Raw genomic sequence first — 72,089 nt, 5'->3', positions numbered from 1 at the left:
AGGGAAGGACATACAGACTGATGCTCATCATTGTAACATGACTTAGTGGCCATCTGGTCATTCTCTTGGGACACCAAAAGATCAGAACCTGTAATCGCTTGTCCTGGACAGTCCCCTTCAAGAAGGATCTCCTGATCCACCGAGAAGCAGGACACTCAGATATGTGCTGAGGGTAAAGTGCCAGCCAGCAGCCAGGACCCTGAACTGAGGGAGCATGGAGGGCTGGGGTTCCCCAAGTTCCCTGTCAGACTCTCTTGCCTTACCCATTTTTCAGCAGGGTCTCCCCCTGCTGGGTTTCTGACTGTCCACTGGACTCCACTTTCACTGCAAAGCAAACCCCACTCTGGGTCTTTACTGAGGCAGGAGGTGCAATTTCATAGGAACACTGAATTAGGGTGGGGGAGAGAAAATGGTGAGAGGGTGGATCAGTTGGTCCTTGCTTTCTTGGAACTGTGCTTGCCATGGTTCCTAGAGTCCTGCCTCCCTAGAAGCCACTTATACAAGAGAAAAACCAGACCAGCTTGTCTTCTAGTGGACTTACTTCTACTTCTGCCAACGCCAACTTTCAACTTTAAGGTCTTCGACTTCATCTGTCCCAGCTTTCTTTTTTTCTCTTTCCTTTCTTCCCTTCCCTTCCCTCCTTCCTTTTTTTTTTTTTTTTTTTTTTTTTTTTTTTTTTTTTTTTTTTTTTTTTTTGAGACAGGGCTTCTGTATAATAGCCCTAGCTACTGTTCTGGAACTGGATTTAGACCATGCTGGCCTTGAATTCATTGAGATCCACCTGCCTCTGCTTCCTGAGTGCTGGGATTAAAGGCGTGCGCCACCACCACCCAGCAGCTCTGTAGTTCTATTACCACCATCTGCAGTTCATCCCGAGGCTGTTGACACTTAGTTTTATTTTTTAAATGAAGCAAATCCTTGCCCCGTGTGCTTTTCCCTACTTCCTCTCCAGTGTCTCAACGGGATCTGCCTGGTTTCAGTGCATGGTATTTTTGTGCGTTTGGCACTATATGCCTGGTTCTCTTCATGCTTGAGGAGCTGAGTGCCATCTCCAGAGGCTCTGGTCCCCTTGGTCACTCTTTCCTTACTATAAAGCCCCAGAGTGGCTACCCCACTGCTTCTTGGTGTTGAGTTTGACCATGGAGTCACTTGACCAGCTGCAGGTTTTCCTTCTCGGGGGCAACCTGCCTTTTCTGTCACTCTCTCAGAGAACTTCTCTCTTCATCTTAGATGCTCTGTGCAGTAATTGGGCATGGTTCATGGTTGTGGTAGAAGATGGTCTTCCAAGAAGGGTTCAGGGTTCATGGTTGTGGTAGAAGGTGGTCTTCCAAGCCACACAGCTGCAGTTGTCATCTGATCAGCTGTGTCCGTGTGCAAGCGTCCATCACATCTAGCTTGTTGACTTGACATTCCTCATAGGAGGAGGAGGAAGGGTCATTGGATCCTCACCTGAGAACCAGCAGCGACTCCCAGCTGTTTGTATGCAATTCTACCTTAATTGTATATGGCCTTGGAATCTCAGGAGGTGCTAGGGGAAGTTAATTGAGAGGGGGATTCCATCTAGTCTGCTGTGAAGACATCATCACCCATGCTGGTTAAAGACTTTCCGCTGCAGCTGTGTTTGGTTTCCCCACGTTCCTGCCAGTGACCCCTTGCCCATGGTCTGTAAGTAAGCCCAAGGCACATATTAGTTCCCCAGGGTAAAGCTGTACTTTGGTTTGTCATTGGGGCCTTATGAGGAGGGGCAGATGGGGCTTATGTCTCCCCAGGGAAGGAACTCTCACAGCAATGGCTAGGAACTGTTTTTCTAGAGCGCTGTGTATGCAGATTTTTGATCTGTTTAAAGTTATCCATGCAAGTGGTGACACAGGCCTGTAATCCAGCACTCAGGAGACAAGGCAAGAGACTCAAATGTTCCAAGTAGCCTGGGTAGCATAGTGAGACCTTGTCCATAGATATTGTGGTTGACGGAGGAACCTATTCTTCTAGAGGACCCGGGTTCAATTCCCACCTCTCTCACGGCAGCTCCCAAATGTCTGTAATTCCAGTTGTAGGGGGCATCTGATGCCCTCTTCTGGTCTCCCTGGACACTTCACTCCCAGGGAGAAAGACATATGCAGGCAAAACATCCATGCACACACAAAAAACCTTTAAAATAATAATTAAATTCTTATTTAGAAAAATTAACCATTTAAAAGAAAACTTGACTCGGGGTACATTCCTTCCGGGGGGGGGGGGCTTCAGATAGCCTCCCAGTTTGGTGAGCCCTGAGATCTTCCACTGCTGACTTGTAGGGTTCCTATTCCAATGAGTTGTTAGAGATCAGGGCTGGCGTGTGTGCTGTTGGAGGATGAGAACATACAGGGAAGCCTAGGCAGGGAGACGGGCAGGGCTGGGCTGGACATGGTGACACACATACTTTTAATTTCAGCACTGAGGAGGCAGAAGCTGGAAATCTCTGTGAGTTTGAGGCCAGCCTTGGTCTACTTGGCAAGTTCCGGGCCAGCCAGGGCTACATAATGGAAAGCCTGTAGTAACACACAATGACAAAATGAGCAGGGCCTGGTGTGGGTGGTGGAGTGCTCAGTGCACTCAGACTGTGTTCAGCAGGTGCCTGTTAGTCACCCCCTGAGGAGAAGTGGGCAGGGGTGAAGAAGAGGTGGGCATGGTGGGTCTGGAAAGATTCTCATAAAGGGCGTTGTCTGAGTACATAGGACCAACCCTTGTATGTTCTGTGCTGGGTGCATCAGTCTGAGCTTTATGACCCACAAGGTGTGTGGCTCAAACACCCCCTTGCAGCCCTAGACTTTGTGGGTCATCTCTCTCACACACCCTGTCAGGACACCTCTTAGTCTCATGTTCCCGTGAGCCGCATGGCCCACAGGCCGCCAGTGGACCGGAGGGGGAAGACGGGCCTTTCCAAGCTCACTGGACCCAGCCTGCAGCAGAGTAACAAGTGGGGGCTACAATAGACAGTGACTGGACTAGGGCAGTGGGGTCTGGATCCTGTAGGCCCTACCAGTCCGCTTCAGGAAGGGCCTGCGTTTGTGTGCTCCTGCAGAGCTACCCCTGCCCCTCCCTCACCACCCCCCTCCTGCCCACCCCACTATTAACCCTTCATCACTCAAAGCTATAGCTGTCCATCTGGGTCCTGTGGAGGAACTTTTGAAATGCAAGTTCCGTCTTGCTGTGCCCAGCACACAGTAGGTTCTCAACAAACGTGTGTCAGATAGACAAGCGAGTCCACTTAAAAGAAAGCAGTCCCCTTATCTTCAGTGGTCTCCCTGCACGTGCCCACCCACCACAGGGCACACATGGGGCACACCTTTTGCCCATCAGCCTCTCTAAAGGATCCATTCATAATCACACAGTTAAGTAAAAATTATGTTTGGTGGAAATAGCTGGGCTCCCCGAGGGCAGCATAAACCAAAGGGGTTGCTCCGTTTCAAAGTCCTCACTCCCCGGTTAAAATAGTTTACCATTCTTTTGTGGCACTGGTGACGAAGTCCTGGAGGCACATGGACGCTTATTTACTGATCCACAGATGACGGATGGTAGATCCCTGCTTCTTTTGGACGGGAAAACTTGAACAGCTTGCCTGCACCTCTCCACTCGGACATTAAATCAACATGGCTCTATTAGTGGCCTTGGGATGCCAGCTGAGCTGTCTCTGAGCCTGTCACCGTGATGTCTTCATCTGTAACCAGAGCAGACGTGAGCTCCTGGCAGCTTCAGGAGGTGACAACAAATCCAATTAGCCCCTCTCCATGGCGCCTCGGCACTACTGCGAAACGGCCTGACAGGGAGAGCGACTGCGGTACCCTGCACAGTGGGACACAACATTTGCCGGGGTGGGGGGAGGAAAAGATGGGGGGACGACAAAGGACCACGCTTAATTGTTGGAGTCACTTTGTGCATGAGTGGAGACCCTGTGCCAGCTCGGCCTGTACCAGCCAGCCCCTCCCATCCTCGTGTGCTGACGCGGCTGCCAGGAACCCAGCTGATAGCCAGTCCCTACTTGGAAACCTTGCTTGACTTGATGGTGTTTATCTTGGGGCACAATTAACGACCCCATTCTCTTCTTCCCCTTTAGGCTTCCTCCTTATTCCCAACTTTACTCCTTACCCAGAACCCCCTGAAAATATGGGTTCTGGTGGAAAGCCATCACAGGACCTCTCTAAGTCAAGGTGGGTGTCCCAAAGCAGGCAGGTGTTGCCTCTTAGAGGTAGGGTGGAGTTGGAGCAGAGGGACAGGTGGGAGTATAGGGCAGAAGGCACAGGAGAGAAGTCCATAGCTTGGGGCATTGTGTAGGAGTTGGGGAAGGGGAGCTCCTGGCAGCTGAGGCTGGGACTTTGGCTGTGTGGTGGAGTGGCAGGGGCGGGGGTCAGGGAGTCCAGGTGAAAGAAGAAAGCAAACACACTCCAAAGACACAGCCCACATGAGAGGAGCTCTGGGGAGGGGGAACCAGGGTTCCCAGGTACTCCCAAGAGGAACACAGCTTTGGTGGGTTTTTTGGGGGGAGGGTCATTTACTTCCCAAGAATGACTCCCTTGCAAGCCATGGGATGTTTGCAATCACTCTCCAGGCTCAGAAGGTCTTTCTGGAGCCAAAAATAGCCCAGGAGAGGGTAAGCAGGGGAGAAGGCCTCCAAAAGGTCCCAGATATGAATGGGGTATCAGAGGCAGGGGGCCAGAAAAGAGCAGCCTCTGATCACTGTCAGAGGTGCCCAATCTGTGTGGCTTCTGCCCTCACCCCCACCCCTCCATCATGATGAAAGGGTGGAGTGATGGATGTACCCCGAGGAAGAAGTCACAGGAAGCAGGCACCCTCTTTGGGGAGTGATGGCGTCAGGAGGCCTCCCCTGACTCTGGGGTCCTTGCTTACCACATTCATGGGCTCTGAGCTTCCAACGTGCTCACCTTGTGAATCGGGGTGAGAGGTACATGCCTCCCGGGCCACAGCAGGAAGCAGAGGGAGAAATTCAGAGGCTGATGGTGCTTGGCCATCATCTCCCTTCCTGTTTCTGTGCACCCTGTGGTCTTCACGTTCCTGCCCCTCTGGTGAGAGCACCAGGCAGGGGAAGAAACAGGTCCCTGCCTGCAGGAGAATGAATGCCTCTGGAGTTTCGGTGGCATGAGCTGGGCCAAAGTCGCATTCCGGGCAAGGCTCACTACTGCATTCTTACTGGAGGGAGGCAGCGGGTGGGAATTGGTAGGCCTTGCTGTTGGAGCCAGCAGGACTCCAGTCAATGGCTAACGGCTGGCAGTGCAGAGGTCTCTGCTGCCAGCTCCATGGTGCTCTGTTGCTTTTCTGCCACAAACTGGTACCATCTACCTGTCGGGGCTGGCGGCAGCAGCAGGGCCCTCGGGGTGAGTGGAAGAGAGCAGAGGCTCGGAATAGGCAAAGGGACCAGGAAGTGGCTTTGTGATCCTTCTTTGAGAAGCGGGCTGTTGAGAATGTACATCATCGCTCCAGCTCATTCCAGATTAATTGGGCAGGATATAGAGGCAGCTGGCTGGTGCAGAGAGCGATGGAAGACTCGGTGGGCGCCGGATCACCGGACAGCTTTTGGAACTGGCCCCAGCCCTGCCAGGCACAATTATTTTCAGCAATGTCTTTCTGCCGCTGAAACTTAGGATTGTGGACTTTGGCAGGCAATCTAAGCACCTATTTGCGAACTCACAAATTGATGCAATCCTTGATTCAAGACGCTGTTCTGGGGCTGGATTTGAGAGCTGTGGCCTCAGCCCTCTGCTATGATGATGAAATATTTTTTTGGGGGGGAGCTGTGTATTGGGGGATGGATTAGAACAAGGCTGGGGTACCCCAGGGCCAGCTCACAAAAGGTCTTGGAGATGACCCGCAGTCCTGGGCCAAGGGGGTGCTTCCCTCATCTCTACCATTAGTACCTCCACTAAACCTTGTGTGGCCACCAAGATAGTCAAGTGGCCTTATGTCTTCCAAGTATGCCATTCCTTATTTACTTTAGGTTTATAGTCTGGCAATTTGTTTCTTACTAGTGGTTACCACGAGACTAGGTACTCTTTAGAGAACCATGTATTTTCATCTCATACCCTCAAGCGCAGCACAGGGCAGACATACAGTGTTGGTGCAGTCAGCCACCATTGCTGGGAGACTGAGGGTTAGCCTGGGGTCTCACTCAGTGGTAGAATGCTTGCCTAGCACACGGAAGGCCTTGGGTACCATCCCTGGCACCAGCACACACAGTTGTGTTGAAAAGAATCTTTTTAAAGATCAAGTTGGAGAGACTGGTCAGTGATACAGGTGCAAGTTGAGTCCTGGGACCCACATGGCAGAAGGAGAGAAGTGACTCTTGCAAGTCGTCTGCTGACCTCCACATGTGTGCCATGGCCTGGGAAGGCTTTCCAGAGGAGGTGATACCACTGACTGGGTCTTATGTTTCCTGGGTGGGTAGTTCTTCTGCTATGCTTAAGCAGGAACATGGAGGGCAAGCAGGTGAGGGAGGAAAGTAGCCAGGGAAGATGGGTGTAGCCTCTGGGTTCCTCCAGACCTCTATCCTGCTCGAAAGCTCTCTACTCTTGAAACCCAGAACACGGGCCGTACTCACATTCCTCTGCAAAGGACACGCTGGGCTATGTCAGACTGACAACACATCCATGCCGTCCTCTGGGTTTGTTTTAGTAGGGACGTAGACGGATCAGGAAAGGCAATGGGAAATGGAGGCTGCAGAGGCCTTGGGCTCTAAATAAGGAGATGTCGTGAGGGTCCTCAGTGAGAGGATTTTGGAATCCAGGGGCTCAGATGGAGGGGGCAGGAGGCAGTGGGGAGGACCTGGCCCAGGCCAAGGGAAGGCTTTTGTCTCTTGCTTTCTCTGGCTGTGGGCGTGGGATACTGGCCTCTGGATACTAGCCCTGCTCAGCTGTGAAGCCACAGCTGACAGGATCATTCAGAAGAGGTGCAGAAATGCCCAAGGCAGCTTTCAGCTGGGTGGAGTGGTCCATGTGTAGGCTTCATGATAGCAGAAGCTATGGTCATTGGATCACCTGGTTCAGTGCTTAGGATGCTACCACCCATACAAAAAGCCCTCAGTAAATGGCCGAATTTAGCCATATCTCCCCAGCTTCCCATTTGGGGAACAGCTTTAGTTGCCTTATGTCTAAACCAGGTGTGGTGTTTTGAAAGAAAATGGCTCCCAAAGGGAGTGGCACTATTAGGAGGTGTGGCCTCTTTGGAGGAAGTGTGTCACTGTGAGGGTGGGCTTTAAGGTCTCTTTTGCTCAAGTTTCCCTGGGTGTGACTTCCAGTTGACTTCCTGTTGCCTGGAAGATGCAGCAGCACTTTCAACTTCAGCACCAGGTCTGCCTACACACTGCCATGCTCCCCATCATGATGAAAATGGTGTCTCTTCACAGCGATAAAAACCCTGACAAGATATCAGGGATGCCCAATCTGAGAGGCCCATTGTAGGGGAAGCTGTAGCCACGCCTTCTTAGGGGCTGGCTACAGGGGTACCTGAGCAGGCTTGTGAGGGCATGGTCAGAGTGAGTAGGGGGTCTGCGTTTTCGGTTTCGGTTTTTCTTTGCTTCTTACTGTACAGACTACCACCGGCTGGCTAGGTCGCTCTGTAAGTAAGGCTTTTCCCTATTAAATACCCTTATATTTCTACCTGACTCCGTATTGGTAATTTCCTACTATAGCCCATGGGTCACATATGGCCCAGGATAGCTACAACTGAGACCAAACACATGTGCAAATGATGCCACACTGCAATGTCAAAAAGCTGGACACCCCTGGAATCTAAACAATGGCCGGTTTCTGCTTTATCCAGCTCTAGAATGGTAGCTCCGTGACCTTTCTGACAGCACAAGCTCAGAGCAAGACCCCACAGAATGAACAACATTGAAAGGACAGAGCTGCTACCTGACATAGCAGGTTCTCCCGTGGGAACGTGGGTCCTAGTATGTCACTGGCTGCCTGGGCATGTCCCTCTCATCTTCCTCCGTTCTGCTCACTTCTTGTCCAGTTCTGAAACTGCTCTGCGCATTGGATTGTGGGTGCATGCGTTGGCCCAAGCAGTCCATCCATCTTTCTTCTCCATCAGAGACACAGTTCCATCCTCCGCCCGGCCTCGGCTGCACCTCCCTCCCTCCTCCTCCCCACCGGAGCACCGTGTCTCATCTCAGGAGGGTGGACCTCTTAATTTTCCCTCCACATATTTACATGCTTGTGCATATGCAAATCATACATCATCACGGTCACCGAAGTAAGCCAGACACTTCACAATACCGTGCCTGGAATCCGAAACCATTGATCTTGTAGTGAGCGTAGCAGTGGTAACCAGAGGCTGGGGCTGGGGTGGGGTGGGGGGAGCGGAAGATGGGAAGAGTTGGCAAACGGATACGAGTAACAGTGAGGTGGGAAGAGGAACTTCTGGCGTGCTGTGTACACTAAGGGCAATAGAACACAATGAAATTGTGTATATTTGAAAATGGTCAGGAGAGAGATTTGGGGAACGTCTTTACCGCAAACAAATGTCAACTGTTGGAAGTGACGGATATACTTAGTACCTTGATCGGGTTGTTCCACAGTGTGCTTTTGTATCCCCTGTGTGGCATCCGGTGAATGTGTACTATTGTTATATGCCTGTTATAGAACAAATGGGCCACGGGTAGGGATGGCTCGGTAGGTACAAGTGTTTGCCACACAACCGTGAGGATGTGAGACCTACCCCTGGAGCCCTAGTAAAACAGCGGGGTTTGGTGGTCCACACCTGAAATCTCAAGATCCTGCATTGACATGGGGATGGAGACAGGAGAAACTGGCTATGAACCTGGAAGCCAGCTCTCCTGGAATATGCAACATAGCAACAGAAAGGAGAGAGCCCTTGCCTCTAAAGCAAAGTGGTGGAGAGAACTGACTCCTGAAATGTCCTCTGGCCTCCACAGGTCTACTGTGGCACACAGGCACCTGGTTTCACACACATACAATCACACAGGAAAGAAAGAAAAACGTTTCTTAAAAATCATACCCTGTTATGTATTTACTTCCTACAACTTGAGTCTTCCCAATCAGCAAGACCAGGCTGTAAGCGGAGAGCTCTCTGGTTTGTGGATAGTTTTCCCATCTCTAAATTCTCCCAGCAGCAGTGATGGGCGTTGCCACTTGAGAGTCACTGTAGCATTGTGCTGTAATGAACATTCTTGTACCTGTCAGTTTGTATAAGCTGCTGGGTGCGGGGGTGCTGCCTGGAAAACCCGGGCTGCTCTCATCAAAGGGTAGCGTCTACACCCCAGCTTCATGCTTCTTGGCTGGGCCCATTGACCTCTTTGACCCACAGAATGAAGCAAATGTAATGTGAGACTTTGGGAGCCTGGCTCTCAGGAGGGCTTGGTGCTCCTGGGACTTGTTGGGACCACACAGCCTGTGAGTGGCAGGACTTGCATCCACTTGTTTGGCCTTAAGTAAGTTACCTGCTTGGCCTCCCGTGACACCCAGCAGCTGGAGTTGCCCTTCTTTTGGCTCTGTCCCAGCCTCTCTTCAGGGTACAGGTGGTTACAGGAAGAAAAACTGTCAGGTTCAGGGACCTGTCCCTAGATCAGGCATCTGGCAGGAAGGAGGGTGGAGAGATCAAGGAAGGGTATGGTTTTAAAATGCCATCATGACCCCAGGCTTTACTCCTAGGCCCTTCAGGAGAGGAAGTTGTGGAGAGGGAGCAGGACTCATCTCTCTTCAGATCTTCCTTCTCTGGGGCAGGGAAAATCTTTAGCTCTCTCTAAAAATGGGTCTACGAGGCCTGGCGTGCTCCCTGAGGAGTTAGTGGGAGGAGGACACCAATGATCCCTATAGGTACTGGGCTATAACGTCTGGGGTCAGCCAGGCCTGGTGTGGTGATCAGCTCAAAACATCAGTTTTCCACACTTAGAACGACCTGGGAAGAGAGACTGAATGGGAGATTGACTAGGTCAGGTTGGCCGCTGGGCATGTTTGTGAAGAGTTCTTTTTACTTGTTAGCTGATGAAAAGGAAGACCTAACTCATTGCAGGTAGAACCACGCCCTAGTCAGGTGTCCTCACCAGTGTGAGACCACTTCCTTTCAGCTTAGCTTTCTCTATCCACAAGTCCAAATGGAAGAGTGACGGAACACACTCCTGCCATCCTATGACCCACTTCTGCACAGCTCCTGGGCCTTCAGGCCTCGTTTGGACACCCTGCCAGCTGTGTACCAATGAATAGATCCCAGAGCCAAGTGGTGCTACAGTGGGAACTGTTGACCATCTCTAGTATGCTCTGGTAACTGTGGTCTTTAGGGCAAAGCATTGCCTCAGAGCCCCACTGCACCCAACTGGTGGGCCAGAGTCTAGGTTTTCATTCACAGAGAACAGACTTCTAAAGCACAGGGATCTGGGAGGAACCAAGCCTGCTCTGAGGAGAGGGCTGTAGCTTGGCTTCTATGCTAGGCCTTGGATCATCCACCACGGGCCTTCTATATATTTAGGGAGAAGTGATCAACAACAGATTATTGTGGGGTCCCTACTCCTTTTTGGAAGAATTCTACTCCCTTTGGTTGTGACCTAGTCCAGGTTTTTGGAAATAGTGACCCTGACGTTCCCTCCCCTCACTTTGGGGTTTGTTTACTTCATTGCCTTTTCCAATGTCTCTTCTGTTGTGACAGGATCCCAGATGGATCTTGTTGGGAACAAGGTGTGCTTTTCCCATCGGTCCACATAGATTAAGCCCCCCAGTTCTCTCCACCACTGCCTCCCCAGCCCATTCCCACATCTTCTGGTGGCTGCCTGTCTTAGTCAAGATTTCTGTGGCTATGAAGACACACTACAACCACAGCAATTCTAATAAAGGAAAACATTTAGTTGAGGTGATAGTTTACAGTTTCAGAGGTTTAGTCCATGATCATCATGGCGGGGAGCATGGCAGGGTGCAGGAAGACATGGTGCTGGAGAAGGAGCTGCTATGTGTTGACATGCAGGTAACAGGAAGTAGACCGTCACACTCAGGGAAACTTGAGCAAAAGAGACCCACAGTGACACACTTCCTTCAACAAGACCACACCCACTTAAACGAGGCCACACCTCCTGATAGTGCCATCCCCTTTGGGGGCCATTTTCTTTCAAACCATCACCCCTCCTGTGTTGGCTCTTCTCCAGGTTGTCAGGAGGCTAGACTTGCCAAGCCCCACCCACCGCCACTCTAACCACCCACTCCAGTGACAGCTAGGCTTGAGCTCCTGCCTCCTGTCCTCACTGTTCTCCTGACACCTGATCTAGACACCACTGTTTGCTGGCTTCGTCTCCTGCACAGTTCCCGTCTGGGCCACACGATGTACACTTTTCAGCTGACCTGATTTCCTTGGGTTTTTAGCGTTTGCCCCCAGAGTCAAGAATCTCTTGTCTTCTCTCCATGAAGCACATGCCGACACTGTCTTCTCTCCTGCCATACTTTGGTGTTAACTGGAGGCGTATACTTGACCTTGAAGCTTTCAGCCTGGTTTCTAATATTCATTTCAAAGCTGCCTGTTAGTTTGGTTTCTCCAAGCAGCAGGCCACTGGAGGCAGAGTCCAAGTTACACTGCCCTCTAGGACACATCAGATGGGGATGGGTGGAGGGTCTAGGCTGCTCCTAAGAGGGCTGGCACTGGATCCAGGATAACCACAGAGGGCATGGTAGCCTTCTTAGGGTCCCTATGGTGCAGACCTGTAGACTGCTCTGCATTCCTGTCTGGAGACATCATTGCCATACTCTTGCCTTCATTCTCCTCGGATTTGGCTCTGTCCCTTGGGGCCAGCACAGCCACCATCTGGCTGTTTCACTGTGGCCCAGCTCCTGCTGTTTGCCTGGGAAAGCCTGGGGTCTGGGAGCAGTAAGAGGGATCTTGGGTTGGAGTTTATGAGATTCTGGAACCATCTCCCCAGCTGTCACCATGGCTTGCTGTTGCCAGCTCCTGCAATGCTTAGTCCTCCCATAGCCATGGATTGGGTAGGCTCATCCCCAGCTAATGGCTCAGTCTAGGGGGAGTAGAAAACCCCAGACATTTTGGGGACTGTTAATGCTATCTCTGTGTCTGCCCTCTGGAAGCTGTTCAGAACCTCACTTCACAGACTGGCAGTTTTTATGGTTGCCTCCCTTACACACAGCACCCAATTTATTTTTAAGGAAATAATAACAGCAATGAGCTATCTTTTTTAGTAGCTCTGGTAAAGGCATAATTTAAAAGGCTCAACAGGCCGGACCTGCCCCTGCTCTTCCTTGGGGGCCGCCTTGGGAAGGGACAGAGCTCTGTGGTCTGGGGATTTGTGGCTCATGGTTGTCACACAGGTTGAAGGCTAGCTGCACTTTTTGGGACTCTGAGCCTTAGTGTGGCCAGGAAGGTTCAAACATACACACTCTAAAGGAGTTAAAACAAAAACTGACAGACAAGCAAACAGATCAAACACGACACTTCAAAGAGAAAGGGAGTCATAAGGAAGAAGCTGCTGAGCCTCCAGATACCACAGACTGGGAAACAAAGGCTGCCTGCGTGTGCCCAGGGCTTGGCCGTCACCGGATCCTTGCCCGGAGCACTGGGAACCCGTCTGCAGGGACAATGTGACCAGTTACTGCCCTCTCCGTGCCCAAGCACTCAGAGGGGCTAATTAGTGCTTTTAATATGCAAATCAGAGCCTGGGCAGATTAAATCTAGGGAGGGAAAAAAAACCCAGCTGGTGAATATGTTATTTTAATTACAACTCCAAAGGAGATATGGATCTGGCTTAAGAGGGTAGAAGACTGGTGGGTGTGGGGCTCTTGTAGTAGGGCCCCAGTGAATGGGGAAACGGTGCTCTGCAAGGGCTTGGCTAGAGTTGGCTGTGAGGGGCTGCTGGGGGCTGATATGAAGCCCATATCCTAGGCAGGTACCCACCAGTCATGCAGGAGACCTCCCAGTCTCATCAGTGATGACATCAGAACCCTGGAAAGGACAATCTCATTCACTAACTCATTCATTCACTCAACCATCCCTCCAATGGATATTTCTTGGCTGTCTATCATGTAACAGGCACTGTGCCAGGTGTTGGGAACACTATGGCCGGAAGAACAGCAAGGCCCCGTCTAAGGGGACTTGCATTTATGTGGAAGAGGCATTGTGGCAACAAGTGACCTAAATTAAGCGGTGCTGGGAAGGGCAGTAGTCAGGTGAGGAGGGTGACAAGGGGACTTTGCAGCGATGTGACATTTGAATTGAGACCCAGAGGATAAAAGTGGGCTCCGGTGTGTGATAAGGACAATGAGTGTCCCCTCAGCCCTCCCGTGGTGGCACTGATTCAGTGTCATCAAACATGAGAACATTATGGAAATAGTGGAAACCCAGGCAAGCTGACCCCTACCCAGTTTCTCTTTTGCAGCTAGAACAAGGAAAGGAAGCCTCACTGGGGAAGTTTTTGCTCCCCACACTGTTATGAATACGGTGCGATGGGGAATTTGGAAGGGTTCCATGGTGGGTGAGGGACAAATATGCCATCAGGCAGGACTTATGTGGAAAGTTTATGGGGAAAGGGAAGGGAGTGGGGAAGGGAAGGGAGAGAAAGGAGAGAGAGAGAGAGAGAGAGAGAGAGAGAGAGAGAGAGAGAGAGACCTGCCTCCTCAGAGAAATGGCACAGTGAGAGAGAAGGAAGTAGGCAGAGCTTGTCTCTCAAAGGGACCTTCACGCCAGCGTACAGAGCGAGGGTACTGTCTGCCATGCTAAGAGGTGACACACCCAAGGGGTGGGGCCCAGTTTGCCTGGATTATAACACACACTGTTTAATTCACATTGTCTACTGTGACTCCAGACCCCACTGTGGTGCATCTGCACAGGGCTCCGTTCGGGGATCTTGCTGCCCAGGCGTGTGCTGGGAACCCTACTGCGAGGTCTTATGGTCTTGGACACTCAGGCAAGAGGCTCTCTAAAAAATTCTCTGCTGAGGACTGAATCCCATAGGCTCCTTGTTCCCCAGCACTATCCCAGTAGCCATTGGGCCACTGTGAGGCCTGGGCTGGCTGCTCCAGTTCTCTGGTCAGGTGCCTGGTTTTCTGTGTGAGTTTGATTTCTATGGAAAATGACAAAACCAAACTCAGAGATCAAGGTGTGTCATCTCTAGTCCCATGTGGAGGTACACAAGGTCCACTTTCCTGGGTAGAGGAGCCAAATAAGGGAAAAACAAATTAAAAATTCATTCTTTACCAACTTGCCTTCAGGCAGCAGGGGGAAAAATTCCTTGCACAGCATGAAGAAGGGACTGTTTGATGAGCAGCAGGGGTGGGGGGTGGGAGTGTAGAGGAAGGGGAGAGACTGGGAGAGAGACAGAGAGATGGGGAGGAAGAGGAAAGGGAAGAAGAGGGAGAGAGAGAGAGAGAGAGAGAGAGAGAGAGAGAGAGAGAGAGAGAGAGAGAGAGAGAGAGAGAGAGACCAACAGGCCAACAGGGAAATAGACAGAAAGTAGAAAAAGTAGAGAAAAGAGAGAAAGCAGAGAGACAGGAAGAAGAGGCAGAGGAAGAGAATGGGGAGGAGGGGGGAGGAGGAAGGAGAGGGGGAGAACAGGAGAAGGGAATGGAGGGAAGGAGAAGAGAAAACTGGAAAGGGCCAACCTAGGGGGCTTTACTGCAGGAGATGCTGGCTGAGCGGTTTGGGGAAACAGGATGAGTCTGGTGTAGGAGGGCGAAGGGCCACTGCAGATGGAGGATCAGTACAAAGGTCCTGGGGCTGGTCCGTGTTGGGAAGTAGGGAGGCAGACAGAAGACTGGGTCAGCAAGAGTCTTCGTTTCTTGTTGCTTTGGTGAAACTACCCCGACAAAAGCAACTTAGGGGACAGCGGGTTTATTCCAGTTCATGGTTCCAGTCTCTAGCCCATCATTGTGGAGAAGTCAGTGCGGCAGGAACGTGAAGCATCTAGTCACACCTACAGTCAAGGGCAGAGAGAGAGAATGAGTGCATGCTTGCTTGGGCTCTGCTTGCTTTCTCCCTCCTTACACAACCCAGGCTCCCCTGCCTAGGGAATGGTGCCACCCACAGTGGGCTTCTCTTCCCACTAATCAAGATAACCTCTCACAGACATGCCCACAGGGCATCCTAATCTAGACAGTCCCTCACTGACTGTCCCTTTTCAGGTGATTCTACATTGTGTCAAGTTGACAAAGCCAACCTTCATCCTTCCTACTACCCCCATCCCTTCTCATTTGTTTGTTTTTCAAGGAAGGGTTTCTCTGTGTAGTTCTGACTGTCCTGGAACTCACTCTGTAGACCAGGCTGTCCTCGAACTCAGAGATCCACCTACCTCTGCCTCCTGAGTGTTGGGATTAAAGATGTGCGCCACCACCCCGCCTGGTTCCTTTTCTATTTTATGAAATAATTTTAGAAGTATTGGTATTAGCTCTTCTTTGAAGGTCTGGTAGAATTCTACTGCGAATTCATCTGGTTCCGGACTGTTTTAGTTGGGAGAACTTTTATTGTTGCTTCAATCTCTTTGCTGGCTATAGATCTAGTTATTTATTTTATCCTGGTTTAAATTTGGTGTGTTGTACACCTCTAGGAATTTATTAGTTTCTTTTAGACTTTAAACATTTAATCAAATATAGGACTTTAAGGTATGTCTTTATGGTTTTCTGAATTTCACTGGTATCTACTGTTTCCCTTTTCAATGTTCTCTAATTTTATTAATTTGAATTTCTCTTCTGTTTTCTGGTTAATTTGACTGAGAGTTTATCAATCTTGTTTATCTTTTTGAAGACCTAACTCTTCATTCCACTGATTCTTTGTACTTTTTTCTATTTACATTTTGTCAATTTCTGTCCTGATATTAATTATTTTTCCCTATCTAGTGCTTTGGGTTTGTTTTGCTCTTGTTTTTTTCCAAGGCTTTAAGGTATACAAGTAAATTATTCATTTGAATTCTCTCTGACTTTTTTGTGTAACTACTTAGCACTCTAAACATTTTTCTTAAGATTGTCCTCATTGTATCCTGTAGATGTCTGTATGTTGTATTTTCATACCAGTTGAGTGAAAATTCAGTTCTAGGACTTTTGTCAGTCTGTCTTCTTTCTTTAGTGAGCCATTCACCATCAGGAGGGTGTTGTTTAATCTCCATGAGGGTACGTAAACTCTGCAAGTTTTCTTGATGTTAATTTCTAGCTTGATTCACCTGTGGTCGGATAGAACACAGACATTATTTTCATAGTTCTCTACCTGTCGAGGCTTGCATTGTATCCTATATATAATCTACTTTGGAGACAGTTCCAAGAGCTACTGAGAAGAATGTGTAGTATTTAGGTGGAATGCTCTGTAGATATTAGTTAGGTCCATTTGATTTATGCTATTAATTAACTCTGATGCTTCTTTGTTCATATTTTTGTCTGGATGACCTATCTGATAGTGAGAGTGGCATATTGAGTCCCCCACTATTACTGTGTTGGGGTTAATCTTTGGCTTTACAACTAGTAGTGTGTGTTTGATGAAGCTGGGTGTATGTTTAGAACTGCAATAATCTCTTGACAGAATGTTCTCTTAATGAGTATAAAGTGATCTTGTCTCTTTTGACTAGTTTTGGCTTTAAGTCTATTGTGTTAGATATTTGAATAATTGTGGCTGCTTGTTTCCTAGTCTCACATGCTCAGAAAACCTTTTTCTATCCTTCCACCCCAAGATGGTGTCTATCTTTGATGATGAGGTATGCTTTTTTGAGGCAGAAAACACAGGTACTGTTTCCTAATCTAATCTGCCAGTCTGTGTGCTTTGCAGAGGATTGGAGTTTGGTTCCCGGCATCTACATCAGGTGACTTACAACCACACAACTCCAACTTCGGGGGGGGGGGGTCCTATATCCACTTATGGCCTCCGAGGGCACCTGCACTCACCTGCACATAGTCACACATAATACACATAATTGAAAATTAATAGTTTAAACATATTCAGAATTACTGTTAACAGATGTACATAGACTTCTCTCACTTTGTCAGTTTTGTGGCACTATTCTCTTGTTCTCTTTTGTATTACTTAATTTTCCCTGTGGCCTCCTGTATGTATTTAACCTCCTATTTTGTCTGAAGAATTCCTCCCAGTATCTTCTGAAGATACTTAGTGGTGACAAATTCTTTCAGTCTATGTTAAATATGGAACACTTTTTTTCTCTCTCCTTCACTTACAAAATAGAGTTTTGCTGGGTATAATATTTTGTGTAGTGATCAAAGGTCTTTCAAAATGTAGACTGCATCTCTCCAAGGCCTCCTGGCTTAAAAGTTTCTATTGAATAATCAGATGTTATTCTGATGGCCCTGCTTTTGCATGCGGCCTGGACCTTCCCTCTAGCAGTTTTAAATACTCTTTCCTTATTCTGTGTTTTTAGTGTTTTAACTATGATATGTCATGAGGCGTTTCTTTTCTGGTCCTGTCTACTTGGTGTTCTGTAGACTCATGTACATGTGTGGGCATCTCTTAAGATTTGAGAAATTTTCTTCTATGAGTTTACTGAAAACATTTTTGTGTGTCTTTGACTTGAAATACTTTTTCTTCTTCTAAGCTCAGAAACCATAGATCTTTTCATGGTGTTCCAAAGAGCCTATACAGGTTTCTTTGTTTTTTTTGTTTTGTTTTGTTTTGTTTTGTTTTGTTTTGTTTTGTTTTTCTTGATAGAACAATCCAGTCCTCTTATCTTGTCTTCAAGCCCTGGTCCCTTCTTTCGCATGTTGAGTCTTCCCACTGAGTCTTTATTTGACCAGCTGACATTTTCATTTCCTTCCCCATTCCACTTTGGGTTTTCTTCATCCTTTCTCTTTATCGAGTTCTTTTTTCATACTCTGGGTAGCTTTTCTTAGTTCCTTTGGCTGCTGATGCTTTCTTGGCCTTTATCAGTTTTTTCCTGTCCTCTCAAGTTCATTCAGGTGTTTTTTGTTTTTTTTTTTCCCCTATGAATTCTTTGAAGTCTTTAAATTCCTTGAACAGGTTTATAATTGTCCTTTTGAATCTTGTGTCTTACAATTTGCAAATTGGAGAGAACTCCCCCCCCCATTACTTGTGGTTTTTGCCATGGGACCTGGGCATCTGGAGTCAGGGTGTTTGCTATATTATTTGTGATATGTTTTTAAACTACTGGACTGGGGTTCCAGTGGGCTGGGAGGCTTGGATGGGGTCTTTAGGGGACAGAACCATGGGTGAGGGGTATCTTTTACCAGGGCCACAGGGACCCAAGTGCCAGGAGATGTTCCCAAGACAAAGAGGGAGGAGCCACAGAGAGGGTGTCCCTTACTAGGGCCATGGGAAGCTGAGCATCAGGGAAAGATCCTGAGATGGAGGCAATGGGGGGGGGTGCATCCCTTCTAGAGGACATACAGAGAAGAGTGGCAGGGAAAGTTCCTGAAGCATAGGTCTCAGGTTTTTTTTTTCTTTTTAAATAAATTTATTTATTTACTTTTTTTTTTTACATTCTGACCACAGTTATGTCACAGTTTTTTTTTTGTTTGTTTGTTTTTTTAAGGCAGCTGTAGCAATATAAGATCATAATCGTAACTATTAGCTCAGGATGGTGCTGGGCACCAACAAGATCAAAAGTACACATCCTCATTACCCAGAGCCCCTCCATGCCCTCCTCAGAGCATCACAACACCGAGAAAACCATGGTGAAGAGATGAGAGGCGACCCTGCCCACACCCCACAGCTAATCAGTAGCAGGGCAGGTCCAAATCTAATCCGTTCCACAGCTTTCTATAACTTACAGGCCACTTCCACATTTGGTGTCCTCCTAAAAGCCATATGATACACGCAGGCGTGAACAGTCTCAGCTTATAGGAGAGGTGATCCAAGGCGACGCAGTGGGGTAGACGGTGGCTGCAGAGAGAGGGCTCAAATCCATTTCCTGCTCAGGACTGTCTGGGCCTGTCTGGAGCTTAGGGTCAGGGCCATTCATTGGCTGTCCCAGGAGTTTGCCACTGCATGTCAAAGTCAGTTAGATCAAAGCTTTTTTTTTTTTTAGATTCAGGAAATTGCCCTCCTTCTGCTCTAGACAGATATATCTATTCTTTGTGTTTCGGGTCAGGTGTTGGCCATTGGGTCAGGTTTCCCTGTGGCATTGGAGACTGCCACGGGCATCCCTCTGTTTGTAAATAAAGTTTTATTGGCACGCATCCAGACTCATTTGTTCATGTAATGTCTGGCGCTAAGTGTGACTGAGACAGGCTGGCCCTCAGAACCTGCCATAGTCACTTTCCGCTGACCTTGTCTTAGAGAGAGCCCTCAGTGGTGCTAGTTTGTTACATAAATGATGAGTTCCAGGTAAAAAGATTAAAGAATCCAGTTAGTGGTGTTTCAGAAGCGGTGTTCTGTGGGTTTTCTAGTCCCTTGATGGTGTAACTGAAAACGACACAAACTAAGTAGAAGAAAGACTTTGAAGTGCCCCAGGTCAAGGCCTGCTGTCCCAATGGGGTAGTAGTTATGACAAAGTGCGGTGGGAGACCTTGGCGGGTTCCATGGCAGGCGAGGGTGACCCAGGCAGAGGCAGACAGAGCTTAGTGAGAAGTTTTATTAGAAAGGGAAGGGGCAGGGGAAGGAAAGAGAAAAGACATAAAGGGACAGAGACAGGACAGAAGAGAAGAGGGAGACAGGAAATGTCCTGTCTGCCCTAGGAGAACCTCGGGAAAGAGAGAGAGAAAGAGGGAACCAAAAGAGAGCATAAGTGGGCAGAGGTCTTTCTTTTAAAGGGGTCCTTTGCACCTGGGCTGGCCTGAGTACATTCTGTCAGGTGACAGGGGTAGGCCTGCATAATGCCTGAATCCTTACAGTAGTGACAGTTAAGTCACACTCAGGTAACAGCGTGCTCTTGCCTTCTGGGTATATAGACATCTCATGGTAAGTGAGTTGAGCAGGAGCTGCACTCCTGCTGGAGTTGGTCTGCAGGTGACAATCAAGCCTTCCATGGTGTGTCCCACACCTCCCAGTGTGGAAAAGGGCTGGGGACGCACAAGCTGACCCCTCATCTGCTGGAATAGGTTTTGCCTTTCCAGACCTATTGGCATTCATTGCCGTGTGCACCTGGTGCACCCTCTGAGCTCCCTGATGGGCTGCAGGCAAGGGCACTGTGATTTTAGAAGGACCTCCACAGTCATGTGACTGGCCTCCTGTCGTCAGGTCAGTGACAGCCGCCACCACCTGGCTGGCAGTGCTCCAGCAAGGGTAGGTATCATTCTGGGTTAAGGACTCCTGTCCCAGGACAGCTATCAGTGTCAGTGGGAACCTGCCAGTCGGCGAGCTTGGTGCCAGAAGACTGAATGTCACATCGGATGATCCCTTCTTCTCTAAAGGTTGGCTGTGGCCTTTCTGATTGATGGACTTATGGTTTCTCATAGTCCTGCTAGCTGCTTGGATATTCTCAGAGGTAGGGCTCCCACTGCCTGGCAGAGAATGCTGTCCCCCAAGCACAACTTTCTGTGGACACTCCAGAGTGCCTCAAGGACAGTCCTGCTCACAGTCCCTCTTGAGTGAGGGGGGGGCATTAAGTCCTCATCTGAGGTTCTAGCCAATCCCTCTGAACCCCTCCCAAATGTGTGCAATCTTACCCCGTCTACAAGTGGCCTCAGGAGACGCTTGACTTCTCTAGAGGATAGAAAGGGGTAACTCTACCTGTACAGATGTATTAGCTAATTTTCTGTCGCTGCAACAGAGCGCTGTGATCACAGCAACTTATAAAAGAAAGCATTCACTCCGGTTTGTGCTTTCAGAGGGTTAAAGTCTATGACGACTGAGCAGAGGCATGATGGCAGGAACAGCTGAGAGCTCCCATGTTGATCTACTCATGACCAGGAGAGCACTGGGGATGATGGCAGACTTTTGAAACCTCAAAGTCCATCCCCTAGCAAGTCACCTCCTCCAAAAAAGGCCACACCTCTTAATCCTTCCCAAACAGTTCCACCCATTAGGAACCAAGTTTTCAAGCATATACACCTTAGGGGAGGTGTTCTCATTCAAGCCACCATAAAAGCTCTGGGGAAATTGATATCCTTGGTGGGGTGAGACTCTTTGGTGATGTGGCTCCTTGAGGGGTGGGGTCACCCATATTCCTGTAAGTCCTCATCCCTCTTTTTAAAGTGAACACAACCAAATCTCTGCTTCTCCAAACTAGTCTTGGGCAGAGTGGTTCCTTGGTCTGCCAGTGCCCTCTGGGATGAGTTTGTGTCTTCCCAGGAAAAGTTCACATTGTACCACCCCATTGTAGTGTTGGGAGGGTCATGCGAGGAAATGCACAAGTGGAGGTTCAGATAAAGTGTGTGTGTGAAGACATGGTGGCCACGTTGCTGTAAATTTCCAAGGAGGTGACACCTGGAATGTTGAATCCTGAGAAAGCAGGAGTATGATCCCAGTCATCTGTTTATCATTTGTCTGCCGATCAATTATTTTAGACATGAACTCCCAAGGGTGGGCTTACAGCTCTCCTCCATTAGTTCTCAGAATGGACCCTCAGAACTTTGGACAGAAGTAAATATTCTGAACCAAGGGAGGAATCATATTATTTTATTGTATGATTATTGATTAGCTATGTGTAAATTAATTATATAATTATATCACTACCTGTAATTATAAAAAGTGCTGACCCAGTGGGATATGTGCTAGTTGGTGCATGAACTTCTGGGGATTTTCCCATCTCCTGGAGCAGAGCAGGGGGATTACAGGTACAATGCTACTGCCCATGTCTTTATGTGGGTTGTGGGGATTTGAACTCAGGGCCTCATGTTTCCATACTTTATCCATATACATGGAACCATGTGCTATTTCCTTGTGACTGCCAATTCCACTTAGCATAATGTTCTCTGGGTTTAACTATGTGTGATGCGTGCGACAAGATCCCTTTAGCTGACACTACCCAACTGTGTGCATGCACCACACTACCTTAATCTAAGTTGTCTCCATTGTAGAAAATGTCTTCATGTCACTGTTATGCATGGGATGATTTTTTTTAAGACAAGATTTCTCTGTGTAGCTGTAGCTGTCCTGGAGCTTGCTCTAGAGACCAGGCTGGCCTTGAACTCTCAGAGATCCGCCTGCCTCTGCCACCTGAGTGCTGGGATTAATGGCGTGCCCCACCTCTGCCTGGCTTGAGATGATCATTTTAATGGACATGGATTCAGTTGACAGTTTATTCCTTCAACACTTTCAATATGTCAGTCTGCTGCATGTAGGTCACCATGGTTCCTAAGAAGAAGGTGGCCACCGATCATATTGTTTATACTGAAGATGAATCATTTTCTCTCTTTTCGGCTTTTCTGTTGCCATCCTGGCTGTGATGAGCCCAAGGCGGATCTCCCTGGATGGTTTCTATTGTGGCTCATTAGTGCTGCAGAATGTCACATTTCCATCAAGTTGGGAGAATCTGGGCCACTATTTTTTCACAAGCATTGTTCCTCCCTCTCTGTCTCTGTCACTCATGTGCTGACATGCTCAGCGTCATCCCACATGTCTTCAGGCCTCTCCATTTTTCTTCATCCTAGCATTTCTCATTTTCTTAAGAATGGATCACTTATTTGTCTTTGTTTTGTGAGTGAAATTTTGTCAGCATACATGATAACGGGGTCCATGGTGACATTTTCAGGCACACACATCAGTGGGTCATTTCTTCTGCTCCATCCATAAGCTTGTTGACTCCTTCTCTAGCCCATTTCAGATCTGGTGTTGGAAACTTTGTGAATTTTTTTCCCCTTGTAGTTACTATATTTTTCAGCTCCAGGATTTTTATTCTGTTTATAAAAAATGATTTTTGTTTCAATTTGTATTCTCCATTTCTTGAGACATTGCGATCATACTTTCCTTTAATGTTTCAAAAGGACATGCTTACAACAGGTGATGTTTTGTCTGCCATTCCAATATCTAGACTCTCCTAGGCCAGTTTTCTGTGGTGATTGATTCTCCACACCTTTGGCCTTTCTACTTCTTTGTGGATCTCATAGCTTCTTGTTGAAAACTGATCATATATTATAGCAATGCCGCTTAAATCTGAGATATTGTTCACAGACTCCTGTGTTGGGACATTGCTTGGCATCTGATGGACTTGAGGTAATCAGTGGGAGATGGATCCACCAATAAAATCCAGGTGAAGCATTACTTGGAGAGGAGACAGGCTTGATTGTAGGAAGTACGTCACTGGGGTTGTGCCCTATCAAGATGTATTTTGCCACTGGCTTCTTCTCCCTCCCTCTCTGCTTTTTGTCCACCATGAGGTGAGCTGCGTTGCTCCACCACATGCTCAGCCTCACCTCAGGACCACAGCAATGAAGCTGGTTGAGCATAGACTAAGTCTCTGACACCGTTAGCCAAAACAAGCTGTTTCTCCTTTCAGAATTCTCTCAGATGATTGGCACAAGGGCAAAGGGACTGGCACACATGGCCACCCCAATTCTGCTTCTCTTACATCGGAGAGTGGTCACTGTCACCCTTTGATTTTTGCTGATCACTTGCCTGAACTAAACTGGTCTCTATTTGACAGATGTGTGTAGCTACACATAGGTACCCTCAGTCAAACTGCCTTCATCTGTTTTGTTTTGTTTGCTTCTTCCAAACCTGGTTCCCAGGAAATACCAGTGTCTGTAGCACCCACTGTCTTCTGATCCACAGTACGTCTGGCTAGAGAAATAATTGAGAGTTTGAGGAATCCCAAGGCCTGCCTGGCCTTTTCTTCAGCATGCAAGTATAGGTCAGAGGCAGTCTGGGGAGTCTGGATACTTGGATTCTCTTACCCCAGAAGTCTGGTGAGTTTACAAAGACCCTCTGAGGTTGTCACACTTCCCTGTCCAATTCCTAGCTAGTCTGCTGGTCTGTCCTTGCCACAACCAGAACCATGGTTCTACTCTAGCTGATTCCACAGTCTTCCTTTGCCAGCAGATTTGTGACTATCACCAACAATGTTGCCAGGCATGGGTTATCTGTGCTCCTTCCTCAAACATGTCAAACCTTCTGGCGCCAAAGCTGCTGGTGTGAGAGGTTCATGGTGTGAGGGGTTCATAATCCCGCGTGATTGCCTCAGTTTGGGAGATGAGTTTTGGGAAGCTGGACTCGTCCAAGCTTAATGCTTTTCATGATAAACCAGGTCTCCTCCATTTGGTGTGAAACCCTGGGTGGTTTCCAGATTTCTGTAATGCTTGCTTCTGAGAATGCTGTCCCCATTACCATAGCTGCTCACTCTGCCATCTTGGGCAGTTCTGCTCCTAATGACTTTTAAAGACTCACAATTAAAAATCATCACAGTAGACCTGAAGAAAAATTTCAAGAACCTTCCAGTGACCCCTCAACCTAAAGTGGGGCTAAGTATCACTGGGAGCTCCACCCACCGACTCATCTGTGTCTCCTACCGTCTATACCCCATGCATGTATTCATGCATCATCTATCTATCCATTCATGAAGCCATCTGCCCAACAATCCGTTCACGCATGCATCCATGTCTCCATTTGTCCATCTATCCATTCATACGCCTACCTGACATCCACCCACCAATCTATTCATAATGCACCCATCTGTCCATTCACCTACCCTGTATCTGACTACCAATCTATTCATGCATGCATTCATGTATGTATTCATTCATGTGTCTACCCACCAACCCATACTTGCGTGTATGCATCCATGCCACCATGCATCCATTAACCCATGCGTCTACCTTACAACAACCTACCGATCCATGCATGCATCCACTCAGGGCCCCATGCCTCCACAAATCTATGCATACACCCACCCATGCATCCTTTCCTTTATCAAGATTTTAGCAAATGTTAACTTGCTATCTTAGCACTTTGCTGGAGCCCTAGAGATGAAAACCCAAACTAAACAATCTTGCTCCTCAGAAGCACACACGGGAGGGATGTAAACTGAGGAGAAGGCAGGCTGAGGGGATGCAATGGAGAAGTGCATCCTTCCAGCCTTTTCTAAGGCTTCTTCTGGGTCTGCCTGTTCCCGCCTTGCAGCAATCCTCACCCTTGGACTCTGCAGCTGCATCTCTTCTGTCCACCTCTGCTTCTGGTCACGGCTTCAGACATACTTTTTTTTTTTTTTTTTTAAATCCTCCATCGAGATCTGTTTTCAGGCTCTGCTGTTTTCCAGCGGTGGGGACTCTGTGAAGCCACTGTCCTGAGGTGAATGGGCACCTGTGTGGTGGTACTGGCTGTTAAAGCATAAACACATCTTCATTCTTGTCTGCAGACCACTGCTGCTGATGCCATGGAAGGACCATCCCCCCCCCCCCATCCCTACTTCCCAGCAACCATGGCACAGGGATCCACTCTGGCCACTGGGTGCCAGGGGCCCTGCATTAGTCCTCAGGCACTGACTTTTCTAACTCCATTTCACCCTTAGCTGTTGAATATTGACCTGACTTAGAGCCTGCACAGGCTTAGGTGGACCCCTGGCTCCCGGCTAGCTGTGTGGTGGGTGGTAGCCAGATTGTTCAAGTTATTTGAGCCTCAGTTTCCCCATTTTCAGTTAGAGACACTCTCCTCACAGGGCTTTGAGACTTGCACTAGTGAAAATATTTTGTTCTGTCTGGTCCTCCATATTCCTATTCATTGGGCAGGACTATGACTAGGTGGATGAACCATATTCTAGGTTCATCTAGGCACACCTCCATAGCCAATCACTCTTGGGCAGTGCACAGCTTGTACAACTGTCTACAGCCTCAAGAGACTCACCAACACTGGTGTGAGTAACGAAATGGCAGACATCTGCCGGAATTTGTTTTACAACCAAGCAGCAGCTGAGGTTGAAGGCATCCCTCAGGTCTTAATAGTTACTCAATAGTCACGTGGCTCCAACCCTGAAGACACAGGCATAACCCACAGCTAGCTCAATCCCTGGGGGTGGGGCAGTTTAGGGGTCTTGTCTAGAGTTCTGGTTCTGGCTCCTTGGGTTTCTGTTCCAGGGCCCAGGACAGGAGTCTAAAGCGAGGGAACCTTGTAAACCAGGAAATAGGCAGGTTTTCCACTCTTCCAGTTTCTGACTGGGCTGTTTGGCCTTTCTGGTTCTCTTCTGATTCCAGCTGGGTTGATCTGACTTTAGCTCCTCGGGGCTAGAAGCTGCGTTCTCATCTATACCTCTATTCTTCTTGCCAGCTCTCTGGTGACTTCCACCCTGCTGGATGGCGATGCCCCAGCCCAGTTGGCCCCACAGGAGAGCAGGCCACTCAAGCCTGCACAGCCGCACAAAGGCCGAGGTCCGGAGCGAGCGAAGCACCTTGAACCTTGGCAGGGCCTGTAGAGAGCTCTTTTTGCGCATGCTCCCAGAACAGTCACCTTTTGTATGGTCTTAATGTAAAAGTTTCATTTAAAAGACACCAGCTGTGGCCCTAGCCAGGTTTATTCAGATGGGACCTTCACTGGGTCAACTTAATACTTAACTACAGCTTATTATCCCATCAGTCTTCAGGGACAACCCATGATCTAATTGCCCAGCATTTATGTTGCTTGGTAACCACAAATAGAGAATAATAGTCCTTAAAGGGGCAGTGTGGAATTCCGTGCCCCTGCCGAGAAGCACACTTCATTTCCCACAGCACCCTGTGTTTTTTAATTCAGTGAGTAAAAATGTGTAATGAATAATTAATTATGTGCTTGGAGGCACAATAGCTGCCTACTTTTGAATATTCATCAGTGGCATTATTAATTCACTAGAAATCCCGGGGAGGAACGGGACAGGCTTTTAGCCTAGCTGGAGGACTTAAAGGATAATGCTTCGTGTGAGACAAACTTTTTTAAAGCCCACTTTTCTTGGGACACACTTTCTGGGTATTTTTCCCTCTCTCAGGAACACTTTGAAGTCCCCCTTGACTCCTGCACAGCTCTTGTGGGCTCAGACGCCACCTGTGACCACAAAGGAAGCCGAAGCCGGCTCTGGTGCTCCCACCTACGAGGTGCATTAACTCTGAGGAGGCTCAGAGCCTCCTGCAGCCCTGCCATTTGTGGACGCATTTGAGCTCTGGCCAGAAAAGAGCAGAGAGCTGTATGACAATTTGAAGGTTTTTTTTTTTGGGGGGGGGGTTGTTCGAGACAGGGTTTCTCTGTGTAGCTTTGTAGCCTATCCTGGAACTCGCTTTGTAGACCAGGCTGGCCTTGAACTCACAAAGACCTGCCTGCCTCTGCTGGGATTAAAGGTCTGCACCACCACCAACCAGCTTGGCAACTTGAACTTTCTGGTCCTGGGACCCTCTCCTGGCCCCTATTGGTATGGGCTTCGGAGACTAGCTCTGCAATCTCTGCCACCAGCCTTCGAGGCTGCTGGTTGGAGTCAGGCTGGTAAGCCAGGCCTCCAGTAAGTCTGCCCTCTTCAGCCTATGTGGATGGCGGGTGCCCTAGATTGCTAAGTGCCCACTCCTCCCTTATGTGTCTTTCCATCAGGGGAAGCAACCTGGTCTCAGCTAAAAGACTACACTTCCCAGCCTCCTTTGAAAGCTAGATGGAGTCATGTGACAGTCTGGCCAAGGAGGTGCAGGCAAAAGTTGTTGGGCAAACCTGTGGAGTCTATCTAAAAGGCCAGTAGGGAAGGAGACCTGCTTGGCCTACAGCCTTCCTTCCCTCCTACAGCCTGGGATGCAGATGAGGTGGCGAAGCTTGACAGCCATCTTAGATCCTGAGGTAAAAGAATGAAAACAAAGAGCTTAGAGGTAAGAAAGATAGCCAGGATCCCTGTGAGTACCGACCTGCCTCACCATCCTGGCATTGCCTCCTTCCTGTCTCCTCTCACACAGCAGGGGAAGCTCTAGTTGGGTTTAATCTGGATTATCCTGGGCTCCCACAGTGTACCTTGGAACCTAATTTTAATGGAGTTGCCCTCCTCAAAGTGCTGTCTTGGGCCCTACCTTTTTAGATTCCTGGGCACCTGCTCTCTGATAGGCCTGAAAGTTCTTTGAAAAATTCATCTCTTGAATAATGAAACAACAGCCTGGGGGTGAAATGTGGAAACAGAAGTTTTACAGCCAAACCCCAGAAGGAGGCTGCAGACTTCTTCAGTCTCCTGAGGGCCTGTGGGCCTTCACTGGGAAAGGAAGGATCGTCCACCTAGCTAAGCATCTCATCCGTACAGCTGAGGGTTGGAGACAGGTCCCTAATTCCAACCTTTAAATAGTTCCATCTCGTCCAAGATACTAGAGTGTACCCACCCACACACCATCAGGCAGCAGGGAGCCAAGTGATCTTGGCTTCATGAGAGGGACATCCGGACACATGAGCTTTGGAGGGTCCCCGTGACAAGGCACACTAGCCTCCTGCCCTGAGGATTTGAGTGATTTTGCCTGTAACCAATTATAGCCACAACAAAGAGTTCTGCAGCAACTTCTGTTTCCTTCCCACCAACCAAGAAGCTCGGCCTCTCGGGGTTCCAGGCAGTTGTGGCTTCCACCGTGAGCATTCCAGGAAATAAACTAGTTTCTGGAGTTAGGCCCCGGCTTCCATTTGTCACATCAGATAATGCGATTCAAAGTCTACGCTCAAGACCCAGTCATTCTCTTGCTGGTGGCAGTTTATTGGCCTGCTGCACTCAGGACACCCAGGATGGTCACACAGAACAGTTGCACATTCCCAGACACGGGTCCTCTCTCTCTGGCCCTCTGGCATCCTGGCTAAAGTCCTGGATTCTCTGCATTTGATCCAAGAAGGCCCTGCCCGTCTATAGGCATCAGATGTTGTACACGAACTGATCCCATCTTTCTCAGTTGACTAGGTCATTTGTGACTGAGCCATTGTTTCTAGTCATTGGCATCTTTTTCGCCCCAAGCCCCTGTGACTCTCATCTTCTCTGTCTTGAGGCTGTTTCCATAATCTTGGAAATCTCCCAGTCAATGGTGGGTCAGTGTTTCAGCCCCCCTTCCCCTATCATAGAAAATTCCATGGACTGGCCACAAAGCATGAGCTTTATTGGAGGGCCCAGCATGAGGCAGCCTGGATCCCTAACCCACAGCACATGCATTTCTGGGTGTCTTCTTCCCCCCCCCCCCTATAGTAGGTAATTACCAATATGGAGTCAGGTAGAAATATAAGGGTATTTAATAGGGAAAAGCCTTACTTACAGAGCGAACCAGCCAGCCGGTGGTAGTCTGTACAGCAAGAAGCAAAGAGAAACCGAAACCGAAAAAGCAGTCCCCCTACTCACTCTGACCACGCCCTCACAAGCCCTCAGGTACTCCTGTAGCCAGCCCCTAAGAAGGCGTGGCTACAGCTTCCCCTACACCCCCCCAATTCCCTTTCCTGGGCTTCATGGAGGTGCTTCCAGAGTGAGCCTCTCCCACCAAGGTCCTTCTGTTCTGTGTATTAGTAAGGGCTTTCTAGAGGAACAAAACACACACACACACACACACACACACACACACACACACATATATATATGGGTGGTTATTAAATTGGCTTCCATTATATGGCAGTCCAACCATATGAGTAGTCCAACAATGGCTGTCTTCATATCCGAGAAGCTGAGAACCAGTGGCTGTTCAGTCCACAAGACTGGATTCCTCAGCAGTCCCAGTCTGGCACTGGAGGCCTGGAGGGTTCCTAGAGAGCTGCTGGTCTTCCACATTAGAAAGCTAGGAAGCTGGGTTCCCATGTCGGTCATGCAGCAGCAACAGCCGGGTGGATGCGTCCACAGACAGGTCTTTCCATCCGCCATGTGTGTCCCATCAGTCTTGACAGCAGGCAATTTTACCCATGGCCCCATCCCACTGGCTCTCAGATTAATTCTTTATGTAAAAAGAAACAACATACACATTTTCTTGAATGTTTAAGGTATAACATTATATGTATATCAAAGACTTGTTTAAAATAAATTTATTGCCAAGCGATAGTGGCACACGCCTTTGATCCCAGCAGAGGCAGGCAGATCTCTAAATTCAAGGCCAGCCTAGTCTGCTGAGCAAGTTCCCGGATAGCTAGGGCTGTTACCCAGAGAAATCCTGTCTCAAAAAACCAAATAATTAATAATAATGATAAATTTATGGATGATTTATTACCAGTAAATTTTTTTATTTGAATACCTATTTTATATACCTATACACTCAGGGTCATGCAAAAAATTTCTTGCATAAAAAGGGGTTACAGATGAAAAAAGTACAAGCAACTCTAGCTTAAAGAAGCATCGTTCTCCTTAGCCAGGACAGAGCTCTGTTGTCCAGGATAGTCAATGCATGGGATTAAAAAACATCAATGAAAACTTTCTTGCCTTCTGTCCTTGCTATCAGTTGAGGCAGGGAGTAATTTCCACAGGTATCTTTTATTCCCAGAAGCATGACATTGCACCAGTACTAACTGTAGGGAAGCAAAGAAACTCTGCCTTCTAGACCCCCCCACCCCCACCTCTATGCTTCAAGGAGGGGTAGAGGAGTCATGAATAATAAATATGGAGATAGGAGAATGAAACTGGGAAATCAATTTACTGCAAAGTATTTGCATATTTTATTAAAAGAAACTGTGTCTGAGATCCATAACAGGGCGTGATGATTTCTGTTTTGATTTGATTTGTGTGCGCCACGCCTGTGGGAAAAGTGACAGAGTGTAGTCAGCTAGTCAGGGTTTTGTTTTTTTTTTTTTTTTTAATTTCAATGATAGTAAACTGGTACATTAGTCTTCCGAGGGACTTAGGAGTGCACACTAACCCCTTATTTCACAGGAAACTGAGTTCTGAAGCTCTGTGGGTTGGTAGCAGAGCAGAGATTCTTCTGGAAGAAACAAACTGTCCTGAAATTGAAGGAACAGGGTAGAGGGGGGAAGCCAGTTCCACCCTGGACCCCTGCATCTCAAAGTTAAGATAAGAAACCCTGGATTCCTGTTCTTGTGGTAGAAACACACATAGGGATAGACACATGCATAGCTCCATGTAGTTGACAGAGACAGAGGGGAAGAAATGGTCTTTCAAATATACACATGACACCCCCAGCCATCCTTCTCCTCACTCTAAGAACAAGTTGCATTAACAGATTTTTGTTGAGTGAAAGGGGAGTGTGTGTGTGTGTATGTGTGTGTGTGTGTGTGTGTGTGTGCGTGCGTGCGCGCGCGCACGCGCGCACGCGTGCCTTTTTCTGTCACATAAAAATGCTCTAAAAGCTAGGTCCTGTTGTCTACCCCTGCTTGGTTGACAATGTCTGAAGCTTGTGAGTAACTACCATGAAAGTGGAAGGCTGCTGGGCTGGGACTGCAAAGCTCCGGCTTCCTCTCTGGCACCAGAGTCTCCGGTAGACCCATGGTCATCTACCTTGATTTTGGGAGCCCAGTATAGGTCTGAAGGTCTCAGGTCCCCTCCTTTAGCTCAGAGTACAGCAACACCCACTGCTAGCCAGGGTACCCAGGTGGTGTTTGAGGGGAAGGTGCCTGCCCTTAGTACAAAGCAAGGCATGGAGTAGCAGTTTGGCTCCTGTTTACATAGTGGTTGAACTAACCAAGCTTCAGCCGGAGGAGAAGGAGCAGGTCTGAAGGAGGAAGAACTCAAGGAAATTAGTGCAGCAATGTAACTGCATCTGAGGAGTAGGGTGTTGAAAAAATTGATTTGGATGTGGCTATTCCGGATAAGGAAGATTGGCTCGAGCTGGGTCTGCCATTAGCTATCCATGCGACTTTGTTGATCTGTTCTATCCAGCAACTCATTCATTAGTGTATTATTCCATCAGTTGGTCCCCTCAGCACCAGCCTCCAGCTGGAGATCACACTGGGCACTGAGAGTACACAGACAGGCTGCTGGGAGGGTAGGAGGCCAGGGCTATGAGTCCAGCATGGTATGGGCATTATTGGGGTAGAGGCAGAGGAACCCACAAGGGAGGTTTCATTTCTTGGGGTAAGAGGAGGAAGAATGAGCCAGGAAGTGACAGGGAGAAAGACCAGGAGCTTTGAGGGGGTGCAGCAGGAGTCTGGGAGAGCACCCAGCATCAATAGGGGTGGATAGCACCCTTTTGTGAATTTCTCTCCGCAGCAGAGTAGTGGTTGGGAGCATATCATGAGACAGGCTAGCCTCTTTCCACCTGTCACAATGGAGCCAGGCCCTGGGCTTGTTTCGGGGTAAAGCAGTTGAGAGGGCACTGCCACCATCCCTGGCTTCCAATTTAGGCTCAACACTGCCCTGGGTGTATTGGACCCTTGCCAGCCCTGCTCCTACATTTGCAGACACAGTTTTGCTTTTTGAATTTGCAGACTGAGCAGGGAATGGTCCAAGTCACACCCGCTGTGTGCAGCCATGGTGTCAGCTGACCTTCCTCAGAGAGGCTTCCCAGGGGACATAAAGATATAGCATGGAAGCCAGCAGACAGAGCAACCCCATTTCTGCTCACTAGGCTGCTGGGCCCCAGCAGCTATTAAAGAATGGAGTGCTTCCTGGGTCTGGTCCTCCTCATGCTCATGGGCCGTGGTTTCATTTTTGAGTGCCAACGTGTGTGTGTGTGTGTGTGTGTGTGTGTGTGTGTGTGTGTGTGTGTGTGCTGGGAGGATCGGTCAATCAAAATACTGTCCCTCCCTTAAACAAGAACCAGTTACAAAAGAGTTCTACCAATCAGATTCTCTCCTGAAATTCTTGTGCAGAATGAAGAGGCTGACACTGCCTTCCTACACTGTGGCCTCCAGAAAGAAGGGTGTGTGGTCTTTTCTGTCTGCATCCCTCAGGCCACTTTGGTGTCTGCAGGTGTCTCCCACAGCAGACAACACCAGCGAGGAAAGATCTATCTTCACTGTTTCCGAAAGCCACTGCCCATCATGGCAGAGAAGGCACTGGAGGTCTGGGTACATGGTGGTGGGAACGGATGGTGATGGCTTGTTCACATGGCAATAGACAGGAAGCAGAGACCACAGCTGGAAACAGTCCTGATACCATCTTCAAAGGGTCACCCCTAGTGACCTACTTTGGTCAGCTGTGATGGCTTCAAAGCAAATGGGAGTGGCACTATTAGGAGGTGTGGCCTTTGTTGGAGTAGGCGTGGCCTTGTTGGAGGAAGTGTGTCACTGTGGGGATGGACTTTGAGGTCTCATATATGTGCAAGCCATGCCCAATATCTGAGGCGACTTCCTGTTGCCTGCAAGTCAAAGTCCAGATATGGGACACTCAGCCACTTGTCCAGTACCATGTCTGCCTGCACGACAGCATGTTGCCCATGATAAGAATGAACTAAACCTCTGAAAATGTAAGCCACCCCAATTCAATGTTTTCCCTTTGTAAGAGTTGCCGTGCAGCTGGGTGGTGGTGATGCATGCTTTTAATCCTACCACTTGAGAGGCAGAGACAGGTGGATCACTGTGAGTTCAAGGCCAACCTGGTCTACAAAGTGAGTTCCAGGACAGCCAGGACTGTTACACAGGGAAACCTTATCTCCAATAACAAAACAAAACAACATCAAAAGAGTTGTGTGGTCAGGGTGTCTCTTCACAGCAATAGAAACCCTAGCTCAGACATCAGCCAAGCAAGCCTCCATCTCTTAAAAGTTCCCACAGCCTTCGAAATAGCAGCCTTGGCTGGAGATACAGCATTCAAAATATGAGCCAGAGGCCAGGACTGTAGCTCAGTGATAGTGTTGCTTACTTAGCATGCACAAAATTGCTGGGGTTCAGTGTCACGTAATCTGAGAGTTCGGGTACATATGGATAGCCCCAGCACTTGTGAGCTAGGGCAGGAAGATCAGGAGTTCAAGGCCACTATGAGTTGGAGGTCAGTCTAGGATTCATGAGACCCTGTCAAAAGAAGAAGAAAGAGCCAGCGGGAGACAGGTTAGCCTCAAACCACAGCAGCCCCGGTCTCATGGCCTCTGGCGACTGTCCTATTTCACTTAGTCTCAGTTTCCTCATGCAACCCATCTGGGCTGAAGTGGTGGCTCAGGTAGTCGCAGCTTGCAACTGTGATGGGTTCTAGCCTTGTTCCAGGCCATTGTCACTGGGTTACTCTTAAGGGACGGCCAGGCATCCCAGACGGTGTAGCATGGGAGGGCGTCAGCTGACCTTCCTGAGCGTCCCAAGCTGTTTTTCTCAGGGACTCCATTTGAAATGTGCTGGGGAGAGTACCCAGGGGGACACATGCTGCTGGATCCAAGCTGACCTTAAAAGGAATGTCTAAAAATAAGTCCAGGTCAGAGAAGATGTCCCAGACAGGTGTGCTTTCTCTTAAAGCTTGAGCCAAATCTGTGTGACCTCAGTCCCCAGCTGTCTGTCTATTCAAGGAGACAGCCCTGCCCAACTTTTAGCCTTTCTGGCATCTTCCGTCTATAGTGAGGCCACCTGTATAGCAGGAACATGCAGTCCCCCATGGAAATAGCTTTCCGAAGCTGGGCTGGGCTCAGTCTCCAGGACCTTGCAATTTGGGCTTCAGAGTTCCTTCGTGTAGCCTGGTAGGGTCCTATAGTGTGCCTCTTGACTCCCCAGACTGTGTCTAGCACAATGTCCTTTCTGGGCTAAGCATTTCTCCTGGCAGCCCTGGAGACCAAGCCAAATTCATTCCGTGTAACTACCTCCAGTTGTACCCTCTCTCCCACCTGGGAGCCCAGCCAGGTTCGTCTTCAGCTGGTCCCTATGATATCTACCCTGCAAATCCCTCCAGGCTCAGCCACACTCTTCATCTCTCTACATCCTGTCCCCTGGTCATTCACAGAGAAAACAAAAAGCGTTTTCCTTTCCTTCAAAGGAAGGACAGGAAAATAAATAGCAGATGGGAAAGAAAGGGATCTTTAATTTTTCAGGACAGGGTCCTGAGAGAGAAGAGTGGTCTACTAAAAAGGCAGTGGGCTGCCCCACACCTAGTGTCTCCAGTTTCCAGTTATTGCTTGCACAGTAAGCTACCCGCACAGCCGCACCAGGCTCACTTGAAAGCGGCTCTCTTGAAATCCCACAGTTAGGAGTCTGAGATGAGAATTTAGGATCCTGTACCTTTTCTGGGGTATTTCTTGGGGGTGCTGACTGAACCCCTCCTTTCCATGCTGCACAGGCCTTTCAAAAAGGAGATGATGAGCTGGGAGCCTGGCTCAGTCCCCCAAAGTGCTTGCTATGCAAATATGAAGAGTAGGTAGGGGTTCACTCAGCACAACACCTTGACAGTCTGGTCTAGTGTCATTGTGCTTCATTGAGGTGTCCTTGGATCAGAGACATATTTGGTGACAAAAGAGTGTCCTCCCCTCCCTTCAGCCCCAGGATGTGTTCCTCCTGTTTCCATGAAGGTGACAGAGAGCTGTGTAGTGTGACAAAGACCTCTGCTGACAGCAAGTACCTTCAGTTCCTGGTGTTGCACAGTCACACTGTTGAATTCATGGTTGTGTCCTGCAGGCTCTGAAGGTCCCCAATCATCTCACAGATGCTACTGCGAAGGGCCATGCCAACGTCCATGGAGTGGCGCATACCCTCTTCTATAGCCCACCGGTATGTGGGGACCAGAGCAACAGGCCTGTGCAGTTCCCCACAAAGTCATGCCCAGCCCAGTGCCAGGCCACCAGGAGCTCTGAGTTTTTGCCGCTGTTGGTTTCTCACCATGGCTTTGAGAAAAGGACTGAACCAAGGAATGAGGCTGAGAACCTTCCAGAAGGTCACAGGTTATTATAATTATAAGGACAAAATTAGGGAAGGTGTTTGAAAGGTGGCCTGTGACATACAAACCTGAGGCATTGTCAATCCCCACACGGGAGCCCAGGCTGGTCAGAGGCCTGCAGAGAAAACAGTCTGCCTGCCTGAAGTATGGATATGCCCTGGGAAACCTGGGAACATCATGGAGGTAAGTTACCCACAGACTTTCTCCTCTACTCTCCTCTTTAACCCCATGACCTGGCAGCACTTTATGGAGCCCTAGGAAATGGAAACACATTGGAAGGACATAGTAGAGCCATTGGTGCTTAAGTCATTTTCTCTTCCTTCCTTCCTTCCTTCCTTCCTTCCTTCCTTCCTTCCTTCCTTGCTCCCTCCATCCCTCCTTCCTTCCCTCCCTCCCCCCCTCTGTCTATGCCTGCCTGCCTTTCCTTTTTTTTTTTTTTGTTCTGCAGATATGATCCCTAGGGAAAAGCCTCAACCTAAAGATAAAATGTAGATCTTTGGATTGTATTCCAGTCAAATAGATATTCCTGTGGCCTAGCCTCAGCCATGGCCAGGACTTTTCAGTGGAGTTCAGAATCCAATCAAGTGCCCAGTGTTTCGGGGCAGCCCCTTGCCCAGCATCTCTGGCTTGGCTGTGATGCTAAGGACACAGGCTGTGATACTAATGCTGTGTTAGGGGTCACCTCAGCTGTGAACTCACTGGTGCCCTCAGGCAATGTCTGCAGACATTTGTGGTTGTGGTAGTGGGGATGTTCCTGACACATAATGGGTAGGGCCAGGAGACTTGCTGCACACCCTGAGGTCACAGACCGGCCCTTCTCCTTGATCTCTGGCCCTAAAGACTTACCTGCTCTCAGATGTCAAGAGTGCAGAGCTGGTACTCTCAGGGGCATGGGCTTGGGCTCCATTGGCGGACTGCTTGCCTAGCATGCAGGAATCCCTGGGTTTGATCCCCAGAGCTGCATAGTCATGGCCATCTGTAATCCCAACTAAAGAGGCGGATGCAGGGACATCAGAAGTTGTCCGCCAACCTGGGTTACATGAGACCCTGTCTCAAAAAAGAGAAAGAAAAAGTGAAAGAAAAGAAAGGAAGACAAAAAGAAAAGAGAACCCAGAGGTTGGAGGGATGGCTCCGTGATTGAGAACAATGACCTTGTTCAATTCCCGGCACCCACATGACAGCTCACGACTATCTGCAGCTCCAGTTCCAGGTGATCTGACACCCTCATACAGATGCACATGCAAGCAAAACACCAGTGCACATGAAATAAAAATAAATACATATTAAGGAAGACAGAAAATAGAACCCCTGTCTAGAGGGTCCTGTTCCCTCTTGGGCCTCAGGGTCCTTCTCATCTGTATAGGCTGCAGGTGGGGAGTGTCACACCAAAGGAGTGTCACCACACAGAAGATCCCTAACAGCATCCACTGTCTAATTGTCTCTGGCTGCACAGTGACTCAGGCGCTGTGACACTTGCTTCCTGTCCCTGAGACACCAAGGCCTGTTAATAGCATCTCTAACGCCAGGGCATCACGTGAGAGGCATAAGTGGAGGCACCAGTGGGAGGCTGTTTGCAGCTACCAGGAAATGTCACCCTGGGAGGCAGACACGCTGGGCCCCCACAGCCTTCTCTGGTTTGTCTCATAGCCCCTCCTCCGGGAGGCACGGGGCCCAGCATTCCCAAACACTTGTGGGACTGGCCTCTCTCTACCTGTTGTGAGTGCAGATCCAGCAACTGCAGGAATTTCCCAGCACGTCCCAACTGCAGTTGATTTTTTTTTTCTCCCCAGATGAATGAAAGTCAAGCACACACAGTAGGTTTTACACACAGTAGGTCCTAGTGATGATACTTAAGATCTGAATCTCTGACCTTTCCATCCTTCCATTCAGCCAGCTTGGGGATTGGGCTGCCCTGTCCTCTCCCTTCTCTCCACAGGCCCCTGTGTTCTTCATGTTCTGGGAGTTGGATGCTGAGAGGGACCTGAGTCCCGAGCCCAGCCCCTTCTATTTTCGTGATGTGGCCTCCCAGGTGCATAACTTAGTCTCAGAGCTCTGTATCTGTCACCTGTGCTGGTAGAGGGTGTCACTTTCACCCCTGACTCTGCTTTTATACTGTGGCTGCCCTACTGTGGTTGTCCAGAAGGCTGCTGATCACTCACCCAGAGTAACCCTGTGTCTAAGGCTCACCCTGCCTGCTTCCTTTCTTCCCTCCTTGCCCAGACATGGGCCCAGCACCTTGTCTGGAGGCTCACATTTCCCACCCTCCTCCCTCTCCCGCCGTCCTGGGAGGCCACATCACGAAATTAGAAGGGGTTGGGCTCAGGGACACAGGTCCCTCTCAGCATCCATACACACACACACACACATACACACACACACACACACACACACACACACACACACACACACACACACATTTAAAGATAAAGTAAATCTTTAATGCAAAAACAAACAAACAAACAAACAAACAAGTTGGTGAGATGGCTCAGCCGGTGAGATGCTCCAAGTAGCCATTCATCCATGGATGAACCACTTACCCTCTGATGGTCCCTTTATATCTGTGGTGACAGCACCTCCCTGGTAGGAGCCTTGGGGTGAGATCTTGCTTGTGAAAATGGCCACTATCATTCTCTAGTTTCTACCCTTGTGATCTGACATTGCTGTTTGCTTCAAGGAATTTGATCCACTCCTTGTTCCTATAAATTTGGTTGATAACTGCTTTGGCCAATAGAATGTATGGGAGTGACCATGTGCTTGTTTTCAGCCTCAGCCTAACAACTCTGTACCAGTACAGTGCTCTATTTCAGAGGTTCTCAACCTGAGGGTCTCGGATGATACACAGGACTCACATATCAGATATCCTGCATATCAGATATTTACACTGCAATTCACAACAGTGGCAAAATTATAGTTAAGAAGTAGTAATAAAATAATTTTATGGTTGGGCATCACTACAACATGGGGGACTGTATTAAAGGGTTGTGGTATTAGGAAGGTTGAGAACCACTGCTCTGTTTGAACCCTGGCTTTGCTGTGAGGTTATAAAGAGAACATGAAACCAAGAGGAGCCATCCTGGGAGATCAGTCAAGTCCCATCCAACCATGCTGACCCAGGCCAGAGTCAAAGAAAATGACAGACCACTCCGATGGAGTCATAGGTAGAGTAGATGGTTGCTCTGGGGGGCTGTTTTATTATGCAGCAGAGGCTGACTGATGTATGTGGCATACAGTAGAGGAATCTCTGTGTTCTTGAAGTCAGTCCTATTGGAGAGATGGCGGGGAGGTGAGAATCCAGAGTGACCACAACCCTGGGCACCCCCAGGCAGGTCTGGAGTCCTGAAGTTGGGTATCAGATGTCAGGGACCAAAAATTGAGAGCAGGCAGGAAGGAGTGCGGCGGGGGGGGGGGGATCTGGGTCTAAGGTTGTTATTTATAGCAAAAATTTAAACAAGGAACTTCTGTCAGTTTCCCGAGTTACTGACAGTTGCGGAAATGTTAATAGAAATCTTTATACGACCGGCCAGATGTTCCATATTAAGCACACATCTGTTTTATATGAAAGACTTTCTGTACCCACCACCCTCTGTCTCTTTCTCTCTCTTTCCCCTTCGCTCCCCCTATCTTGATCCCGGGCACAATCAGGGCACTCTCTCAGGGTAATTGCTTCAGTTCTGGTTTTATTTAGTTTCTGAATACCCGTGTCCACGGTGTCAAAAATACACCCCAAAAAATAACCCTGGGAAAGGTTAATGATGGCCTTTCTGGTGTCATATTCCGCACTTGATGCGTGGCGGTAATTATTATCATTAGGCCTGCAGGAATGTCTACTTATCTTTCTTAATCACATACTATACAGAAGTGCTTCTGAACACATATCTATTATTTAATCAAAATCTCACAGTTATTGGCGTTTGTGCTCTACCAGGGCTGTGTTTATTTTCTCTTTGCATGGGGGAGCGTTGCCTCCCAGAAAAGAGGGGGCCCCGAGTCCATACCCGCTTTTACCGCTGTCATAGCTTCTGACACTTGGTGCTATTAATATCGGAGACGCCACACACAGGCTCACATAGCATTCTGGGAAGAGCACCCTGAGTAACAAATGGGGGGGGTGTGTGCACGCCTGCCTGGAAGAGGAGGTCTAGTAGGGTGAACCCTTGGAGGGGTGTGTCTCCATAGACAGGGAGCAGACTGAGTCAGTGAGGTCACCATGAGTTTCTGGACGTTTAGCTCTTGCTTTGAATGCCTGAAGCTGAAGCTGGCTTTTGTTCTTCAGATAGGATTTGTTGCCCCCACCTCTAGGGTTTGCTTGGGTCCCAGCATGGTGAGGTGGCAACTAACTACTGTATCATTAGGAAGTGAAATATAAGGGCCGGGAGGTGGTTATCCTTCTCTACCACCAATATGAAAGAGCTAGAGGTGGTGGCATTGCCCCTGGAAGCCCAGCACTGGAGTCAGTGGCAGGAAAAAACCTGCGGCTTGCTCACCACCCAGTCTATCTGATTGGCAAGCTCCAGATTCAGTGAGGGACCCCCATCTCAAAAAAAATAAGGTGGGAAAGCAAAAAAGCATTCACTTTTGTCCTTCACATGTGCCTGCATGGGTATACGTGTACATGCTCAAGAAAACACACACACACACACACACACACACACACACACACCCCTAGTAGGAAGTCACTGAGGACTCTTGGAAAATATTAATTCCTATAAGACAGCCGAGCAGTGGTGGCACACACCTTTAGTCCAGCACACCCAGGAGGCAGAGACAGGTGGATCTCTGACTTTGAGGTCAGTCTGGTCTACAGAGTGAGTTCTAGGACAGCCGGAGCCACACAGAGAAATCCTGTCTTGAAAAATGAAGAGAAAAATTCCCATGAGACCCTGGTTAGTCACCACTAGAGCAGGACTGGCCCCTTCCATGTCCCCTCTAGCATTGTACCTTGCCATGTGATCTCTTCCTCTGACATGTTTCCTTGCCATGTGCCATTATTCTCCATGGGATGTGATACAGCCAGGGGTCCCTGTCGGGGGTAGAATTGATGGGGCTTCTCAGTGTCGCTTCTCAGTGTCGAACTGTCTGACTTAGAAACTAAGGTACATAGAGCATTTTTCACAATGAGTGCCCAGCCTCAGGCTGTTTGTTATAGCAATGGACAGTGGACTGATAGGAGCCCACCCTGTTCTTTTTGCAATGGGGGTGCTTTAAGCCCCTCTTTGTTACCCAGGTAGAAAACATTATTGTTTCGTTTTTACAGATTGGAAACTGAGGCTCAGAAAGACTTCATTGCTCAGGGTCACCTAGGTGCTGAGCTGGAACTCGGGGTTTCTGATCTGGTATCTTGGTTTCATCCTAAAGCCCCCATAGCCCAGTCTGCATGAACCAAGACACTGCCCTGGTGTGTGGCCTGTGGTGGTGGGGTCTCAGCTGCACACAAAAAACAAAGAGCTTAACTCTCAGAGGCCCGCCCCACCAGCCATGCCTGACACCTTGATTCTGCGTTGCCCTCTGGGGAGGCTCGGGGATGCCCCACGGCCAGGCACAGCTGTCATCAGACACTGAACTGCAGTGACCGTAAGGAAGCACACCATTGAATTCCTGGAGTTTTACTCTCAACTTTTATGACACAGTCGTGGTCACATCTTTTTATAATTTATGAGAGATGTTGCTCCCGACTTCAGTGGACTCATCCTTAATGTCCCCTGGTCCCCTCCTCAGGTCTTACGACCTCCTTACCTTACCCTAACCAGTACATCGTCGTCATAATGGTGGGACCGTGGGATGCCATGACTGGTCCCTTCTGGAGGTGGTCAGTCCTCCTCTAGGCCAAGGCTGTGTGGAACGTGTCCACTGGCTCCATTGGCAGTGAATGTTCTTGCTTGGATGGAGTGCAGTCCTTTGTTGGGTGACATTATAAAGCCATGATGTTCTATGTCACCCCAGAATTGACACCCCTGGAAAGGAGAGTGCAGGGCTTGAGTGTCTAATCACACCTTACACGCATGTGGGCCATGATTACAGCCCAGGGAAGTCAAAATACAACCTGGGGAGGGGGGTGCTGTTAAAGTGATTGAAACATGGAAATGAATCTGAAAGAGAGGTCTAAATCTTACTTGGGGTAGCATGATTGTTGTAATAAATAACCATAATAATTCCATACATTTTATAGCTGATGGGATCTTTCTTACAGACGACTTCATTTGGCTGGGCTAGGAAGGATAAATCTTTAAGTTTGAGTCTCCTGGGGAAGTATGAATCTCTAGGCTGTACTACATACCGGGCTGCCTTCTTTTTTTATTTTATTTTTTTAATTTTACATAGCAATCCCAGCTCTCCCTCCCTCCCTCCCCTCACCCCACCCACATCTGCTCCTCAGAAAGGGTATGGCCTCCCATGAGGAGTCAACAAAGTCTGTCCCATCACCACATCGAGGCCTGACCAAGGCCCTCCCCCTGTGTCTAGGCTGAGCAAGGAATCTCTCCATTGGAAATGGGCTCCAAAAAGCCAGTTGATGCACTAGGGATAGATCCTGGACCCACTGCCAGTGGCTTCATAAACTGCCCAATCCACCCCACTGTCACCAGCATTCAGGGGGGTCTATTTGGGTCCTGTGCAGGTTCTGCAGCCGTCAGTCCAGAGTCAGAGAGCTCTCACTAGCTTGGGTCAATTTGTTTCTGTGGGTTTCCCCATCATGGCCCTGACCCCTTTGCTCACATTATTGCTCCTTTCTCTCTCCGACTGGACTCCAGGAGCTTGACCTAGTGGTTGGCTGTGGATCTCTGCATCTGCTTCCATCAGTTACTGGGTGAAGGTTTGACAATTACAGTTCAGTCCCCCTCTGCACTATTGCTTAGAGGTTTTTGTTTTGTTTTGTTTTTTGGGTTTCTTGTTTGTTTGTTTGTTTGTTTTGGTTTTTTTCTTTGTATTGCTTTGGAGCCTATCCTGGCACTCGCTCTGGAGACCAGGCTGGCCTTGAACTCACAGCAATCCACCTGCCTCTGCCTCCCAAGTGCTGGGATTAAAGGCGTGCGCCACCAGCGCCCAGCTATTGCTTAGAGTTTTAAATGGGGTCATTGTTGCATATTCTGGGGAGTTTCCCTAGTGCCAGGTTTCTTGGTAATCCCAAAATGGTTCCTCTACCAAGATATTTCTTTCTTTGCTCTCCCTCTCTGTCCTCCCCCCAACTTGACCTTCCTGTTCCCTCATGTTCTGTTCTCTTCCTCACTTCCCTTCCCTCCTCCCCTTCCCTCCTCCCCCCTTCCACTTATGCTCCCAATTTACTCAGGAGATCTTGCCTATTTCCCCTTCCTAGGTGGATCCATGTATGCTTCTCTTAGGCTTCTCTTTGTTACCCAGATTTCTGGGGTTGTGGCCTGTAGTCTGGTTATCTTTTGCTTTATGCCTGATATCCACTTATGAGTGAGTACATATGATATTTGTCTTTCTGGGGCTGGGTTACCTCATTCAGGATTTTTTTTTTTCTAGTTCTGTCCATTTGCCTGCAAATTTCAAGATGTCATTGGTTTGTTTCCACTGAGTAGCATTCCACTGTGTAAATGTACCACATTTTCTTTTTTCATTCTTCGGTTGAGGGGCATCTAGGTTGTTTCCCCAGCTGCCTTTTTAGTGGTCCCCGTGCATAGCTTCCCTGTTCGGTCTCCAGCCCAGAAACGTGAGAGTCTGGAAGACAAGCTCTCAGCTCTTCATTCTGGCATTCAAGGCCCTCAGGACCCCGTGGGAGACTCGCCTCCCCCTCAACTATGTTTCTGTCCTTGTTATCATACAACTCTTGTGTGTATCTGGCCAAAGACTTCCTGCTGTGGGGTGCAAAGCCTTTACCCCAGTTCCTCCCTCAATAACACCCCTCCCTCCTTTCCTGACATACCCTAGGGCTTCAGACACCCCTCAATTATCTGAGGCAGGGATATCTATGTGTTAGCTCCCTCAGAATATTCTTTGATTCTTTCACCAAGGCAGCCTGTGGGGAGGCTCAGCTTTCTGGCTGCACCTGCCTGGGCTGGTCCTCTTACCAGCTTCCTGAGGACAGCAGCAGGCAGCACTGTCCCCACTTCTTGAGAAGAAATGGCCTGGAGAACAGATTTGCTCAGGGCAACAGTGATTCTGGCTTCTTGTTCCAGAGGAATCGGATCAGGAAATGGATCCCAGCAGCCCATGTCCAGCTGGGGCTCTCGGGGCTCCAGCAATGCTGCCCACAGATGTAGCTACCATGTATGGTCCCCAAGCGCCTTATCATTATGATATATGGATATGGTCACTGAATTTCCTTGGGAAGTATGCAGCCTCTCACTCTTGGAAAAGCCCCATGTACGGAGGAGTCATCTTTCAGGTCTGGATCAGGTACGAGTGCCAGCGAGGGCTTGTACAGGGACTCGTATGAGAGAGTGGCAACTGCTGGGACAGCACAAGCTGAGCAGACTGGAACCACTCACACAGACAAGGAACTGTCAGCATGTTTCAAAGTTGCAAGTGGAGTTTTTCCAGATCTTTCCCAGGTAAGCATGATGACCTTGCTGATTACCTGGGTTCCTCTCTCCTCCTGTATGAAAGCATGAACACACACATTTACACACACATGTGCTTATACATAGGCACATATACTCATGCACACACATGTACACATATACACACATATTCAAACACATGCAAACCCTCATATATACATTTCCACATACATGGACACACATGCATGCACACACACACAATTTATACACATATACACACATGCATATACCTATATACGCACATATGCATGAATATACACTTACACAAGCACACACTTACACACATACACATGCATATACATACATATAAACAAATACTTTTACACGCATGTACATACATAAATGCATATACACACATTTATACCCACCTGCACACACATGCACACATATATACTTATACACACATTTGCACACATATACGCATGCACACACATGCATGCACTTACATGAACACACATGCACACATATATACATATATACACATTTGCACACATATACACATGCACACACATACATGCACGCACACACATGCACACACATGCACATATATATATATATACACACATTTGCACACATATACGCATGCACACACATACATGCACGCACACACATGCACATACATGCACACATATACATATACATACATTTGCATACATACACACACGCACACACATATATGCATTTACACACGTGCACACACATACACGTACACAATTTGCACACACATGCACACATGTATACACACATGCATTTACACACACATGCACATACTTACACAATGCACACTCATATGCACGCATACCTGCATATACATACACACGTACACACACAATGCTGAAGTGAGAATTAACTCCTTCATCACAGTTCTTTGACTATGCTTTCTTGGGGTACACATGTTACCATCTCTAATAGCGCCTCATTATTCTTCCTGCACATAGACCCACAGGGGAAGTTTAAGAAGCTGAATGGTGATTTTGCAGAGTTTGATTTTCTATTTTCTTGTCTGATAGGTGAACTCAGGACCAAACCATTTAAGAACTCTGTAAACAGACTTTAAATTGAAGGATCCGCTCAATACTTTAAAAAGGAAAAAGTGAAGTTTTGTAACCCTCTCTATCTTTCCAGTTTTGCTCTTCTCATTTATAGATGAAGGGGGGAAATGCTCGAATTAGGGTTAGGAGGAGTCTAAGTTGGGGTGAGCCTCCTGCTGCTCAGGAGACAAAGCAAACGTATGGGAAGGAAATCCCATTCCCAGCATTATTTCCTCTTCCCCTTTCTCCTCAGGTATGTGTATGTGGTGTGTGTGGTATACATACGTGTGTGGGTGTGAGTGACTGAGCTTCCATGTGGAAGTCAGAGGACACCAGGAGTCTTCCTCTGTCTCAGTTTATCTTTGAGACAGGGTTGTTCGTTACTGAGCCTGAAGCAGGCTGTCTCTGGGGATCCACATGTCTCTGTTCAGCTCAAGGCTTACATGGCTTTTATGTGGAAGCTGAGATTTGAACACATGTCCTCTTGCTTCCATAGCAAGCTCTCTTACTCATTGAGCCATCCCCTGCCCACCTCAGTTTCTTCTTTTGTCACTTGTCCCTGGTTTATTTCTCTGCTCATCAACTTCCCCCCACCCCATTCCCCCTCTTCCTTCAGTGTTTAAGCCCTGCCTCCCAACTCTCAACATTTTAAAAATTCTTAATGATGCAACCTGAAGTTGCCATGGCAACCAATTTTCCTTGCCTCGTTGGTGGTACAGGCCTGTGCCAGAGCTACCATTGAAATCGCAAATAATTTTCCTTTTCTTTCAAAATTAAGTAGGATGTCTAAAGTGTTCTTCTGTGGCTCTCCCTGCCCCCAAAGGACAGGCATGCCCTATCCCAGCTACCCAGCTCATACAGTTATTGGTATATTGATGACGCCTCCTCTGCCGCCATACACTGTCCCTCTGGAAACATAACGGAACACACTCTTTGTTATTTCTCTTTTGTTAGCACTAGAAACGCTTCCTCTGAAGTTAATGACATTTGATGCCACCCCCACCCCACTTTTAATTGCCTTTAGTTTCTCATTCTTAGAAACATTCACGTTTCTTTTCTCCTTGACCAGTGAGGGCAGCATTGGGAAGTGTGCCCCAGGGCATGAGGAAACACTTGAGTCTGAAGGCCACCATTGTTGTCCAGGTGGGTGCTGGGTGCTCTTCCTGGGAGCTGCCTCTGTCTCCTAAGCACTGAGTCCAGGCTTCCTGCCCTCCTCCTGATGCATCCTGAATTGGGGCCCCTTGCTTCTTTGCTAGTGTGTCACGGTCCTGAGAACACATCATTGAACAGAGCAGTTTCTGTTGCGGGGTCAGGAGAACACCTAGCCTTCAGTGAAGCTGGGGGCTGTATAACGCAGGGGGTCTCTAGTTCCGTGTACCTTGGGCAGACAAGAACATCAAGAGAAGGGTGGGAATGTGGAGTAGCGTGAGGATGCGTGCATGGCTGTGTCTTGGGTAGCTGGCCAAGGAGCGGACAAAGTCATCACGGTGTCCTTGCCCATGGAAGGTCCAAGATTCTCCACGTGGATTACCATTGTTGTTTTGCTTCTCTGGGTTCTGGAGCACTGTCAATTTTCCCCACTGCTGTTGGATATCAGGCCCAGGGCACGCCACCACAGAGCATGCCCAGCCTCTTGTGGTAATGCTTGCAGTGGTGGCTGGCGAGGTTGGCTCCAAGTTGTGGAATGCCACGGCTGGCCAGCTGAGTGGGCTGATGGTGGGAATCAAGCCACATGGGCGCCAGTTGAAGGCGGGGTTTAAATGAGTCCACCAGACCCAAGATAAATGATAATTGGGTATTTATTAGGGAAGCACTTACACAGATAAGAGTAAATAACCGCCTGGGTCTTCCTGCTGCCTGCAGTCTCTGTACTTCAGATGCTCTCTGTAACCCAAGAGAGCGGGAGCCAGCCCCTCCTTTACCTTATAAGGGGGTCACATCTGTACACCTGAAGCCATGCCTGTAGGGTGTGGCCATTATCGAAAGTTCACTGGCAAAGCAAGATGCCACTATATTTCCCTCCTCTGGCAATAACAGCAGCCATCTCTACACGATTCCTTCCTCCTCCTCACCTGTTCCTTCCCCAGTCCTCGCCTGCACTCTCCAAGCTGCCTCTCCCCAGGGTCTCTTCCCAGCTGTACCTGGGCCATCTCATTGAGTAACCAGTCAGTGATTTCCAAATGTGTCTCTCTACTGGGGTTACCTTTAAACACACGCTGCTCCTCCACTGCTCCCGTCCAAGTCACCTTGTAGACTTCCTATCCAGTCCCCAGCAAGTTCCACACAGAGCACATGGTTCATCCTTTACTCCTCCTGGTTGTTTACGTGGCAAATTGTCTTGGCACCCACGTGAGCTGGAAGCCTGGAAGGAACACTTCTCTGCCAGAGGCTCATGGTCACCCACTACAAAGGCCGATGACCTTCCAACTGAGGCCCATCCCATCCTCAGTCCTGCCTAACAGGGTTCTTCCTCCCTTACATAGGCCCCAAGGCAGGCCAGCCCTGGGTACTTCCCACCATGCTTCCTGCCCTTTCCAGTCCCATTCAATGGAGAGAGCTCCATTCAATACAGTCAAATCCATGACAGGCCTTTGCTTAGAGCGAACCATCCTACCCAAGTCTTCAGAATTGCCCTTCTGGGTTCTCAGTGCCTTAGTAGGTCAGTGATAGGCTAGAGGGGCAAGGAAACCTTCAACCTGGGGGCAAATAGAGTCAAGATAGTGGCACTGTGGTGACTATGTTGTGTTCTTCCTCATCAGTGGAGCCAGGTTGTCTTCAGGTGTGTCCAACCTGTAGACCATGGTGACTGCATCTAACCAGGATGTCTCCGGGTGTAGCTCAAAATTGTCAACTTGTAAGTTACTTAAACATTGCAAGGTTATTTTCACCTTATTTGTTTGTTTGTTTGAGGCAAGGTTTCTCTGTGTTACCCAGCTATCCTGGAACTCACTCTGCAGACCAGGCTGGCCTCAGACTCAGAGGTCTGCCTGCTTCTGCCTCCCGAGTGCTGGAATTAACGGTGTGCACCACCACTGCGGGGCTACTTTTGCATTTTTTTTTTTTTGTAACATGATTTCATGGTTATCAGGCATGGATCATGTAGATGACAGTGTCATTTTGCGATGTCAGGAGGTTGGATATGAGTGTTCTGCATTTTTATTTTATCTGGGGTTAGGGGACTGTGGCTGCAGGTGACCTCTCTTGCTTTGCCCTTCACACTCCAGGAAGCATCACTCTTGGCAGGTGACTGATGGGGCTGAGTCCATGCAAGGTGATGGGTATGGCGACCCTTGGGAAGCTTCCTTCCAGTAGCTCCAGCATGGGAAGGAGTGGGTGCGGGTGAGTCTCCTGGCTGTGGCTGACACTTGCCATGTTAAGAACCTGCACTTCTGTAACTCTTAGTCAGTCACTGCCTCTTCGATGGAACAAATTACATCTGCCCATGACTGAGCCTGGGAGCTACAAGAACCCGGGTAGACTCCATGCTCCCGCTTTGTCACTGTGGCTTTGGTCACATTGTCCTACTGCCCTGAGTGTGTGTAAATAGGGGCCTGACAGAATCCTCCCTTCAGGGGCTTCAGGGAGGGTCAGATGAGCCCCTGTATATAAAATTCCCAGTGTGGCAGCCTAACGCTCTGAAGGTGTAGATGGGGACAGAGAAAACAGGAACGTCAGTCATGGCAGGAGGGGAAAAGTAGCAAGAACGTTTATGGTGGGGGACCTGCTGCAGCCGACCATGTGGAGGGTCCTCAGGAAATGATCACAGGGTTCAGCCATCCCTGGGATGAGATTCTCTCTGCCTCCTGCTTGGGGATCAAGGTGTGAGCTCGCAGCTGTTTGTTCCCACCACCGTGCCTTGGCTGGCCCATTGTGGACTCTAACCCCTTGAAACCATAATTAAATGTGTCTTCTCTAAGTCGCTTCGTTTATGGTGTTTTGTTACAGCAATTGAACAGTAACTGAAACAAAAGTTGGTACCGGGTGGCCCTGTTTCTGGACAGAGCTGACCATGTGGTTATTTAGGTGATATGGAAGACTTTGGGTTGTTGGGCTAGAGAAGCAGTCAGATACTGTAGGCAGAGTTAGGTGGACTGTCCTAGTAAGAGCTTGGAAGACAGCAGTACTGAGAACCATGTGGACTGTGGAGGTCAAGCTCAAGAGGTTTCAAGGGCAAACAATATTAGCAATTGGGCTAGAAACCATTCCTATGATATTTTGGCAAAAGATGTGGCTGCTTTCTGTCCTCATCCTGAACTGAAGAGAAATGGATGAATTGCTTTCACCGGAGATTTTGGGACAGCCTAATATTGACTGTGTCACGCAATTATTAGTAATCACGCTTATGCAGATCTACAATGAAAAAGGACCGATGTGGCAAAAGAAATACAAAATAGACAGCTTGAGAAGAGCACCAGGAACTCCATGTTGAAGCCAAGCTTGGTGCTGAAAGGGACAAGAAGATTAAAGAGTAGCCTGTTCTGAAATGGAACAAAGGTAGGAGTGGCCTCAGGGAAGACCACACCCAGCTAAGCTTCCAGCTTGTGAAAGAAAATGGCCTAAGGAATTTTCTGCTTAAAAAAACAAAACAAAACAAAACAAAACAACCAAACAATAAATTAAAGCTGCCCCAAATGTGACTCAGAGGGGACAGGCTCCATCCTCAGCAGGCAAATTTAACAGTGATGTCCATTCTGGCTTTAGAGTCATGAAAAATACACAAGGGAAGGCTTGTAGAATCATTGTCTGAGGTAAGAGAGCTGCTGAGGTCAGGTGTGTGGCAGGGGAGTCCCTGCATGGAGGCTCTGAGAGGCAATTGTGCAAGGCTGTGAAGTTGAAGCCTGGATTACCTTGGAGACCCCTAGGATGTTAGATAGGCCAGAGCTATGAGACATCTGCCAGGGAGAGGAGAGCTGCACACGGGAAGGGAAGCAGTCTCGGGGAGGGTGGAGCCATCTAAGCCCTTTGAGATGAGACATGGAGCTACAGGATTTGGAGTTTGCACTGTTGGTTTTCAGTCTTGCTTTGGTCCAGTGTACCCTTCTCTGCCCCCTTTCCTCCTTTTGGAATGGTACTGTGTATTTTGAACCACTGCATGTTATAAGTATGTACTCAGACCTTTGCTTTTATGGGGTTATAGTTAGGACATTGCTTTCAGTAGAGAAGAGACTTTGGACTTTGAAACAGTGAAAGACCAAGGGGACTTTTGAAGTTGGACTGAATATATTTTGTATTATGATTTGGCCAAAAGTCAGTGGGGGACAGGGAATGGAATGCGGCGGGCTCCATGAGAATGGCCCCCACAGGCTAATGTTTGAGTGCTTGGTCTCCAATTGGTAGGATGGTTTGGGAAAGATTGGGAGGTGTGGCTTTGCTGGAGGTGGTGTGTCACTGAGGGCAGGCTTTGAGGTTTCAAATGCCAGTTCCAGGGTGCTCTCTGCTTACTGTTTGTGGCTCAGGGTGTGAGCTCTTGGCTATTGCTCCAGCCAATATGCTTGCTGCTCGCTGCCACACTGCCCACACTGTGATAGATCCCTAAGGTTCTGCCAGCAATTAAATAATTTCTTTTGTAAGCTGCCTTGGTCATGGTGTTTTGTCAATAGCAACAGAAAGGTAATTAATACATAGTCCCAAACTGTTGAGTCCTCACATGGCAACAGGCAGACAGGTGAGAGGACAGATTCTCTCTGCCCAAGCCCTTTTATTATAAGGACATCTGACCCCAGTCATGGGGACTGGAGAGGTCATGGCATAATCACCAGAATATTGTCCCATTGATTGTACCCAGGAACACATTTAAATCACAGCACAGAAGATCATTATTTGGCTTTCAAAAAGAAGCAGGCTCGCCATTCTTAGCAATATGGATGAATTGGAGGATATTCCGCTAAACAAAATAACTAGACTCAAAAATTATACCTGGACTCATTTATATGACTCACTTATATGTGGAATCAATTTTTTTAAAAAGGTGAAAGGGCACTGATGAGATGGCTTAGTGGGTCAAGGTGTTTATAGCTCAAATACAAGCCTGACAACCTGAGTTCATTTTCAGAATCCACACGCCTGCAAGAACATACACACACACACACACACACTTTCATACACACAGGAGCACACACACAGGGTTTTCAAAAGCTGAACTCAGGGAGTAAAATGAGGGTTACCAAGTGTCCTAGTTACTTTTCCATTCCTGTGATAAAACACTAGGAACAAGGCATCTTATAGAAGTAAGGGTTTATTTGAGGCTTGCAGTTCCAGAGCGAAACACTCCATCACTGAGGTGGTTTGAATAAGAATGACCCCCATGGGCTCATATATTCGAATGCTTGTTCACCAGGGAGTGGCACTATTTGAGAAGGATTAGGAGGTGTGACTTTGTTGGAGTTGGTGTGGCCTTGTTGAAGGAAGTGTGTCACTGGGTGTCGATTTTGAGTTTTCAAAAGCTCGTGCCAGGCGCAATTGCTGATCAGGATCCAGCACCATGCCTGCCTATATCACACTCCTTGCCTTGATTATAATGGAGTAAACCTGTGAAACTGTAAGCAAGCCCTCAATTAAATGCTTTAGAAGAGTTGTGTTGTCATGGTGTCTCTTCACTGCAATAGAACAGTGACTAAGACAATCACCATCATGGCAGCAAGTATGGCAGCGGGCAGGCAGCACACGCTGGGGCAGCAGCTGAGAGCTCACATCATAATCCATAAACAAGAGGCAGAGAGAGACGCTGGGGATGGTGTTAGTGTTTTAAAACCTCAAAGTCTGCCCCCAGAGACACACCTCCTCCAACAAGGCCACACCTCCTAACCCTACCCCAAGCAATCCCACCAACTGGAGACCAAGTATTCAAACACATGCGCCTATGGCGACCATTCTCATTCAAACCATCGAAGCAGATGAGGAAAATAGGAAAACCTGCATCAAAGACTATGATGATGCTGTTAGGAAAGAGGGAGACAGATGTCTTTATCCACATCAGAAGAAGTAACCAGGCTCTGCAGACTGGACATTTGCCAGAAGTAGATTTCAGGTACTCTTAGTACACACACTGAAATGATGGGCACATTAATATACTTGTCAGTAATCACATTGTGTGTGTGTGTATGTGTGTGTGTGTGTGTGTGTGTGTGTGTGTGTGTGTGTGTGTGTGAAGGTGTTTGCGATCCAACCCAATGTCTTAAATGACATTCCCATGGGACTCACATGGCAGCAGAGAACCTACTCCTACAAATTGTCCTCTGACTTCAACATGTAGACTATAGCTTTAGAGCACGCATGCGCACACACACACACACACACACACACACACACACACACACACACACACACACACCAGGTAAAATTCAAAAAATAAAATCAATTACATCGTATACCCTTCATCCCTGCCACTCAGACTCCACATATCAAAGCACACAGCTCACCCATCGCCACTCTCTTCCTGGGGTGTCCCACACCGTTTACTGAGATAAGTGGAGGTCCCCATGGAAAATACTTTGCTGTGAGCCTTCTCTGACCTCCTAAGTAGAGACGATCCGTCGGCTTCATGGGAGGTCAGGGAAGGGCTCAAAGCCTTGAATGGAAGCAGAACACGTGTTGATTTACCTGGAGTGCTGCCCTCTGTAACTCTTCTGCGTCTGTCAATTACACTGAGGAACAATGCCGGCACTGTGTGGGCAGAGGAGCCCACAGCAGAAGACAGCAGTGTGCGAGTCAAGGTCTTCCTGTGATCCAGAGAGAGCACTGGGTAATGAGGATAAAGCACACAGCAAGCAATGCCGTGCTCAGTGCGCTCACAAAGCCCTTCGGATGTTTCTTCTTTTGACAATGGGTAAACTGACGTGGGCAACTCAGGGAAACCTCTGTTCCCAACCAAGATGCATGCTAAGTGCTTGATCTGGGGAAGCGAACACCTTCTCTGAAGGCATTGTCACTAACAAAGGCTCCCTTCTGAGGCCTTTGCCTCACTGCTGTCTCCCCCCAAGAAGATATTCTGATAATGCATTGCTGGGGGAGAGGTACCCTGCCAGCAACTGGTCTGAAGTGTGGGGGTGTTTGAAGCAGAATTCTCGTGGGGCCAGTCAGGTGAAAGGAAGCCAGGATCTCTCTCAGGGGTAAAGGGGCTTTGTGCTTGAGGGTACAATGGCCGCTGGGAGGGAGGTATATTAGCAGGTAATTGATGCAAACAAGCTGTTTCAAAGTCAAGGTTGTATGTGAGTGTGTGCATATGTGAACACAGGTGTGCATGCAGGGACACACACACAAGTGTGTGTATATTCAAAGGCCAGGGATGGTTGTCTCCCTTGATTACCCTTCAGATTGTTTTCTCTTTTCCATGGGGTCTCTCACTGAACCTGGAGCTCACTGTGATGAGGCTAGTCTGCAGGCCAATGAGCTCCGGAGAGCAGCCTGTCTCTGGCCCCCCAGCACCGAGGTTACAAATGTTGGATGCCATGCCTGGCCTTTTCCACAGGTGCTGGGGATCTGAACTCAAGTCCTCATGTTTGCACAGCAAGCACTTCACTGCCTGAGCCATCTCTCCAGCCTAAACCATGGATGGGTTCCAAGCATTGTTATTCTCATCTGAATGCAGGTTGGCAGGCCTCGGGTGCATCTCTCCCCCACACTGTGGGTCTGCCAACTATTGCTCACACCCACCGGTGACTGGGCTGAAGTGGTAGCAGCCATTCCTGCAGAGGTTTCTGTTGGTGATGTTCCCTGAGCCTTGCAGTGGGGAAGGGTTAATTTGAGCATTCAGCAGTGCTTTGATCTCAACATTTCAACCATCGATGAATCTCTGCATTTCTTTTTTTTTTTTAAGATTTTATTTTTTTATTATGCATGCAGCATTCTGCTTCCATGTATATACACACACCAGAAGAGGGCACCAGATCTCATAATGGATGGTTGTGAGCCACCATGTGGTTGCTGGGAATTGAACTCAGGACCTCTGGAAGAGCAGTCAGTGCTCTTAACCTCTGAGCCATCTCTCCAGCCCCGAGTCTCTGCATTTCTATTACCACAGCAAAAGGAAGCTTCTCTGACCATGGTTGAGAGCAATACTAATTTATTCAGGTAAACATAATGTTGAAATTGTTTAGCAAGACAGTAGGCCCCCCGACCCTATGACCTCCCCAGCCATGGGCTTTTGATGAGGTTTTTTCATACCAGGCATTAATTCCCTCCTCTGGAGCAGCCTCCAAATCCAATCATTGATTGGTTACACCCATAGCAGTCATGACACTATTGCACCCAAAGGCGCATCTTTCCTGGCAGGTTGGAACTGTAGCCTGCAGGGTACAGAGCTGGGTAAAACCATGGCTGTCTTTTGTTCCCTGGAAGCCTGCATTAGCACCGTTTTGCACCCTGAAATCTAGCCAACAGGGAGGCAGTGTCCAGGTTAGTGCTAGGTTGTCATCACTGTTCTACAACCGAAGTATGTGGTGTCTTCAGCACTAGGGTCTTACTGTCTAGTTAAGGTGTGAAATCAAGGACACCGGCAATAGCCGCCTGTGTTATTCTGTGTCTTCTGGGAGCAGCCTTGTCCACCCGTGCAAGATACCTCTGTTCAAATGCCTTTAAAAATCGTGTTTTATTTATTTAAATTATATGCTTAAATTATCTTATAGTGAGTTTCCATAAAGGACACACACACACACACACACACACACACACACACACACACACACACACACACTCTTTAGTTTCTTTTCTTTGTTTCCTTCTTTTTTGTTGTTGTTGATTGTTTTTGTTTTTTTGAGAAAGGGTTTCTCTGTATGTAGCCCTGGCTGTCCTGGAACTCTCTCTGTAAACCAGGCTGGCCTCAAACTCAGAGATCCACCTGCCTTTACCTTCTGAGTGCTGGAACTGATGCTAGCCATATCTTTAGTTTTTAAACCATCCCAAGTGTCCCTCTTCCTCCTCATGCCCCCACCTTCATCTCTACTTAAAACTTTACCTCCCAATATTGCCCCTGTCTTTCATATCACATGTGTTCTAATATCTTCAACCCTAGTGAGGTTTGTCTCCCCCTAGTATGGAGGCTTTCTGGCTTACTGACCTCTAGAGGCTCCAAGTCAGATCTACAATTCTAAAAATTCTGGGCCTGCCAGCAGCCTCAGCTAGTTAAGGCACTTGCCACCAAGCCTGCTGACCTGAGTTCAATACCCAGGATTCACATGGAGAGAACCAATTTCTGTAGGCTGTCCTCTGACCTCTATGCAGTACCCTTACCTCCACATTAAATAAATAAATGTAAACAAACCAAACCAAAAGACAAAATGGATGCTGGAGAGATGGCTCAGTGGTTAAGAACACTGGCTTCTCTTTCCCAGAGGACCCTGGTTTAATACCCAGCATCTGTAACTCCACCTCCAGATGATCTGGCACCCTCTATTGGCCTCTACAGGCACTGCACTCATGGGTGCATATGCAGACACACAGATTTCAGAGCATTGCTATTGTTGGGTGGGATTTGAGAGAGGGTGTCTTTGTGCTATCTAATTAACTTGGTATGACCTTAACTATGTCCATGTTTCTCTTCTCATATGAAGAGGGTCTAGGGCGTGTGTGTGTGTGTGTGTGTGTGTGTGTGTGTGTGTGTGTGTGTGTGTGTTGAGGCCAGGGTAAATCTTGGATGTCATTCTTCAGGCACTCACTTTGTTTTTTTCTTTTAAACAGAAAGATTTGTCTAGTGAGGCATAGTGGCGCACGCCTTTAGCCCCAGCACTGGGGAGGCAGAGGCAGGCAGATCTCTGTGGTTAGTAGAGGCATCCCGAGTCTCCTGTGGTTCATTGCTCATTCACCGCTATCTACCCCCTTCTCCTAAGGTTCCAACAACATACTAAATTAGAATACCACCATAGCTCATCACCGGAGAACCAATGAGTTTACTGGGTTTAATTCTGAAGCATGATTGAGGGGCTGTAGGCTGGAGTGTGAGTGACCCCAAAGCAGTAGCTCTGTACCCAGCATGGATGAGGACTCCCCTTGGCTGCATAGACGGAGCTTCTTCAGTTAACCTCTCAGCCTATGTACTCTAGCACCCCCTGAGACTCAATGGGTAGAACTGCATACAGATGGCTGGACGGAGTGACCAAAAGTAATCACAGGCAAGAATCCACTGACACTCTCCATCCCTCCTCTAAGGGGATGTCAACAGTCAACAAGCAGGACCGATGGAGCCTTACAAGCAGATGCAGGTGATCTGATGAAGTTTGGGGCTGTTTTGCTAGAAGTACCATGTTCTATAACAACCCCTCAGCTTAGTACACAAACTCCTGGCCAAGCAGCTTCCATAAGGTCACCAGTCTCTTCTGCCAAAGTGTCCCTAAGTCTTCAAGTGTTGTCTCTGTTGATCCAGAGGGTTGGAAAGTACTCACAGGGGTGCTGCACAGACACAGCTGCTCACATCTGACTCTGCAGCCTTCTGCCCTTATTTCCTTGGCCACCACTCATCCCTACGTCTGCATTTAGCAAGAAAGGATGTCCAAGGGACTGTCCCTAGGAACAGGACATGTGCTCTGCTGAACACACAGTCATATCTGCTTTGAGCCAGTTACTCTGGCTGAGTGTGGGCTTGTGTGAATGGAGAGCCTCAGCTGGGACCAGAGCCATTGTGCCCTGGAAAAATCAGACTTCCACAGGATGAGGGCATGCACAAACGCTTGGATGATGGCCCCTGTTGCATGGTCCTGTTCAAAACAGTCATTTTTGTCAAAACCAGATTCAGTGGGACTGGGGGATGTTCAGTCGATAAACTTGTAGGTGTGAGAACCTGAATTTGAGCCCCAGATGCCATTTTGTTGCTGTTGTTGTTGTTTTGTTTGCTTTGGTTCAAGTGTGTGTGGTGGTGCATACCTGTTATCCCAGGGATGCAAAGTTGGAGCTATGGGGCTTGCTGGCCAACCATCCCAGACTACTCAGAGAGCTCTAGGTCAGTGAGAGACCCTGTCTCAAAAACAAGGCAAATGAGTCCCAAGGAATAAAACCTGATGTCAATCTCTGTCTCCACACACTTACACATGCATGCGTGCACACACACACACACACACACACACACACACACACACACACACACAGAGAGAGAGAGAGAGAGAGAGAGAGAAGAGAGGGAGGGAGAGAGAGAGAGAGAATGACATCTGATGTCAACACACACTTACACATATGCATGCTTGCACACACGCATGTGCACAGATACACACAGAAGGAGTGAGAGAGAGAGGAGAGAGAGAGAGAGAGAGAGAGAGAGAGAGAGAGAGAGAGAGAGAGAGAGACTCAGCACCATTGGGAAGGGACAAAAAAATCATTTGTGTTCTCATGCCTCTCATCAAACTTCCACTGTCCAGACCACAAGAGCCCTACAGCTTGCTTCCAGCTCCACTCCAGCCCCACTCATGTGTGGGCACAAAGTCCTCCCCCTGACTAAATGCACTCAATGAAATAAAAACATGGGGGAGTGCTATAAAGCAAGCGTCACCTTGGGCGGTGGCGTCCCATGTTCAAGGCCCTTCTCTGGTGCCCTATAGGTGTTGTCAATGCCATTCAAAACCCCCAGAAAAATGAACTTGATGCAATCTATTTCCACTGAATGGGGCCTGTGCCTGTCCACTGCTTTCAACAAAAAAGCTTTCTAGGGTGTTCTCTCTCCCCTTTAGCAAATTCCTCCTCCACTCCATAAAAGGCTCCTCTCTCCCTTCACCACACGTCCTTCTTGGAGTGGTATTGTGTGAAGACACGCAGCTGTGGAAGCTTCTGGTGACCTCTGTCACAAGGAAGCCCTTCAGCGTGTGATAATAGCCTACCCAGCGGCTATCTCAAAATAAACAGCTACCTCTGAGGAGTTTAACCTTCAGGTACTGTGCTAGCAGAGAGGCCACGCTTAATGGACTCCATGCAGAGAGAGATGGTGTGGGCCCAGATGAAAACCAACATTTCTGCTGCCGCTGAGCAGTGGCCTGGCAGGCTGTGGGGATCAGGCCAGAGCCTGAGGAAGATAGTCATTGCCCTGACCGATCTGTGAAGTTAGTGTGCAGGGTGAAACAAACTTGGGAAACCTGTTTTTTGTTCACACAAAAACATGACCTATAAGTGACCATGGTTGGAGAACACAGATTCAGTTGACCCCAAATTCTTCCATGTTCCAGGGTGGTAACTGCTTGATGGCATTTTGTGGTCCAAGTGCTGAAGTTAATCTGTAAGTTGCACTAGCCCAAAGACAGATAACTTCTTGGAAAGCTGGGGGCTGCTGACCTTGTAAGATGACAAGTTATGTGGTCTCACTTCAGTAAAAGGCTGTGCTTGATCACACATAGGAGTGAGATACGAAGGCAGGCGGTACGTCAGGATATATGTTTACTCCTGATTGGACCAAGGCAGGAAGTACCTTAGCCTTATGTGCTTTGGCCTTTATAGGCACTTGACCTAATTCATCGTCATTTCTCTGGGAATCCCAGGCATGGACCTGGCCAGGGTGCATCATCCTGGCCACTACTCAATAAAGCCTGCTTCAACTGGACAATGGTGGATCCAGTCTCCTCAAAATTTTCAGGTTTAACGTTTGGAATTCCCCATCGAGATCGGACTATCCACCCAAATTCTCAAGCTGGATCTTGCACTCCAGGACGTTTGAGAGGCTGGCAAGCCACCCCAGGGGTTGTGCACTTTGGAATCAGTTTGTCCAAGGAGAGTCATAAAGCAAGATGTTTTCCAAACCATGAGTGGAGGCGGTTACAGTGCAGTGGGGACATCTCTGCTGTAGGTCTCGGATGACGTCTGATGCCTTTTGGTTGGTGGGAGCTTAGGGTCTGTTAATGCATTCCAGAGGTTGGGGATGTAGCTTAGTGTTGGAGCATTTACCTAGCAAGCCCTTGGTTCGCTCTTCAGCTCTGGGAGAAAAAAGTTCCTATGTTCCAGAAGGTTCACTGATCAGACATAGAGGTAGGCCAGGAATGCTTATTAGGGAATGCTGAAGAGAAATTTCAATTAGGCTCTGACCTGCAACATTCCAATCTCACCACTATAGACGTTTACAAAGTGGAGTCAGAGATAGGTTGATAAACGGTAGTTTATTGGGGAAAAGTACTCACGCAAGGCAGCCAGTGACCAGGTTCGCACCTGATGAACGCAGGATGAACCCAGAAAATGCTTCCTAGTCAGCTCAGCCAGGCTAACGAGAGCCCTACCTTCCTTCTTAAGCCCTTGTTATGAAACTCTGACCACGCCCAGAGGGGCATGGTCAGCAGTACCTGTGACCAGGCCCAAGCAGGAGTGGTCAGTGGTACCTTTAATCAGGATTTCTCCCTACACACCCCAACCATTGAAGTCTAATATGTTAGTTATCCTTGCAAAAGGTCCAGTGGTGGTTAGGTTCTCTCCAGAACTTTCCTTCACTCTTGGGACCAGCTGCAGAGGAGATGCAATGAAAAGTGGTAAGTGTGACCAGGGGAACAGCTTGGAGACACAGCCATTACCAGGTTTCTCCGAGAAACCAGATCCTGCACTGGCCTCTGTGAAACTGTCCCACTGTGAGACTGTGTCTGTGTCAGGACACTGGACTGCCTATGCTCACCCTCTTGAGTGGGCGTGGAGAATATAGGACACAATGCACTTCCAGTAGAGAGCCTGCGGTAGGTGTCAGGGCTTGGATCTGAAAATGTTCACCATGAACTCACATTTTGAACACTTGTTTCTCACCCAATGGCACCATTTTAATGAAATGTTTAGGCGCTAGGGCTTGGCTGGCAGAAGCAGACCTCCAGGTTAAATGCCGGCTCCATATTAGTCCTAGTTCTGGCCCCAATTCCTCCCATTCCTGGTCCATGTGAACAGCTGTCACAAGTTCCTGCTGCCACCAACTGCTCAGTTCTGCTATCCCATAATCGCCATGACAGACTGAAAGCCTCAGCAGTGCTGACCTCACGCCAACCCTTCCCGTCTGACAGCGGCTCTGTACGGTGTTTTGGAAACAGTGATGTGAACGTAGCTGATACATGTATGATTGACTGCTAGTGCTGACTGTCAACTTGAGCCAGCCTAGAGTGGCTCCAGAGTGAAGTGAGTCTCAGCGCGGGACTGTCTAGATCAGGTTGGCCTGTGGGAGATTGCTGTGACTATAGTGGTGGATGTGTGAAGCTCTGTCCGTTATGGGCAGCAGTATTCCCTAGGTTTGGGTCCCATATGTATAACTAACTGCCTTTGGCCCATCACTAGGAAGCAGTGTTGTACCCCTGCTGAGCTTGCACGGTACTGGAGAGCTGGCGGCTGTACCCTAGCCTCTATTCGGAGGGTTGAGCTGGGAGCTTCCTTCCTCTTCTTCTTGGGTCCAGGGTCAGTGTTACTGTTCATGAGGGTTAGTTTTCCTCTGACTCTCTCCTCGGGTCTTCAGTGACTCACTCAAACCATCCATTTCTAAATAGACATTGTCCCTGAAACAAAACCTCAGTGCTCCAAGGCACAGTCTCCAGTCATCACCCTGGGCTCATGCCTCATCAACATAGCACATGAGTCTGTTTCTGGTCACTTTTTAAAATCGATTTTGCTTATTAATACAGGACCTTGCTAGGTAGTCCAGGCAACCCTCTTGCCTCAGCTTCTCCAGTCCAGAGATTACAGGTCTGTGCCTCCATGGCCTGTCCCACTGTGGCTTCTGTGTTGCCCTTGGAGGAGGGCAGTTGAGCGGTGTGGCTTAAGAACGACTGTGGGTCGGGTTTAAGTTACAGCTCTGCCTCACAACTTGCTGACTCCATCTTTTGTAGTTGAATTGTTTTAAGTGTGAAATGGGTGAGTCCGGTGGTGGACTATATTTGCTTGTTTAAAATTCCATTTTCTTTTTTATTAAGAGTTAGGTGTATAACTAAATAGGATTTTGGTGGTGTTGTTGGTTATTTTCCTTAAAAAGAACAACCTAAAACAATTAGACAACTAGTTCACCACACTTCTTCATGCCCTGCACGTTGTCTTCTGGCCTCTGTGCTTCGTAAGTAAACTAAATAGGTAGGGCAAAATCCCTTGTCGGAAGACTTGTTTATTTTGGGGGGCATAGTCTTGGTAATGTAGACAGGATGTCCTTAAATTAAGGATCCTCTTGCCTCAGCAGCCTGACTGCTGGGATTACAGGTGTGTTGACCTGGCTTGGCCCCAGTTTTGAATAAACTGTGTTACTTCGATGAGGGTGACAAGGTGGTCTTGAGAAAGCCATGGCCTTTTGCTGGGCCTCAGTTTCCCCAGGTATGTGTGACTGATAACCCAGAGGTTGGACGCCACCAAACACGAGTCAGCACACTTGCTAGTGTTGGTGGCAACATAAACAGCCCTTCCCCAGTGCTCCGAAGCCTGTGGGTCAGCTTTGATGTTTACCTGCCCCACAGAGACGGAGTCTGCCTGCTGGGAGGAAGCCTTTGTGTGTGGATTCTTAGAGGATAATAAGTCCTTTTCTTACCCAGCGCACATTAGGGTAAGATGACTATAATTTCTTGTCTGCAAGGACTGTCGCTTCAAAAGCAGAATTCCTCCTCGCAGGAGTATGGGGAGGACAACAAAAACGCATGCGAAATTAGAGGGAAGAAAGGCCGGCCCGGGCAGAGCTGTTTTGGATATTTTCCGTGGTCCGGATTGTTTAGGAAATAGGAAAAGCGCATTGTCTGCTTCAAAAACCCATCGGGAAATTATTAAAAGCCCCTGAATTCCTGTATAATCAATCACCTAAAGTGCACAAATTACACACGTCGTGAATGGGAATAAACCTATTACAAGGGGCTCATTCGAAATGAACTAAAAGTTTAGACGAGCTTTGTTGTGGCGCTAAGTAGGGTTTTGAAAGAGAAATCCCTTAAATAGACGCTGCCATATTATCGTCGAGGGGGGAACCATCAACCGACTGTTGGGATGTTTGCTTTTCATTTGTATTGATGAAGCAACATGACAGTCGCATTAGCAATCTCTCAGTCTGACTGTCCAAATTGTCCGACAATTATTACCGCTTTTGTACGCTTTGTTCTAGCACATGCCTGTGACCGTACATCTTACAATACTCTAAGCACAATGTAAATACTATTCGTGTCATAACTTGCTTTTTCTTAACCACTCATCATACATTTTTCCTAGTGGTGAAGCTCTTTATTACCATAATTGTTCAAAGCTGTGTAATATTCCCACCAGCAGAAAACTGACAGTCCGGGCAATCATTCAGTGAGAAACAAGACATTTGCCTTTCTTTCCTGCATTTATATTTTATGCTCACCATGCTCTGGAGATATGTTGTCTTCTCTCTACCTCTGTTTTTATTGGTAGCTTTTGGAGACAAGATCTCCTTATGTAATCCAGGCTAGCCTCAAACTCACAACCCTCCTAACTAAGCCTCTAGAGTACTGGGAACAGGCAAGAACCAGCACACTCAGCTGACACATCCTTGACTCCTGATTTAGTTCCAGAAGTGGGCATTAGTGCACTAGTGATTCAAGGCCTGTGTGTGTGTGTGTGTGTGTGTGTGTGTCTGTGTGTGTGTGTGTGTGTGTGTGTGTGTGTGTGTGTGTGTGTGTGTGTGTGTGTGTGTGTGTGTGTGTGTGTGTCTGTGTGTGTGTGTGTCTGTGTGTGTGTGTGTGTGTGTGTGTGTGTGTGTGTGTGTGTGTGTGTGTGTGTGTGTGTGTGTGTGTGTGTGTGTGTGTGTGTGTGTGTGTGTGTGTGTGTGTGTGTGTGTGTGTGTCTGTGTGTGTGTGTCTGTGTGTGTGTGTGTGTGTGTGTGTGTGTGTGTGTGTGTGTGTGTGTGTGTGTGTGTGTGTGTGTGTGTGCTTGCCCATGCATTTTTGATGCAGGGTCTTTCACTAACCCTGGAGCTCACCACCTCATCTAGACTAGCTGGACAGTGAGTCCCCAGGACCTGCCTGTCTCTCCCCTGAGTGCTGAGGTTGCTGCTTTGTCCATGGGTTCTGGGGACATGAACTTGGGTCCTCATGCTTGTGTGGCAGGAACTTCATTCATGGAGCCACCCTCAAGATCCTTCTTAAGACTTTGTATTTTGCCACTGGAGAGTGAACCATAAGAAGGCTTGGGTTCAGCGCCAGCATCGAATAGGACTATTGGAATATTTCCCTGTAACTCATTAGCACGGTGTGTGTCTCAGGTGTGTTGCACAGTGAGCTTGCTTGCCACCTATAGTGAGCATGTCTCCTCTGTATCCATCTACCTTTTTACACATCCTTCCTCTACTGGCTGTCCCAGAAGTGAAGCAAGCAGCAGCCATAGGTACCTGTCAACTTCTCCTCACTATAGCAAATACCTGAGGCCAGCACCTCACATTGGGGAGTCTGGGCTCTATTGCTTGTGGTCCTGCGAGGAGGCAGTACACCCCTAGTGGAGTGTGGCAAAGCAAAAGTACCCACCTCACAGACAGGAAGCAAAAGACGGGTCCTAAGATCCCTGGCCTAAAGACCCCATCCCGGGAAGCATCCTTCAACCCATGACCTTTGAGAGCGTGCATGCTTGGCAACAGAAATGGTAGGTACAGCCGCAGCAGAAGCAGCAAAGCCTGTAGATGCAGTAGGTGCAATAGATGCAGCAGCCACAATGCCAGCCCTGGCAGTGTTGGTGGGGTAAGCACACAGTGGGACTAAACGCAGTGAGGTATGGGAGATGCTGATATGGTGACCGTGGTGGCAACAGGAGGACCAACGGAGGTGTTTATGGTGGGAGTAATGGAAATGGGGCAGGGTGCCTGTGGTACTCAGGGCAGAATTAAGGGCCATAGTGGCGTCGTTAGGGGTGATGGTAGGAAGAAAGCATCCTACTCCTCGTAGGTACGGTAGAAGCAGTGTGAGCCGCAGAGGGTTCACCATTTCTTGTATCAGATACCTAGTGGGTTGAGGGAATCTAGTCAGTAACAGGCATGAGGTCTGCCCAACACAGCTCCTGGTTCGTGTTCCCTGTGGATGAAGATACTATCACAGGTACCTTTCAGACCTGGCAAATTTCAGACATCCCTGTGAGTCCTAGCTTCAATGAGTAGCATTGTGTCCCCGAGGGACCTCATATCACATGAGGCTGGCTAAGTTGTCTTTCACTCAGCACTGAGTGTCCTTTTCCATGGCCAGGGAAGGGGCTAGAGACTAGATGTGAGTTGGTATGCCTATCCCCAGGGATCTGGCCTTCTGGTCAGGGTGGCTAATCCACTCGCTGATGGGAGCAAAATTTCCCTGGGGAAGGCCACTGTGCCTTTTGGGCCTGGCTGCCCTGAGGTATTCCTCAAGGGCCTCCTAAAGGTAGCCTTTGAGCTGCTACTCAAGGAGGACTCCAGGCCCAGAGCTGACTCCAGGCCCAGCAGGCCCTATGGGTCCCCAAGCCCAGTGGGTGGAGGGATGAGAGGCCCAGTGCAGATCAGGGACTGATTCTGGTGTTCAGGTTGGCCATGGCCATTAAGCCCAGCAGCATTTACCTAAGGAAGCCTTAGTCCCATGGTTGGGATGCCACAGCTCACATTTCCGCTCACAAGTCAGCACTCAGGTCTGTGCACCTGTGCCTTGGGTCTACGTGAATACCTGACATAGCCACACAATCTTCTAAAGCATCTTGGCCCCAAACCTTCTCCCAGCCTCTTTTGCTTTTCCCTGAGCACACAGCTCCTATGCTAGGCCCTGAGCTCATGTCAGCCAGGTCCTGCATGCAGATGACAGAACATTGACATCCCTTGACAGGTACCCAGTGGCCTCTCTTTCCACACCCCTTTTCCTTAACTCTGTGTACAGGAAAGAAAAAAAATGCTGCTTGGGGCCGGGCGTTGGTGGTGCACACCTTTAATCCCAGCACTCGGGAGGCAGAGGCAGTGTATCTCTGTGAGTTCGAGACCAGCCTGGTCTACAAGAGCTAGTTCTAGGACAGCCTCCAAAGCCACAGAGAAACCCTGTCTCGAAAAACCAAAATAAATAAATAAGTAAATAAGTAAGTAAGTAAATAAATAAATAAAATGCTACTTGGGTTGAAAGTGAGCACAGTAGGACAGACATCATCCCCAAACAGGCTGTCGCCAGCTATCCCTGCCTTCTCTACAACTGTGACTACCTAGGGGAAATGCAGACTCTACCTCCCAATGTCAGCTATAGCCCCATGAGTGATGAAGGCCCTGAAGAGTAACATGGGCAAAGACGGAAATTCCCATTCAGATGCCCAGAGAGGAGAGACAGGACCCTTTGCATTTTAGAGAAGACTGGAAGAGAAGCCACCTCCCTTCAGCAAAGAGGAAAACCAACCCAGCTCCTCTCAGTTTACCCGAAACCTTTCCCTATTTTCAGTTTCCATTCGATGTGTCAGAAGCTGACATTTTTGCGAGCACTGAGAACCCGGCATCTCTTTGAAAACTTGCAAGTGGAGAGGCGTCACGAGGTAGCCAAGACTCGCTCTGCGCACAGATGGCCGTGATTAGGTGCCAGTTCTCAGAGAAGCCTGGAATCTGCAGAAGGCGGAGGGCAGCTGGCTGTGGGGCTACAGGCAGTTGAGATGAGCTGTCCAGCAGCAAGGTACCCCCAGGCCCAGGCCACACTCCTCAGTGCAAGTGATGGCCGTGGAGGGGAGGTCACCTGAGTCCAGGGATCACGGCAGAGATAGAACAGTCTCCACCTTGCCCTTGGATCATGCAGGGACTGAGGCTCCCAGCCCATGTTTGCCACTGTCTAGCTGTGTGTCTAGGGTAAGCATCACCTCTCTGGTCCAGTTTCCTCACTGGGAGATAAAGACAGGAATATGGGCCTGGGGAAGCAAGAACCATGTCTCTCAAGGTTGTCCCACAGAGCAACGTGACCTTTTTGAAAGAGTCCTTTTAAAAGACAAAGATTTAACTGGGTGTGGTGGCATGTGCTTTTAATCCCAACACTCAGATCTCTGTGAGTTCAAGGCCAGCCTGGTCTACAAAGTGAGTTCCAGGACATCCAGGGCTGTTACACAGAGAAACCCTGTCTGAACGAAACAAAAAACAAGAGAGTGAGAGAGATAGACAGACACAGACAGGCAAAGATCTATTTCTGAATTTCCTGAATTATGTGGTGCAGAGGCACTGGGAGAGAATGAGGAATTTCTAACCGATGACAGAGTGAACCACTGTGTAGCTACCCCAGCTATGTATGTACCCATCTAAGAGGTGGCACTCAAAGATGAGCTTAAAGCAGCTCCTTATATATAGAGGGGAACAATACAGAGGGGACAATACAGAAGGATGACACAGTGAGGCTTGGAGTAGAGGGAATGAGGCCACGTGCCGTCAGGGAGTGGGTGTCAGGGCAGAAGGTATGCTCAGTCTGAATAGGCCTGCAATGGGAGACACTTGTGTGTCTGGAAGTGGCCCCAGGCTGGGAAGGAGGTGGCAGGAGGTTGCATGGCCACTGTGAGGTCAAGAGGTCAGATACCACTGACAGCTTGTCCCATATCCCAACTGTCCTGTACCAAGGCTGGGTCTTCACATAAACTGTTCCCATCCAGGGATAAGCATGGTGTCTGGTCCAGCCCTGTAGACCAAAGGTAGGAAAAAGATGATGTGTCCTCCCTCAAGGGTCTTCTGCTGCTGTGCCAGGGCCAGCTCACTGAAGTGGACGTGTGAGGTACCACGGGTGCAGGAGATGTGACAGACCAGAAGGCTCATCCCTTAACCCACTTCTCAGCAGAGCACACCCAGGTCATTAGTGCGCATGTCATCATCTTGCCCCCATCGGTTGCTTTCAGGTTCCAGCAGTGAAGAAATAATGACCTGTGCGTGGTTAAAAGAATAAGATGTACTGGAGAGATGGCTGGAGGGGTGGCTCAGTAGGTAAAGAGTCTGCTTTGCAAGCATGAAGACCTGAGTTTGGTCCCCCAGACTCTATGTAAAAAAGCTGAGCATGGAGGCATGCCTGAGAGGCAGAGATGGGAAGATGCCAGGAACTCACTAACTAGTCAGCCTAGCCCAATGAGTGAGCTCCAGGCCAATGAGAGACTCTGCCTGAGGAACAACAGCTGAGGTTGACCTCTTGTCTCCACACGGACACAGGCACACATGTACACGTGTACTCACCGTGAGCCTCAGACACACAGGCAACACAGCAATAAGTAAGAATAAGGCATACAGTGTGTGATGCGCACATCTGTATTCCCAGCACTTGGGTGCCTGATGTGGGAGACTTGTTTTGAGTTCAATACCACCTTAGGCGACAGAGTAAGACTGGCTTCAAAAAGGAAGGAAAAGAGAAGACATTTACCCTCCCCGAAGGTTAACACCGAGGGACTGGGGGGCTGTGGGCCTCCTGCTGGGATACAGATGTCTTTCTGTTCACAACCAGGAGGCCTAAGTGCAGAGGGCAGGGGTGTGTTGCTCCTGTGGAGGTTTTTCTAAGGCGTTCTTGCCCCTAAAGCAAGCAGCCTACCTCTCCTCAGTCACCCCTGCTCTACTGCCCATGAGCTCTCTGTCCCCAGCAAGTCCCCTGCCCTCTCTCTCCATGCCTTCTGAGACATTTACTTCATGCTGAGGGGTTGCTGAGGGGTGAACTGCAGTGAAAGCAGAGGTGCCACCCCAAGGGTGGCCCCTGGAAACAGAGGAGCCACAGAGAGCACCTCCCCCTGGTGAGAGTAGAAAAGAGAATGGTTGGCCAAAAGGAGAAGTGCTCCCTTTGTCACTGTATAATCCCCTGGGAAGAGTCAAGGGTGAGAATTGGGGAGTTCAAAGGAGAATGGAGTTAGAGATACACCCACCAGCCTTCCACTGAGGTAGTGAGCAGATCTCAGTGGTTGCCATGGGTTGTTCACTCAAGTGTCCTCTCAGTGTGCACCCTTCAAGGCTCACACCAGCTTGTCACAGAGCCCCACTCACTCGGTATTCTGTCCTAACTGGGGTAGGGTAGAGATCTTCTAGATTTCTGGCCTTGCCTGGCCTTGGGAGCTCAGCAACTGGTACAGACGAGACAAACTGAGACAGCGCACCCCAAAGCCTGGCCCAACCAAACCAGATTGTCTTCCAAATGCGGAAATCCTCCTCAGGCCCAACTTGGCCTGGATGTCTAGATTTGAGAAGTAGATCTCTCATCTCATCCTAATCCGAAAGGAAGCAGCTTTAGCTTCCTCTCACAGCCACGGCTCCTCCTTGAGTGCTGTACGCATCCCTCCTGCTGGCCCCTTTCCCTTGCCTGGGCTCACGCTGCAGGCTGTTGGCAAGTGTCTTTAAATAAAACCCCATCCTCCGGATGGATCCCTGCAGACTGAAGTAAGCATTTGGCTGCAACTGGGGGGCTCGTGAACCTTCACCTGTCTCCCAACACACTTCCCGAAAGCCCCTTCCTGCATCTGGGGAGACTGGGACGGTTGGTTTTTCTCCAACCTCGTGCACAGCACTCTGTCAGAGCCGCAGCTAGTCTGAGATACTCCCCCCCCACCCCCCACCCCCCGTCTGTCCATGGCCTGCCTGTTGAGCTGTGTTTGTAGGCCAGGGTGATGGGATGCAGACACCTCATCTCTTCAGGGCCAGTTTCTGTGCACTCATCAGTATGTTCATTGTTTCTAACAGTTCTGGGTTAAGCACTAATGGTCCCTCATGGCCACCACACACACACAGGAGAGGGCATCTCACAGATTCTTTGAGGCAGAGCTTGGGTTTTTGTGACTCTCATGCTCATCTCTTAGCAGGCTCCACAAAGACACCAGCACAGCTTCCTGGTAAATGTTTGTTGACTGTTGACTGACTGACTGAATGAATGAATGAATGAACAGAAGATTAACTGAGCAAGCATCAAATTTCCAAAGAGCTCTGTGGAGAGGGAGTGGCCTGGAATAGTTTCAGGGCCTTGCTTAGAAGCACTGACTACATGGGAAGAAGGCCCATGAGTAGAGTCGCTGCAGACAGCAGACAAGGCTCACACCTCTCAAAGTGCTGACACAGTGGCGGCAATATTGTAGTTTGACCCTGCCAAATCGCTGGCCACAGACGACCTTTTGTATCCTCTGACTACGAGTTAATGGAGTTGCCTCTGCTAAGTCAGAGCGAGCACCTCCTTGAGTCTATCCACCAAGGCGAAGGCTTGCACATGCCTCAACAAACACAGACACAATGAATGTCACATTCACACAGAAAGGAGGGTGGTAACATGCTTCTGATTATGGCTGAGTCTGCAAACATGGCTGACTGAATCCGCGTGCCGTTGTCTGGCACGGGTTGTCCATGGTTTCCCTGGCTTTTCCCCTAGGTGCCAGCCTCCAAGAAGAGCTGCTAGAATTTTCTTGGTAGAGGAAAGCTTTGAAGTCATCATCCAACCTGCCCTGCCGCAAACTGAGATGTCTGGGTTCCTGGAGGAAAAGTGACAAAGCTAGTAAATGGTCTATCTCAGTCCCCGGGTTTCCTGCTATCTGGCTAGAGGCCTTTGCTAAGGTGTAGCCTCGAGGATCAGTGTAGCGTTGGAGTGGTGTGTATACGTGTGCTGGGAACCCCAGGAATTTGTAGACAACAGACTGATTGAGGAGATTTCAGTGCAGGACTGGTATCTGTGGTGAGTGTTAAGGACGTGGATAAACTATGTTCCTGTAATTTCCCCCTTAAGAACTGACCTCAAGAAAATAAGTCAGGTCTGTGCACAAAAGCTTATGCCGCAAAGAGGAAAGAACGTGCTTTTTGTGTAGCCTGAAGACTTGAGTTTGGATCCCTGGCACCCGCACAGGAAGCTGAACTCAGTGGCACACCTCTGTAATCTCAGCGCTGGGGAAGGGGAGTCAGGCAATGCCCTGAAGCTCGCTGGCCAGCAGAGTCTAGTCAAATCCACAAGCTTCAGGCTCAGTGAGAGACTTGGCCTCAAAAAATGAGATGCAGAAGTAACTGACAAAGGAGCCTAGTTATCAAAGCTCTGACCTCTATGTGTAGATGCATGTACGTGCATATACCCACTTGAATACACACACATGCACAAGGATTTCTGCATCAAGGTATTTATTGTCACATTATTTATAACAAGGAAAAGAGGAAGTAGAGCATTGAGTGGCTACTAGAGAGTCATTAAGTCCCCAAGCACTGGGGAGGCAGTCAGGAGCATGGTGTGTCCCATGCCAGTCTAAGCTCAGTGTGGTCAGGACAAGATCTTAAGTGATGAGCTATTTCAAACATGCAGAAAAACACCAATATGAAATATGCCACATGTTCCCCAAGGCCGCTCCTACAGCAACTGGCCCCCTGTACCTTACACAGTAGCCCAAGTGGCTCACTGGAGCTGAGGAAAGCAAAGCGGTGTGGGCTTCTGCCCCTGTGAGCTTGTTGTCTGGGGTAGCAGTGGCCAAAGCAGCGAATGAAAGAGAGATGGAGCCGGTGTGAGCCTGGCTTGCAGTGTGAACAATGGAGCCATGGCTGGGACTTGGTAGCCTCTTAGGAGACCCTGGCAGATCAGTGGAAGGAACAAAACTCACATGTGGGCTTCCTAGTGCTGTGGTAACAGCTAATCAAAAATTTATAGGCTTCAAACTAGGTTTATTTTCTCCCTGTTTTCAGAAGTAGTTTGGCAGGTGCTGTTGAAAGACCTCAGAAGAGGTACTTTCGTAGAAGGAGACCCGCACCCAGGAATCAGCGAAACCACGAACTTTGGATGCAAAAGCAAGAGGCTTTATTAGTAGCGCTGGTATCCGGGGGCTTAGCTTTTGTTAGGCTAAGCCCCGAGCCAAGGGACAGGGGTCCTTATATAGCTAAAAGCACCGTGCAGAAGCAAAAAGCATAGTTACAGGGATTCTATTGAACAATTTAATGAGGTACAGAGTTATTTTAGGTCAGTATATTCTCAAGGTCTGCACCTGGTACAACAGACCCAATTCCCCCCTCCGAGTCCAGATGGCTGACCTTGGGACGGAGGTTCCCCATCGGGCGGGGGCGCGGGGGCGGGGGGCGTCCTCTCCCCGCTCGGCCCCAGCCCCGGGGCGCGGCGCCAGGCGGGCGGGCCTGGGTCGCGGCCCCGCCTGGGTGAACCGGCTTGGGAGGGAGCCAGCCGCCAGGCGTGTGGGTGCGCGCGTACGGGAGTGTCACCGAGAGAGAACCAGCCAGGGGGCGGGGTCTTTCACTGTAGTTTGAATGGGGCTGGTCTCCTTAGAAATTTGTGTTGCAATCTAGTGGCCACCATGGTGTGACAAGGCTGTTAAAAGAGATGAATGCCTTGTGCTGGTTAGTTAATGCCAGAGTCACCTGGGAAGAGGGACCCTTAGCTGAGGAACAGCTTCCACCAGATTGTCCTGTGGGTCAGTCTATGGGGCATTTTCTTCATAAATGATTGATGGGGAGTGCCCAGCCCACTGTGGGTGGTGCCACTCCTGGACTGGTGGTCCTGGGTGCTATCAGAAAGCAGGCTAAGCGAGCCAGGGGGAGCAAGCCAGTGAGCAGCTCATCTCTATGGCCTCTGCTTGAGTTCCTGCCTCCAGGTTCCTGCTTGAGTTCCTGTCCTGACTTCCCTCAATGATGGCCTGTGGTCTGGAAGTATAAGCCAAATAAATCTTTCTCTACTTCCCCACCCCCCATATATATAATAGGGTTCTCTAGAGCAGTGGTTCTCAGCCTTCCTAATACTCCTATGGTAATACAGTTCATCATATTGCAATGACCCCTGTGAGGAGCCGCACTCACATTCGCCATTACAAGATGGCGCTGACATCCGCTGCCGGATCAAGTAAACAACGTTGGTGCGCATGTGCCCAGTGTTTTTCCACTTGCCTAGCCTTGCCTCTGCCATGGCGTCATATAGGGTGATGAGTCATCCACCTATCCTAGCTGTACACGCACTGCTCGGAGCTTATGAGCCTTTATAAGGGGACGGGATTCTTGGCTCGGGGTCTCTCTAATTGGAAGCTGATCATCTGTCTCTCAAGATGTATTAAAGCTTTACTACAGAAGGATCCGAGTGTCCTGTGTCGTTCTTGCTGGCGAGACGATCGCGCGGGACAGACCCCCAACCACAAAATTTTGTTTTGGGGGCTGGAGAGATGGTTTAGAGGTTAAGAGCACTGGCTGCTTTTCCAGAGGTCCTGAGCTGGATTCCCAACAACCACATGGTGGCTTGCAACCATCTATAATGAGATCTGGTGCCCTCTACTGGC

Source organism: Cricetulus griseus, chromosome 5 (genome assembly GCF_003668045.3).
Source record: "Cricetulus griseus strain 17A/GY chromosome 5, alternate assembly CriGri-PICRH-1.0, whole genome shotgun sequence".
In the NCBI taxonomy this organism is placed as follows: Eukaryota; Metazoa; Chordata; class Mammalia; order Rodentia; family Cricetidae; genus Cricetulus; species Cricetulus griseus.
This window is presented reverse-complemented; position numbering follows the sequence as displayed.